Source organism: Tupaia chinensis, unplaced genomic scaffold (assembly GCF_000334495.1).
Source record: "Tupaia chinensis unplaced genomic scaffold, TupChi_1.0 Scaffold149537_1, whole genome shotgun sequence".
Lineage (NCBI taxonomy): Eukaryota > Metazoa > Chordata > Mammalia > Scandentia > Tupaiidae > Tupaia > Tupaia belangeri.
Genome location: NW_006209381.1, coordinates 490,570 through 549,587, shown reverse-complemented (window position 1 = coordinate 549,587; position 59,018 = coordinate 490,570). Strand labels below are relative to the sequence as shown.

The following is a 59,018-nucleotide window of genomic DNA, read 5'->3' as shown; positions in this document are numbered from 1 at the left end:
GAGAATGGTATTACAAGGGGGCATAAGGAAACTTTTGAGGTGATAAATGTGTCTATTATCTTGTCTATTATCTTGAGTGTGATGGTTTCAGCGGTATATACATATGTCAGAATTTACCATATAATACACTTTCCATACATGCATTTTAATCTGAACCAGTTGTACTTCAATAAAGCTATAACTTGATTAGAACTTTAAAAAAATATAAAAGAAGTTTTGCTGCCATGTATTTTATTCTTAGGAAATAGGTGAAAACACTGGAAAAGCACTGTGAAATTCCTTTTTAAAAAAAAACAACATATTTTTATTTATTTAATTCCATTTGTTATTATTATTTTTTTAATTTGACCAAAGAGATACAGAGAGAGAGAGAGAGAAAAGGAGAGCGAGAAAGCAAGCCTCCAAGTTCAAGACTTGAACCACAATCGGCCATGTGGGAATCCTTTAACCACCTTTAACCACCATGCCACCTGCTGGCCCCAGCATTGTGAGATTCTTATATTTAATGATAAGGAATTTATATTTCATCCAGTAACCTTTCTCAATGGATGCTTTAAAGTATCCATTGCATATAATGGATTAACTCCTCTTCTGTGCATCTAGAAAGATGCTAACAAGGTATCATCTCTGGGAAACTAGAGAAATAGCCACTTGAGTCATGGTCTATCTGATTACTAATAGAAAGTTTGGTACCTTAAAGCAGGAATTGTCAGTATGAGGGACTTCATTACATTTCATGGACTTCATCAGGATACCAGTGACATGAAAATTGGAATAAAGATTATTTGAAAGCCTGAACTGCAGCTTGGTCAGAAGTCATTTTAAAGGAAAGAATAATTCAAGAGACATTTCATAAGTGAACTGAGACTGATTCATGGGCTTGATGTCAATTAAGGAGAAAAGAAAATCTGAACATTATTCTGGCATCTTATTATGATGTCAGATGTTTGTGAAGCTGAGTGAATATGATGCCATTGGCCAAGTTAAGATCGTTCGGGAGGAGCAGATGATTCATAGGAAGACAACGATTTGTATTTATATCATGATGGATTTTAGCTATTAGAGGAAAATGTCAGAAAGTTTTCCCATCAACAGATGGTTGAAGCTCTAAGATGATCCCAGGGAGAGTAAGAGAGACAAGACTTTTTAGATGATAAGAGTGTCTCCTTCCAGGACTAATAATGATAGGAGAAAAAAATATGCCCACATGAAACTGATATCACAAGTTAGTCCTATCTATGTGTTTGAAGTCTAAATCTATGCCACTGTTGTATTCAGGAATCTCAAAACATAGAAATTAATCCTGAGTGGTGATATACATGGAAGAACCAATCTGGAAACTTGGTAGAAGGCTTCCTGCTATTCCTACATAACACGCCTATCTTCACATGAGAGGGTTTTAAAAAGTTGCATGATGCCTTAGGAACTAGTACACAAAATCAGAAACGGACAAAACAGATTGCATATAACAGCAATCTGTAACCAGAACATCTAAGTAGATGTTAAAGGTTCAAGAGAACAGAAAAAGAACATAAGGAGGAAGGAGACCTACAAATAAAGGATAGAAAGATTAGAAAACAAGTTAAATAAGAGCTCTAGAAACAAGAATCGTCACTGATTGACACTTCACTGGAAAACTTGAACTGCAAATTAAATAGAAGTGCAGGGAGAATGAGTAAACTGGAAGGAAAGGTAGATAAGGAAAAGAGACGGAAGTTTGAAAGGACAAATAAAACTGAAGGGCCATAGAAGGTAGAGTAGACTGTTCTTGTCTGTGTCAATGAGGAGTCATAAAAAAGACGACGACGACACAGAATACATTGGGGTAATATTCAGAGAGATCAATGGTTAAGAATTTTTGAAGACTTAATGCCAGACCATACATCCTCAATGTAGAGAGTGCAGGTACTTTTGGGTAAGAAAAAGCAGTGACACTCAGCTTCAACTTAGACTCACTGTGAACTTCACTAGTGAAGAAAAATCTAAGGTCAAGAGAGGAAGGTACCTTTACCTTAACGTTTAATCCCCTGATTGGGCGTTTGAACATTTTGCTCTAGGCTTACTGGCTACTCATATTTGCCCTTTGTATTATCTGTTTATATCCATTGCCATGTTGTCGCTGGGACTGTTCACTATTTCTCGTCAATTTATAAATGTGATTAATGTACTGAACATGCTGGCTTCATCTGTCCTTTGATAGGCAAACAGTCGAATAGTTCTCCATGTCTACCCTTTGCTTTCAGATTGGAGTGTGCGTGTGAGTGTGTGTGTGTGTGTGTATGTGAATATGCCATACAAAACTTTTAGATATTATATGGGCAAATATGGTCCACTCATCTTTTTCTTTTTTTTTTTTTTTTTTTGAGAAATTTTCACTGTAGGGCGCGTGCGCTCGCCAGACAGACAGAGAGAGACATAGAGACAGAAAGCGAGAAATCACCCCCCAGGGGGGATGGTCACGCCGCAATCCCTTCTCCTCCACTCTCCTCTCGGGATCTTGGGCACGCACGCACACGCGCCCGGCGTGAGTTTTAAGCCACCGGGTCCGGGACACGAACCGCGGTCGACTACATGGGAGTCCAGCGACATATCCATTACGCTAACTGCTGGTTCCCATCTTTTTCTTTTTTAAATTTGCTATAGGCACGTGTGCTTGCCAGAGAGAGATTTGGGGGTTGGGCAAGGGGAGTAAGAAAGCATTCCCCAGGGGATTGGCTGTGTCATAATCACTTCTCCTCCATTCTCCTTTCAGGCCTGATTCAGGACTTGAACCACACAATTAGGCACATGGAATCCAGCTACCTTAACCATTATGTCATCTGGCTAGCCCAGAACCTTGATCTTTTTGCTGACCTCTAACCTAAATGTTACTAATAATTGATACTTAACTTTCTAAAAGACAGAATATCATAGACAGGAGCACAGACTGAAAACAGAATGCCTGCCTGAGTTCGAAACCTATGCTTATGTCCTCTTATCTGTGTGAACCTGGACAAATTATTTAACCTTTCTTTGCTTCAGATTTTGTGTGTGTGTGTGTGTGTGTGTGTGTGTGTGTGTGTGTGTCTGTGTGTGTGTGAAATTGGATATAATAATAGTACATATCTTTCAAGGTTTTTTTTTGTTTGTTTAGAATTTTAAATTTAACTTTATTTATTTATTTATTTATTTTTATTTGACCAGAGAGGGATGGGGGAAGAGAGAGAAAGTGAGAAAGCAAGTCACCAGGTCTGTGGCTTAAACATGGTCGGCCATGTGGGAGTCCAGCGCCCTTAACTACTACACTACCTGCTGGCCCCTCTTTCAAGGTTGTTACGAGGCTTAATTTACTTAATAATTATAAAGCCTTCATATACCTTTCATGCACTAAATGTTACATAAATGCTCATTAATAAATGTCAGCAACCATTGATACAATCATATGTGATAGTTTATGATATTCTTCTTTGATGCATACTTAGCTTCTATATACTATTATTACACTTTTTAAAAAAATCATTATTATTGCCAGAAGGCATGTGCACTTGCCAGAGACAGAAATAGAGAGAGAGGGAGGGAAAGGGAGAATGCATTCCCCAATGGGGCATGGTCATGCCAAAATAATACCTTCCCAGTGTGTCTTTCTAGCCAGGATCCAAACCAGGGTTGGCTATGTGGGATCTGGCTCCCTGTATACAGAGCTTAAGCGCTATGCATGGGGCCAGCCTTATCAGCTCTTCAGTTTCTCCACGTTTATTCCATTGGTCTCAGCCCGATGCAAGGGCGGACACTCCTGTTCCTCAGTACCAACCCTGTGGGTACATAGCTCAATCAATTTTGACTGGATTCAGCCTCCACCTACCCAGTTGAGGAATTGCTTTGGTCTGCACATGACCTACTGTACTCTAATGACCTTGGATTTCTCTCAGGAAGAATTATAAAAGGATAAAATATTTACACTGTAATTATTCTTTCGTCATTCACCCCCTACTAGTTACCCAGTCTTATGCCAACCCTTGACCTAGACCATTCTGTCAAGTTACTTCCCTATGAATCGGTGTTCTCTAGGCAGTACCTGTGTTTTCCTACCAACAGTGGTGGTAATGAGCCTTCCTATTATGTTTAAACTGTCAGCTTATGTAAACTCTCCGTGCTTCTCTTAAAACAGATGTTATAATAGTTTTATTACCTCCCTGATAGCGTCTAGAAATTTAATCAAAGAAGCATTCTATATTTGTGTCCTTTACTGCTTTAATTTGGTTTTAGATCGATTCAAATAATATATTACTGTCCAACTTAATGTAGAAATAGAAATGTTAAATATTTTTGCAAAGCTTTTATGTCATTTTTCTGCAGATGAAATAGTTTTTCATTTACTTATAAATAGACACAGGAGGGGCCAGCAGGAGACGTGGTGGTTGAGGTGCTGGACTCCCACGTGGCTGACCATAGTTGAGTCCCGAACCTGGCAGCTTGCTCTTTTCACTCTCCGTTTCTCTCTGTCTCTCTCAGGTCAAAATTGTAGAATGATAATAAATAAGATTAAAAATAAATAAATCTTTAAAAAAATAGACACAGGAACTTTCATGCATCAAATGAGGGTTACATGTTCATTATTACATAGGGTACACAATTTTAACGTAACATTTGTTTCATTATTCCAACTTTTTTTTTTTTTTTGGAGAGGTTTCTGCTATAGGGCTTGTGCTCTTGCCAATAAGACAGAGAGAGACAGAAAGTGAGAAATCACCCCCCAGAGGGGATGACCACGCCGCAATCCCTTCTCCATTCTCCTTTCGGGATTTTGGGCATGCATGCACACGCGCCTGGCATGAGTTTAAGCTACCAGGTCTGGGACTCAAACTGTGGTCAACTATGTGGGAGTCCAGCGGTGTAGCCATTATGCCAACTGCTGGTCCCACCAACTTTGAAAGTACTTTTGCTATAACTTTTCTAAAAATATTTAAGTCTTTTGTTTTGTTTTGTTTTATGAAATTTAGATTAAATCACTTGATGAAGAAACAATGGTTGGCAGGATTTCCAAGCACTGGACTGGGATTGTGAGAGAGGCATTTACAGATGCCGATAACTTTGGGATCCAGTTCCCTTTAGACCTGGATGTTAAAATGAAAGCTGTGATGCTCGGAGCTTGCTTCCTCATCGTAAGTTGATTCTCACTCCTCTTGGTTATGGGTAGTTTCTCTAGTACCATCCTGGAATGATCCAGCAACTTGTATATTTCCAAATGGCCTGCTTTGATTTAGAGATCTTAAACAAGGGTGCCTACTTCATCCTAGCTCTGAAATCCTGTTCTGTCTTGACACTGTGGTCACAGGTCTGTGCATTTTCACATGGCAAGAGGACTTTATGTATTACATAGAGGTTTCAAGCAAAACTGGTGTTTGGGAAAGACAGTGAATCTGGGTATACGTGAAAAAAGAATCAGTAAAACAGGAAGATGTCATTCTAACTCACTATGAATAATTAAATAATCTTATAGTGGAGTGTAAACTGCAGTAAGAGTATATGTCTAATGAAACCTGTAGTTTAAGCTACTAATTTATGTTTGTTTACTCATTTAAATAATGTATAAAGACATTTATAGCACATTTGGGGAAATTTGAACACTGGCTATTTGATGATAGAAAGGAATTCTTACTATTTTTTAGATATGACGATATTATATAAAACCTAAACAGAACCTTTATTTTTCAGAAATATTCTGAAATAGTTCCATATAAAATAGTATGATATTAGAGATTTGCTTTTAAATAATGGGGATGAGGGCAAAGAATATTGGAGATGGAGTAACTATGTAGAAACTGGATTCAAGAAAGGCAAAATCGGGAACCAGCAGTTAGCGTAATGGCTGTGACTCCCACGTAGTCAACCGCGGTTTGCGTCTCAGACCCAGTGGCTTAAAACTCATGCCCTGTGCGTGCGTGCCCAAGATCCCGAGAGGAGAATGGAGGAGAAGGGACTGCGGCCTGACCATCCCCTCTGGGGGATGAGTTTTTGCTTTCTGTCTCTGTCTCTGTCTGGCGAGCACACACGCCCTGTAGCGAAAACCTCTCCAAAAAAAGAAAAGAAAGGCAAAATCGTAATAGTACAATGCAATGCAAGTGCTTTGCAGTAGAGTTTATTTTTGTTGCACAGAAGACAATAGATATGAGAGGAATAAAATCCATAGGATTTGACTGAAGTCTCAGGGAGAGGATCTAATTAGACACTGATACAGTGAAATAGGCCAGGGACATGCTGGACATATTAGGAAGAGAAATAAACCCAGGCCAAAAAGTTCTAATTTTAGTGCATTCTAACTAAGATACCTATCAGCGTAAGTTGGATATGGAACCCCAGTCACCAGAAAAGTTATTACTGGAGAAGGATTACAAAGTTGAGGAAAAAAGATTCCAAGGGGAATGAGAAAAAGTGACTTTTAGAAGGAATAAAATTATACAATTTAAGTATTAAAATGAAAAGCTAAAGGTAGGATTTATACAGCTATAGACTTTTCCACTGCTTAATTATTATTATGATTCATTTTCTTGTTGAACTGATACGTCATTCTGTTTCATCAGATCCTTAGCATTTCTGCTTCTGAAACTTTTTCGTTGCGGAAAACTCATTTCTGTATTTTTGGTTTTGTCTAGGACTTTATGTTCTTCGAAAGTGGTGGAGGCAAGGAACAGAGATCGGGAGTGTGGTAATGGTTCAATGAAAGTTTCCTCGGAAAATTTGAAGTCTACATATTGATCGGAACTACCTGAGAGAAAAAGTCTTTTCTTGTTTTCTTAATAAAAATTCCTCACATCTGTATGAACCAAGCTATAATAGCTGTAGCTCCGACTGTAATGATTTCACTTTACAAATGATAAGTTTATTTTCTTTACTGACCTATACATGTTTTTATACCTTGTTTGAACATTCATGGTGAATTTGTGAGAAAGGACACAGGAGTTTTTACATTTAGAAATAAAACTTCCAACAGATGCAAGAGAGCAAGTGGATAGATAGAATAATTTCTACTGTACCATAGAACAGTATAGTAACTATAGTTGGTGACAGTTGAATACATATTTCAAAATGACTAGAGGAGAGAATTTCGAAAGAGAATTTCACAACACGACGTACTGATAAATACTCGTGATACTAGATATGTCTACTGCCCTGGTTTGATAATTATACATTCAATTTATATGTTGAAAAAGGACACTGTATTCCATAAATATGTACAACTATTAAATGTCGATTTAATTATAAAATAAACTAAACTTATAAAAGATTACTTTTTTAAAATCTCTGAATTATTTTTTATTTTCTGGGAAAAATTATTTAAAGCCTTATTAAAGTAATTTTAATATAAATTATATTTTATTCTATTAAATCTTTAACATCATACCTGACAGCTAATGTTATTTTGCACATATCATATATTCAAAAAGTTTTAAACATTAAGTTTTCTTTACCACTATGTTCAAATAGTACTCAATATGTATATCACCCAGGAAAAGTGAAATATGCATTTTTGATCTTCAGAAAGTACCCAAGGGCAATGAGAAAAAGTGACTCATGTAACTTGTTTTATAAGCTAATGCACTACTATCAATGAGATGTTCATATTGATAAGATAGTAAGTTATTCATTCTTAAATGATTTTCAGCAAATAAGTAAAAACACATTTTTAAGACTCATTGACTCTAAAACTTTGGAATTGTTATATTTGAAATTCTTATTTACATATGAAATGTTTAGCTTCTTCTGTCATTACCAGAATAAGGTAATTATGAGATTGCTCAGATGTTAAGCAAATAGAACACATGTAATCCTTCACAAAATATAAGCTTCACGTGTGATCTAATAGATTATTTTTACCAGTAATTATCTGAACCAAAAACTTATTTTTTGCATATTTCAGTTTTGTTTTTCAATAAATGTGATCAATTCATTTAAGTGGAGCATTGAACGCTTTATTCAATTAAACAAAAACATATTTAACATCTTATTCAAGTCCCCTTTTATTTATTTTATTTATTTATTTATTTATTGTTTATAATAGACATTTATTTAAAGTAATACATCTGCCGACCAAATTATTTTTAAATTAAACTTTTTAGGTTCGACCCCCACTTCATGAAAATACTTTAAGAACAACCGCATCCACGATTGCAATCTAGTTACTTCTTTGCCCACTCTTCTCTCCTTTTTCTTTCCCGGATAACCTCTTTTAGATATGGTTCAAGGTAGAAATTATCCTCGTATTTTGTCCACTGCTCTTTAGGCAATATCTGCTGCCTCATGGTCAAGTCCAGGGCTCTCCATGCGAAACACCCTGTCATTATAAAGGTTCTCAGGAAGTCTTAGGGCTTCCTTCACATCTTCTTTCTCGTATATCGTATCATCTCGCATTAACCCCAGTTTATTGAATCCTGCAGCATTGAAATACCATACAGCCACCGACCTGATGCTGAAACGGCTGACCTGCTCACCATTTTGACCTGAGAGCCCCTTTTATTTATTTTTAAAAGAATTATCTAACTTTATTTATTTATTTATTTATTTGAATTTGACCAGAGAGGGAGGGAGAGAGAGAGAGAGAAAATGAGAAAACAAGCCGCCAATTCCTGGACTCAAACCACAGTCGGCCACGTGAGAGTCCAATGTCCTTAACCACCATGCCATCCACTGGCCCCTTAAGTCCCCTTTAAAAAGAGCAAATACATGCAATACCTTGCAAAAAAATTTTATACCAGAGCTAAGAGCTAAAAAAAGGAATTTAAAAGGAGAGTAAAGAAATGTTGTAATCTGTTTTGCAGAGAATGTTGTATTTGAGAAAGAAGATAAACAACCCACAATTTATTTTTGTAAAGATAAAGTGGTTTAAGAAATAAGGGCATGGGACCAGCAGTTAGTGTTAATGGCTATGTCACTGGACTCCCATGTAGTCGACCGTGGTTCAAGCCCCAGACCTGGTGGCTTAAACTCAAGCCAGGCACGTGTGCGTGCATGCCCAAGATCCTGAGAGGAAAATGGAGGAGAAGGGATTGCGGTGTGGCCATCCACCCGGGGGGTGATTTCTTGCTTTCTGTTTCTCTGTCTCTGTCTTTAGCAAAAACCTCTCCAAAGAAAAAAAAAATAGAAATAAGGACCTGGAGAAAAGACTCCTTTGCACCTTCAGAATTCCCTAGCAGCCATTCTCCTCACGATAAAGGGGTAAGGGACAGTAGGCCTCCACCAATAACAGTAGTAACTCTAAATGGTAAACGATAAGAACAGTAAGATGAGAAGGAACTGAAGAAGTGAGGTCTAGATGACTTTGGAACAGCCTCAGTAATTGCCCAGTGCCAGATTGCAGTGGTGAGATGTAGCCATGGCGCTCACCTCTAGCTCCCACGGGGGCCTGGCGGCACGCCACGTAAAGCAGAGCTACTTGCACAACTGGATCCCAGTGGCCTTACTTACGCCAGTTAGAAAGGAGAAGACATTCCAACCTAGCTGTCAGGCATCAAAATCAGCCCCACGGCAGGTTAGCCATGCTGACATGATCTCTAGCAACTGCATCTCATTTTCATTTGTTTTCTTCCTCTCTGTTGAAGATTACAGATCGCTGCTTAAGAAGAGCAAGGCTCAACTGATCTGAACAGCCACTTCCATCTTCAACTGTGTAAAGAAGATTAGAAGCAGAAATAGAAATATTGTCAGCATGATCCATTAAAGTTCAAATAGTATACTAACATCCATATTTTTTTCAGGAAACATTTTCAGAGAGAAAAGTCATCAAACGAAAAGATTAGTGATTTAAGAAAAATACAAGAATTGCAAAACGTGTGAATTTGTGATCTCAATGAGATTTGAGGATATGTTACATATTTATAACATGGTTGGCTGTGGTTAGAATCCTGGCCCTGGTAGCTTGAAAAGCATGCCTAATCCATGCACTTGCATGCCCCAGATCACGACAGGATGGAAAATAGAGTAGGGATTGTGACCACATGCCATGTGTGTGTGGGGTGCTTTCTCCCTCTGTCTGTGAAGATTTCTCAAAAAAACCTAATATAGGAACCAGCAGTTAGCGTAATGGCTATGTCGCTGGACTTCCACGTAGTCGACTGCAGTTCGCGTCCCGGACCCGGTGGCTTAAAACTCACGCCGGGCGCGTGTGCGTACATGCCCAAGATCCCGAAAGGAGGATGGAAGAGAAGGGATTGCGGCGTGACCATCCCCCCTGGGGGTGATTTCTCACTTTCTGTCTCTATGTCTGTGTCTGTCTGGCGAGCGCACATGCCCTATAGTGAAAAACCTCTCAAAAAAAAAAAAAAAAAAACCTAATATATAGCTGCTATACAATGCAGCAATCCTACTACTAGATGAAAGTGAATAATTATGTAGTAATGCCATCTGTGTCTCTATTATGGCACTATTCATAGTAGCCAAGTTATGAAATCAACCTAAGTCTATCAGCAGGTAAATGGGTAACGTGGTATATGTGTATGGCTGTGTGTGTATATATGTCACTTATATTAATATCATATTATATACATATATTTATGTATATATGCACACACACACAATGGACTATTTTTTAAATAATTATTTTTATTGAACTTTATTTATTTATGTCTTTATTTTTATTTGACCAGATAGGGACAGAGTGAGAGAGACGGAAAGTGAGGAAGCAAGTTGCCAGGTCCAGGACTTGAACTGTGATCAGCCATGTGGGAGTTCCAATCCCCTCAACCACTACGCCACCTGCTGGCCTCAATGGACTACTATTCAGTCAATAAAAACAATGAGATCCTGGGACCAGGAGATGGTGTAGTGTTTTCATTGCTGGACTCCCTCATGGCTGACCACAGTTCGAGTCCCAGACTCAGAGGCTTGAAACTCATACCAGGCGCATGTGCGGATATACGCAAAGGGAGTTCCAATCCCCTCAACCACTACGCCACCTGCTGGCCTCAATGGACTACTATTCAGTCAATAAAAACAATGAGATCCTGGGACCAGGAGATGGTGTAGTGTTTTCATTGCTGGACTCCCTCATGGCTGACCACAGTTCGAGTCCCAGACTCAGAGGCTTGAAACTCATACCAGGCGCATGTGCGGATATACGCAAAGTCCCAAGAGAAGAACAGAGAAGAAAGGATTGTGGCATGGCCATCCCCCCTGGGAAGGTGATGTCTCACTTTCTGTCTCTCTGTCCTTCTCTGTCTCCTTCGTGACCTCAAAAGAAAAAAAAAAAAAAAAAAAAAAAAAAAACCTCTTAAGAAAACACCAAAACAAGAACAATGAAGCCCTGTCATTTGAGGTTAAATAGGCAATTATGGAAAACATATTACAATCATTATAATGTTAATCAGAACATATTTAAAAATTTTTTAAACAATTATTTAATTTTATTCATTTTTTTTTTTTTTAATTTGACCAGAGTGAGACACATAGGAGGGGGTTGGGGTGAGAAAGCAAGCCACCAGGTCTGGGACTTGAACCTTGGTTGACCATGTGGGAGTGTTCAGTGCTTTAACCACCACATCACCTGCTGGTCCTCAATAAGAACATATTTGTAAAAGTCAGAACCAGTAGAGCTAATAAATCATGTATTCTCACCAGTTTCAATAGATCGAAAGTCCTAGGCCTCAGACTGGTGGGATTTTATTTTCTGATATAGGTAAACTGGCAACAAGAGCTGTCTCAGCAGCCTTTAATTAGATTGCCGTGCCTTCCTTTCTGCATGTTTACCGGGAGCTGCAGGTCACCTGTGAGTTGGATGGGTGAACAGAGAGTCTCAGTTGGGACCAGCAAGTGACATGGTGGTTAGGTGCACTGGACTCCCACATGGCCAACCGCGGGTAAAGTCCTGGACCCGGTGGCTTGCTTTCTTATTTTCTCTCCATCTCTGTCTCTGTTTCTCTCTGGTCAAATTAAAATAATAATGATGATGATGAATAAAATTAAAGAAAATCAGTCTTAATAAAAGAAAATATAACTTCTTTTTAAAAAGAGTCTCAGTTAATGTAAATTAGTAGATTTGGGGGAATGCAAAAAAAAAAAAAAAAACCCAAAAAACTTTGCAAAAGATTTGCATAGACTTTGTTCATTGGCCATTTTCCAATCTGTGACACAAAGTATATACCCTGGAAATTTGAATATTTGAATAACTCTTGATAATTCCTGTTTTCTTGTTCACTACTCTTCATGACAGATCCCACTCTGCTCTCTAAAAGAATGATGTGAAGTTCCCACAGAGAAACTCTTCATGTGGGTAAGGGCAGACTTGAACAAAGTAAGTTCTTCTGGACTTTCCAGCTACCAGAATTGTGGAATTGTGAGTCTGTCAAATAAACCTCTATTCTCTCTTTTTTTCTTTAATAATTAATTTTATTAACTTTATCTATTTAACTTTGACCAGAGCAGGACAGAGTGAGAAACAAAGAGAGGGGAAGTGAGAAATCAAGTCTCCAGGTCCAGGACTCGAACAGCAATTGGCCATGTGGGTGCCATAATGCCCCCTGCCAGCCCCATAAACCTCTAGTCTCTTAAATTCCCCAGCCTGTTATATGTTAGCAACACAAAATGGACTAAGATACCCAGCACGTTGATGATAAGGACCACAGTGGTGTGACGTGTTATGTACTATTATGTAACCGGCATTTTTCCCTTTAAAGTGAAAGTCTCCCAGAGCTGAGATGGTACACTGCTAAAACACTGCTCTGCAGGCCGGGACCACGTGGGCAGTCTGCCTTCAACTCCTGGTCCAATCTGAAGGCTGGTCACAGTGGCAAATGTCTGTAATCCCAGTCACTCGGGAGGCTGAGGCAGAAGGATCAGTCAAGGCTGGCCTGAGCAATGTAACGAAATCCTGTCTAAAAAGAGCCAGCATGGTGTCATGGGCATATAGTCCCAGCTGGGGACAGGCAGAAGGATCATGACCTGAGATTCTACCTTTAAAAAAGAGGGAGTGTTGGCCCTACAGTCCTGCAGGTAAGTGCTATACAAAAAGAACCGGATCTTATGTGGCCTTCTGGGGTTTGAGTCCTGGCCCTGCGGTAGGTAATACACTGGGCATGCATGTATGCCCAGGATCTTCCTGGGATTTGAAGGGAAAGGGACCACAGTATGAACAGGCCCTGATTTGAGAAGTGAGGGAAGAGCATGGTTTCTCTCTCTCTCTCTCTCTCATGTGCCCTATTGCATTTAATAACAAAAAAGTAAAAGCTTGCTTTTTACTTGATATGTGAGCCTATTACAGTTGCATAGTACTTTAAAAAATTAGTTAATTTTATTTCTTCTTCATCTTCTTCAATTTGACCAGAGAGAGAGAGGGAGACTGATAGTGAGAAAACAAGTCACCAGGTCTGGGACTCGAACCATGGTCAGTCATATGGGAGTCCAGTGCCCTTAACCACCACACCACCTGCTGGCCCCAATTGCAAAGTATTTTCACTTGAATATTTAAATAAATAAAGTTAAAACAAACTAGTTCTTTAAAAAAAAAAAAAAGAAAAAGAAAAAAGAAATCAAACCTGATGACACCTGACCATGGACTTCCCTGTCTGCCTCCAGAACCATGAGAAACAGGTTCCTATTATTTCTAAATTAGTCTGTGGTATTCAGCTATAGCAGCACACAAAGAAATAAGGCGTTGTTATTGTGAAATTATTTAATCACTTTGTCTTTTATAAAAAATATAATTTCTAGTTCAGTTTTAAAGCTGATATATCCACTAATACAACCCATCGGATAAGGATTTTTTTTGACACAGTGGTTATTGTCAAACCCTGGCATGTATATGAATTACCTAGAGAGTCCTAATAAAAGAGATGGCTGGACTCTTCCAGTAAGTTTAATAGGTAGATCCCAAGTAGTCAGGGATTGCTATAGGGTGCTTGCGCTCCAGAAAGACAGAGAGAGACAGAGACAGAAAGCACTAAAAATCACCTCCTAAGGGGGATGATCACACTGCAATCCCTTCTCCTCTATTCTCCTCTTGGGCTTTTGGGCACCCACGCAGATGCCTCTGGCATGAATTTTAAGCCACTGGGTCCAGACTGGAAGCGCAGTTGACTACATGGAAGTCCACCACAAAACCATTATGCATGCCAACTCCCAAATACAAACACTTGCTAATGTAATATTGATGCTGTTGTTCTCTGCACGTAATTTATATGCAAAGCAGGATTATCAGATCTATAAACTGTAGTTTCAGGTAAGTCCATTACATTCTGTGTAGTTCGCAGTGTTTATACATAATAGAACATAAATAATACGCAGTGTTAACATAAAGAAGAACTAATGACTCCAGGTCCAGGTAAAATGGAGTAAGCATACTCAATCCTGTCCATCCTGCTTACACTATCAAAACAAAAACAGAAACAACAAAAAAACAAGGCCAGCAAGTGGCGTGGTGGTTAAGGCACGGGACTCTTACATGGTCTACTGCAGTTCGAATCCCAGACTTGGCACCTTTCTCTCACAGGCTCGCTCTCTCTTTGGTGAGCGCACATACTCTATAGCAAATTAAAACAAAATAATAATGATAAAAATTGAAGTAATTCTAAGCAACAAAATGAGCAGGACATAAGGCAGCTGTTTAAAGACTCTAAAAGTAAACAGACTGAATAATAGAAGACCCTAAACCGTCCTTTACTTCTCCCACTTGGAAACATCACAGCAATGCGACGACGACGGGTGAGGGTCAAAACCGGAGTAAAGAAGTTCTCAGGTCCATCCCCAGCCGAGGACTTTCCAGGCCCGGGAGGTGTTGCAGTCCCCGTTCCTCGCTGTCTGTAACCACAGGACAAACGTCTCCGGGGCTTCTCCCAGGAACAAGAAAGCGGGCGGGACACCCGGCGCCAGCGTGGGGACTACGACTATTGTAAACGTAGGAACCAGGAAACGACACCAGGCGCGCCCAGTGTCTGCGCCCAGGTCACTCCTCGTCCACTGACGTTGGGGATCCTGGAGCAACAGCTGTGCCCGGCAGTCCGGAGGCCAAAGGGCGAAAAGCCTCAGCTGGGCGCCCAGGATCCCGGGCTTCGGCTCGCGCTCGCCTCTGGGAGGCGCAAGTCCCACGGTCTCCGGGCAGCCTTGGGCCGCAGGTCCGCCAGGTTGGGGAGTGTTGGGAGTTGGGGGGAGGGGAACAGGGGACCCTCATTGTGTCTGCGTCAGAGGGCGGGGCAGGGGCAGTGGCCAGAGGCAGCGGGCAGCTACCCCAGAAGTGCCCCGGGGCTCTGCAAGGGGCTGCAGGCGCCCCCTGGTTCCCCTCGGAGCCGTTCCAAGAGCACAGCGGGCCCTGCAGGAAAACCCTTCTCAGGACTCTGCTTCTGCGCAGCCTCAGGCTTTCCTTCCCTCGCCCACAGCAGCCCTGGATCAAGGCCAGAGCCGGGGCCCAGGAGGCGCCGCCAGGGTAGGGATGGGGGGTGTTAGAAAGGACGGTTAGCAGGGCCTCCTCGCTGCCCTGAACAGTAAGTATTAACTGGCGGGATGGTTGGGCCCCAAACTGCAGAATACACGCACTCTAGAATACCGGAGGAAGGGGAAAAGGTCAGTCGAGTTTGAATCCCGCCGCTGCAGGCCCTGAGCCAGTTTCTAAATAGCTCTGTTCCTTCTGTTGCCTCACTCCTGAAATCGGGTAACACTTGGAAGAATTACAGAGTATTACCGGTATTTATGTCATGTTATTATACAGTGCCTGGCGCTACAGAAAGCATTCAGTGAAAGTAAAGTTGGCTTTTCCTGTTTTCGTTTTTGACAAGGTCCCCTCTTCCCTTGGCTCATTATCTGCTTTCCCATGTGTTTTGTTCTTATTTGCCGTTATTCCTGGAAGTCTAGGCACGCCCACTTCCCAGTTCCAGGAACAAGCAGTCATTGGTTCTCCTGGGTTAGCAATCTCACACACATGATGTACAAGGAAGCCTTGTCCTATAGTACAAGCAGTTTCCAGCTTCCTTTTTCTTCCTTTTTTTTAAGTATTATTTTATTTCATTTATTATAGTCATTATTATTTAATTTGACCAGAGAGAGAGAAAGGGAAAGTAGGAAAGCAAGCCTCCAGGTCCAGGATTCAAACCATGGTGAGCAATATGAGAGACCAGTGCCTTAACCACTATGCCACCTGCCAGCCCCACAGGTTCCTTTTTCTTTCTTTCTCAGAGGTATTTGCTAGGGTGTGTTTACTCCTAAGGGAGACAGACAGAGACAGAAAGATAGAAAGCCAGAAATGGCCACACTGCAATCCCTTCTCCTTCATCCTCCTCTCGGGATTTTGGGCATGTGTGCACATACCTGGTGCCAGGTCCAGGACTCAAATCACAGCCACTTAGGAGTCCAACAACCTAACCATTACACCATCTGCTGGTCCCTCCTTTTTCTTTCTTAAACTACTGCACAATTTTCTCTGAATACCACCTGGTGGCTATTGTAGGGCTTTGAACAATGAACAAACACCAGAGAATGAAAAAACGAGATAAATAGATTTCTGCAGTTGGATAGAAGAGCGGCATGTAACGTACCTGGGTGGGGCCGTAGATTAAGCAGCCCTCGTATCTGTACGGTGGTGTTTTTACTGATTCAAAGGAAAGAAAGAACAGTGTACACTGGTCGTTGAATCCGGAAGGCTTGATGCAGTGCTTTGTCTTGAACAAGGCCCTGCTCTGGCCTGTGAGAACTCCACGTGCAGGTGGAGACATCAGACATGGTAAACTGGCTCCAGGCCCCTCTTCATCCTCACCTCTAAGGATGTCTCTCCTTTGCTTGGTAGCCTTATAAATCTTTCCTCGAATGGCCCAGGTTCCTCCTAGCTTCAGGACTGACTTTAGACATTTTTAAAAAAATAATTATTTTATTTAACTTTATTTATTTATTTATTGTAATTTGACCAGAGAGGGATGGGGAGAGAGAGAGGGAAAGTGACAAAGTGAGCCACCAAGTCGAGACTCGAACCACAGTCGGCCATATGGGAGTCCAGCACCCCTAACCACCACACCATCTGCCAGCCCCAGGACTGACTTTAGACTTTTAAAAATTTATACCTGAATTCCTTCCGCCATCAACATGCCCATCCAAACCAGTGCCCCCATAACCATTTATTTTATAGCACCGTTATTTTTATTCCTAATACTCGATGCATTTGTATATCTACACGTGCACTTATACTGTTATATCTGTATTATACATAATGTATGGCTCATATAACATGCTGGGAAATATCTGTGTTTATTGCACTCTCCGTATTTTTTCCTAGTTTCTGGTACAGTATCTTATGTGCTTGATACCTTCAAACAATAGTTATTTTTTTTTAAAAGAGTAATTATTTATTTAACTTTATTTATTTATTTATTTAAATTTGACCAGAGAGGGACAGAGCAAGAGAGAAGGAAGTGAAAAAACAAGTTGCCAGATCTGGGACTCAAACCACAGTCAGCCACGTGGGAGTCAGTGCCCTTAACCACCACGCCACCTGGCGGCCCCTTCAATCGGTAGTTCTCAAAAAAGCAAAGTACAAGCTGTATACCAAGTGAATGTTTATGCATTTATATGATTATACATGAGAATATACATATGCACACTTGTGTACAGGTATGCACACATACACACGATGGCACTATCTTGACTGGTGCTAAATTTAAAAGCCAAAGCACTCTAGTTAATCAGTCCTAACAATTATAGCTTTCATATTTCAAATGTCGCTAGACTCATCTGCAGTTCGAGTCCCAGACCCAGCAGCATAGCCATCCGCCCTGGGGGGTGATTTCTCACTTCCTGTCTCTCTGTCTCTCTGATGAATGCACATGCCCTATAGCAAAAATCTTTCCAAAAAATAAAATTAAATTAAAAGTGCTTAGAAAAATGTCTCCTATGCAGTAAAAACTAAATAGCCACAAGGGTAAATTGAAATGTAAGCCTTTTCTGTCTAGTATAAGAAAGATGCCTTAAAGATAATCTTCAACTTATTTCGATGAACGTTGATCTTTTGAGAGAATTCCATTTTTTTTAGAGTTTTTTTTGCTATAGGGCACATGTGCTCGCCAGACAGACAGAGAGAGACAGAGAGACAGAAAGCAGGAAATCACCCCCCAGGGGGGATAGCCACACCGCAATCCCTTCTCCTCCATTCTCCTCTTGGAATCTTGGGCACGCATGCACATGTGTCTGGCGTGAGTTTAAGCCACCGGGTCCGGGACTGGAACCACGTCGACTACGTGGGAGTCCAGCGACATAACCATTATGGTAACTGCTGGTCCCAAGAATTCCATTTTTTTAAAAATTTTTTGAAGAATTATTTTATTTAACTTTATTTATTTATTCATTTATTTTAATTTGACCAGAGAGAGACAGAGTAGAAGAAAGAGAGAGAGAGAAAGTGAGAAAGCAAGCTGCCAGGTTTGGGACTCGGAACTACGGTCGGCCACATAGGTCTAGGTCTCCAGCTTCCTTAACCACTATGCCACCTGCCAGGCCGAGAATCCCATTTTTTTTTTTCTTTTTCTGTGAAATAGGAACATGAGTGCAAAGGGTATGAATGATGATTTGCACTGAGCTTGTGAGCTGGGTGACATTAAGTAACCATTTCATATCTAAGGGCTTAGATTCCTCCGTTGTTAAGAGGAAAGGAAACATTAAATTGTGAGGGAGCTCTGGGTTGTCAGGAAAGACTTTTCCGGAGTAATAAAGCCATGGAGCGAGAAGAACTGATTTAAAGCGTTCCTGTTTATTTAGCTGTTTGGCTTGCTTGTCAGTTTTAAAGACTACTTCACCACCACCTTTACAGTTGGATTTACTTTGCAAGGTTTACTATGAAATACTATAAAAGGTGGTCACAAACTGATTCTAAAGATTTTAATTTTGTTTTCTTGAGGCTGTAAGAGTGGATTTTTATAGGAAGACTCCCCATTATAAGATACTTTGCTTTTATAATTGTTCTCAGTCACCCCCCTTTCATCTCAGATCTTACAAGTCTGGTTTACTAAATGCTCACCAACTTCTTGCCCCAATCATTTGTGTAAATGTGTTTATTCTTGCTGTGCTTAACTTTTACTAAAACCACAATTCAATAGATGAGATCTTATTTCTTTTAGATGCTAATTAAGCCTTTTAAAAAATATTTATTTTATCTATATTTATTTTAATTTGAAGAGGGAGAGACACAGAGAGAGAGAAAAAGCCGCCAGGTCCAGGACTCAAACCATGGTCAGCCATGTGGGAGTCCAGGGCCCTTAACCACTAAGCCACCTTCTAGCCCCCTAATTAAGCCTTTTTAAATGCACAAAATGTGCCTACAAATATATCCTGAATAACATGGAACTTATTTGATTCGTGACTTATCTTAGGAAATGTTATCTTCTCCTCCTCCCCTACTCTCAATTCTCATAAGTACTTTTCAAAAAACAATTTGCTGTAGAGCACATGTGCTTGCCAGATAGGCATAGGGACAGAGAGAGAAAGCCTCCCACCTCCCAATGGTCACACCGTAATTTCTTCTTCTTCATTTCTTCATCCTGTCAGGATTTTGGGCATGCACACACATGCGCCTGGTGTATTTTTCAAGCCGCCAGGTCCAGAACTCGAATTGTGGGGTTGGCCATGTGGGATCCATCTGCGTTTACCACTCGGCCAGAGACCCAGTGCAAAATCTTGTAATTGTTTTTAAACAAGAGTTTATATTCCACTTGGGGACTTTAGAAGAATGCAGACTTGTTTATCTCATGTTTTGGGGGAGTGAGAAGGGAGATTTTTGCCTTAGACAGTGAGCAAGTAAGTGCAGATAAATAAACCACATCTAGTTTGTGTTTCATTCATAGGCACAGTAGTTTTAGGATCTTCTGAAATTAAGAACCCTTTGGGTTTCAGATTTTATATTAATACTTTTTGAAAGCAGTAAGGGGGACCATCTGGTAGCATGGTGGTTGAGTCGCTGGACACTCCCACATGACTGACCGTAGTTTGAGTCCCGGGCCTGGTGGCTTCCTTTCTCACTTTCCCTCTCTCTCCATGACTCTCTCTGGTTAAATTAAAGTAAATGAATGAATAAATAAAATGAATGAATGAATACATAAAATTAAAGAAATAATTAAAAAAAAGAAAGCAATAAGATAGAAATGCCAGGTCTCTAAGAGAAGGGTTTAGCTGTGTCAAAACAAAAAATTCAACAAATATAAAAAAGATTTAATTAACTTTTTTTTTTAACCAATTCTCGAATACAGCAGCATTTCATCCAAAAATAGGTGTTACATTGGGCAAGGCACAAGAGTTGTATTGTATACGGTAGCTTGAGCAGGAACTAGGCAACAGCATGATATCAAAAGTGGATTGGTTAATGTGTTACTGTCCTTGTAAAAGTTAAAGCAGAGAAGACTTCCTTATTATGCTTGATAAAACTGATCTGTTTGCAGATTTGGCTATTTTCTTTCTGCATTCTTAGAGAAACGATTTCATTTAAGTTTGGTGATATGGAACTTTAGCATAAGGGACCCCATTTTATAATAGTTTGGGATCTGTTGGGGTTCTAGTATTGGAGCTCACATCAAATCCATGGCCTCTTAGAAAGATTATTTAATAGCTGTAATACAAATTGTGCTTAAAGTTTCTTAAACTTTTTAAAGAATTTTTCATTTTTTTAAAAAAAATGATTTGTTTAATTAATTTATTATTATTATTATTTTTTCACATGAGTTTTGCCAGAAAAGGAGAGAGAGACAAAGTGAGAAAGCAAGTCACCAGGTCCAGGAATTGTACTGTGGTTGGTCATGTGGAAATTCCAGCACCTTAATTACCATGCCACCTGCTGGCCCAGGACACTTAAGATTTCTGCTAGAATTATTTTAAGAGATGTACTTGCATGTGTATAGTATGAGATGCTTCAATTTACTTCAAAGTGGTCATATAACAGAGTTAAGAAGAAGTATACAGTAATTAGATTGTAATTTAAAAAATATATTTGCCCTAGAGTAATTACAGTCCTACTGAGAGTGATTTGACTTTACTACAGACTTCGTTTTCTTGAACAAGATTTTCTCTTGTCCTGAAATCTTTCCAGAATTTGTTTTTTAGGAAGAGTGTTGAAGCAATTATTTTATGTTACCGTGTTAAATTAATTAACTAATGCAACCAGGACATAGTTCAATCAATTACTGAATGAATGAAAGCTTAGTCCATTTTCTCCTGCTCTATCAGATATCATGTACTGGGTCATTTATAAAGAGCAGAGGTTTATTTGACTCATGGTTCAGGAGACTGGGACATCTAAGAGTATGATGTTGACATCTGACAAGGGTCATCTAATGACTAAAAGATAGACGCAAGGATATGACAGATAAATAGAGCCAAAGGTACCCTTTTATCAAGAACCCACTCCAGAGACACTCACCCCCTCTCTGGATGCTGGTATTAATCTATTAATGATGGTTCTGCCCTCATGGTTTAATCACCTCCGGAAGGCCTCATACCTTTTTTTTAAAAAAAAAAAAAATTATTTAACTTTATTTATTTAAATTTGAACAGAGAGGGACAGAACATTTCAGAGTGAGAGAGAGAGGGAAAGTGAGGAAGCAAGTTGCCAGGTCTGGAATTCAAATCGCAGTTGGCCATGTGGGAGCCCAGCACCCTTAACCACCATTCACCTGCCAGCCCCTTTCTTTTTATTTTTCTTTCCTTATTTTTTAAACAATTATTTTATTTAAATGTATTTAGTTAAATTTGATAGGGTCAGCAGATGGCATGATTATTGAGACTCCCACATGGCCAACTGCAGCTTGAGTCCCAGACCTGGTGACTTGCTTTCTCGCTTTCCCTCTCTCTCTCTCACTCTTTTCCTCTCTGGTCAAATTTAAATAAATAAATAAAGTTAAATTAAAAAATTATTTTAAAAAAACTAAGTAAATTTGAACAGAGAGGGACAGAGCTAGTGAGAGTGAAAGAGAGAGGGAAAGTGGCAAAACAAGGAAGGCCTTATATTTTAATACCATTACAGTAGCAATCAAACTTTTTTTTTTCTTTTTTGGAGAGGTTTTTGCTATAGGGTGTGTGCACTCGCCAGAAAGACAGAGAGAGACAGAGAGACAGACAGTGAGAAATCACCCCCCTAGGGGGGATGGCCACACCACAATCCCTTCTCCTCCATTCTCCTCTCGGAATTTTGGGCACGCATGCACACATACCTGGCATGAGTTTAAGCCACTGGGTCCAGGACATGAACCATGGTCAACTACATGGGAGTCCAGTGACATAGTCATTACGCCAACTGCTGGTCCCAATAGCAATCAAACTTTAACATAAAATTTGGCAAGGACATTCAAACCATATTGTCTTGAGAGAGATCCATCCCATTAGTCAGGGTTCTCTAGAACACTAGGATGTATATGAAAGAAATAGATTTATTGTAAGAAATTGACTTGTTACATTTATGCCAAATAAAAAAATCCCACAATCTGTGGTCTGTGAAAGAGACCCAGGAAAGTCAATAGTATCAGTTGAACTGTGTCTGAAATTCTAAGAACCAGAGGAGCAAATTTGTGTACCCAGTCTATATCTAAAGGCCTGAGGAGAAGGATTCTTGAGAACAAGAGATCTTCTAGCCCAGGCAACATGGCAGTATGGGGTGAATTCTCTTTCCATCACTTTCTGGTCTATTCATAACCTCAGAGGAATAGATGAAGCCCATCCACACTAGGTAGTGGTGCCTAATTACTCAGTCCATGGGTTCAAATGAAATTTCCATCCAGAAATACCCGTGGACACACCCAGCAATAAGGTTTCATCTTAGCCTGTGGCTAGTCAAGCTGACACATAAAATTAACCACAAGTCCAATTCTTATCAACTTGACACCTATATGTATCTCCTTAAACTATACTTACTCTCTAAATAAATGCAAAACAAGATTATAATTCCACCTAACATGCTATAACTATTCTGAGCACAACTGAAAATGCACTAACCTCTTTCCTCAAAGAAAAGTTAAGGTCCTTGAATGGCTTTTGTCCTCGATATTGAGTAACATATATTATGATTCAAATGAAAAATAATTAAACACTATGACATAAAGTTAATATATCTTATGTTACAGAATAAGAATTAAGAAAGGAAACAGGAATACACACAAACACGTTATGCCTAGAAAAATAAGGAGAAAATAATCATGGCATTGGCAATCTTTCCTTCTATCATTGGCCATGTGGTGGTAACTGGTATCTATAACCATCTCTACTCACTAGCATTTCTCTTTGCCTCTAGCAAATACCTCAGCTGATCTGGGTTCTTTACCTGGTAGAGGGACCCAGACAGTTATTCCTAAAAGGCTGAGCCATTCTTTGTTCTGCCTGTATTGAGTCGTTGTAGCTTTCCCTTCACTGTACTCACAGGACATGGTAATGCTAAGGAGTCCCTTAAGAGATGACCTATATTCCAGGCACAAGAAGCCCAAAGTGGCTGGATGGCAGTCTCTTAACTTGGATTATAGTTTAGTGGAATCATTGCTGTTTCCTGGTGAAAGTGCTCTTCCCTGTGGAACTAAGAACTCTAAGCCAGTAGAGCAAAATTCACATTAAACAGAAAGCAGGTAAGATGCTACTGTGTCGCTGTGGGTAAGAGTGAGTAGAATAACTCCCATTTCCATCTCTTGATTCTGTGAAGCCTGGCTATGGGAGAAACAGTATCGTATATCAAATCCTGATTCAGACTGTACACAGTTTAAGAGTTTTGCCTCACACCTGTAAGGTACTGTTACCTCCTTGACACTGTAACTGAATTTTCTTAAGGACATTCCACCATTCTGTCAGGCCAACTGCTTCAGAATGGTGGGGAAAAGGGTAGGATTCGTGAACTTCATGAGCCTTGGCCCATTCCCATGCTTTTTCCCCCACTGTGAAGTGAGTTTCTTGGTCAGAAGCAGTGCTATGTGGAATACCATGACAGTGTAATAGTAAATCCGTGAGTGGTAGTTTTGGCTAAAGCAGCGTGTGTTGAAAAGGCAAACCTGTATTCGGAATAAGTGTTTACTCCAGTGAGAATAAAGCAGTGACCGTCAAGACCAAAAGGTTTAAATGACTGGATAAGGCTGGGCTAGATGAATCAAGAAAAATACCTCATGGTACGACTATAGTTTTTAGAATGTATTTTTCAACAATTGTGTTTAATTGGTCTATAAATGCATAGGCAATATATTAATATTAGGTCTTCTTTTTCAGAATTACTTAAATCATGGCCAAACAAAGTAAGTAAATGAAATATTTACTTTCTCTTTATGACATTAAATCTGTTGTTAACTTATCTTGTATATATTTTAAGTTTCTGATTATCTGTGACAGTGTTTCTCATTGTAAATTCTGATGTTTGGAACTTCTAAAAACTTTACAAAATGTGAGATTATGGAATTTGTTCTTCTGTTTAAAGTTCTCCGATGCCTGCCCATCACAACTGAGATAAAATCCAGACTCCTTACTAAGGGCCTCACTACATCAACTGCTTCCTACTGTTTTACTAACAGCCATTCTCATTCGTCCTTTCTCTTATCATGTCTGCTCTCTTTGACAAGCAGGTCAAATTCATTGACAATTCAGAGTTTTTGCATTTGTTTTTCTTTTCTCCTGGAGCATTTCCTAGCAGATCTTCCTATAAATCTTATCTCTTGAAATGCTTTAGATCTCAACATAAATTGTATCTGTCTAAACACCTCATACTCTGCAGTCTCCCTTGTATATTTTATATATCTGGTCAATCAGTTTTTCTTTTTAATTTATTTTCCTGGGCCAACTGGTTGCAGAGTGGTTAAGGCAGCTAGATTCCACATGGCTTCCCATGCAGTTTGCATCTTGGACCTGGCTGCTTGAAAACCACTCGAGGTGTGCATGTATGTGTGCTGAAGATTCTGAGAGGTGAAAGGATTATGGTATGGCCATCCCCCTTGGGGGATGTTTGCTTGCTCACTCTCTGTCTCTGTGAGATAAGCACACACACCTCGTAGAAAATTTTTTAAAAGGAAAATATTGTCTTTCTCCCAGAAATAAATTGTAAGCTCCCTGAGAGCAGAATGTCTTCTTGATGGCTAATGTCACCTGGCTCTATGATTGAGCTTATTATAGATAACCTGTAAATATCTGGTCATTGTAAAAGGAATGCATTATAGAAGCTGTGTGTATAAAGCTTTAGTATGAGGTGTAAAGCTGTTGCTAAACCTTATTTTTTAAATGATGAATGAATTTTGTCACAATGATCAATTTAAATGTATTGCCTATTCTTTTTTGTTTGTTCCTTTGTTCATTTTTTAGTTTTTTGGGCAATATTGCTCAAAGGAGAGACACAAAGAAGAAGAGAGCTAAAAATTACCCCCTGGGCCATGCCACAATCCCTTTGCGTTCATTGTTCTCTTGAGATTTTATGCAGGCATGCCCACGTACCTGGGTGTTTTTCAAGCCACCAGGTCTGGGACTTGGTGGTTAAAGCCATGTGAGATCCAGTGTCTTAACCACCATGCCATCTGCTTGCCTTGTGTTACCTAGTCTAAGGCTTTTACATGGACTTGACTGCTATTGGGTAATTAGAAAAGCTGTGACCTATTTTTCTATGTTTTTCTATGCAAAAATGTGTCATGACTTTTTCAGTGACCCAATAAAATATTATAAACACAGTATTTTGAAATTACATTGTTACTATGGAATTGATAGCCTTTACTACACAAATAAACTTCTACGTCATTGCAATTACCCATTTACATAAGCTATTAAAATATGTTAAATGTCTTCTGCCTAATAAATACTCAAGAAAAATTTTCCAGTTATAACTTTTTGCCCTTCTTATCACTCAAACTGTATATAGAAGAGAACTGAAAATGTTAACTTGTTAAATTAAAATTTTGAACCCAAATACCATAATAGATTAAAAACTGAAATTTAGAAGAGGTACATGCAGTGAATTAAAATTCTAGGCAAACTGTTAACACAGACAGGTACCTGGAAAGTACTAGTAAGAATGGCATGCCTCTCCCTCTATACCAGAGCTTGTCTACAGTGGCGCTATAGTATTTTGGGATGAATATTTGTTTCCAGGTGGTAGTTACGGGCATTTTAAGATATCTAACAGCATCTCTGACTTCTACACAGCAAATGAAAATATTGCCAAGAGTGATTTCCCCTTCAACTGTGGTAAATATTAACATGCCTAGTCCTTCCAAATACTCTTGGAGAGGAAAAAACCTCCCCTAGTCCTGTACATACAGGGAATGCCATTTGTTAGAATTCCAGAATTTTTTTTTAAGAATTATTTTATTGACATTTATTTATTTATTTATTTATTCATTCATTTTAATTTGGCCAGAGAGGGACAGAATAAAAGAGAGAGATAGGGAAAGTGAGAAAGCAAGCTGCCAGGTCTGGGACTTGAACTGCATCAGCCACGTGGGAGTCCAGCACTCCTAACCCACCACGCCACCTGCCAGCCCCCAGAATTATTTTTATACAATACTTTGATCCTAGAGATTACTCAAAGCCTGTATTTTGGGCTTCCTACCCAAGGCCATCTTCTTTATTCATGAAGGCATCTTTATAGGTGAATCTAGATCATGGATGGTTTTCCTATACTTTTTCAGGTATAAAGACATATTTTCCAGGGACCAGCAGGTGGCATGGTGATTAAGACTCTGGACACTCCCACATGGCCTACCATGGTTTGAGTCCCAGACCCGGTGGCTTGCTTTCTCACTTTCTCTCTCTCTTTGTCTCTCTCTGGTCAAATGAAAATAAATGAATGAATAAATAAAATTAAATAAGTATATATTTAAAAAAAAAAACCAACATGTTTTCTATCTGAGTTTTGAATGGTAAAGGCAAGGCCATGAGTTACCTCTGCACACAGGCCACTGCCCTCAAAATGGAAGTGGTTTTGAAACCACACATATCTTGCCAAAAAAATCTCTGAGAGACTACACTGTGCGCTTCATGGATACGGCATTTCTGAACTGTGAGGTCAGTGTGCAGATAGCTAATGTGATGCTAAAAGCATTGATGTTTCCATTTATCTTTGCAGTTACAGATTATCACTCACATTTCTATTTTAGTACCTTCAGGACTTCCTAAGACCGAGGCTGCTTCCCCACATATGGTACCAGCAGCTTATGTCCAAAGTCAGCCCGGGTACCAGAGGCCTGGTGACGCTGCACAGATGCCCTGGATGCCCGTACCACCAGCTCACTTGAACTGCCCACCTGGACTGGAATATTTAACCCTGGTAATTCAAATAGAAAATACTCATAAAAAATAAAACTTTGTTTCCAACTTACTTTCCAGGTTATGATTACTAACATATCTACTTACTATTTATTCATTAAAGTTGAAAATTCCAAATAAGATAGTTTATTAAATAATCTCTCCATTTCTTGGTTCATTTTTCTTATTTTTGGAGAGGTTTCTGCTATAGGGCGTGTGCGCTCGCCAGAAAGACAGAGACAGAGAGACAGAAAGTGAGAAATCAACCCCCGGAGGGGGGTGGCCATGCAGCATTCCCTTCTCCTCCATTCTCCTCTCGGGATCTTGGGCACACACACACGCACACCCTGCATGAGTTTAAGCCACCCTGCTCGGAACTTGAGCCACTGTTGGCTACATGGGAGTTCAGCGACATAGCCATTACACCGACTGCTGGTCCCGGTTAGGTTCATTTTTAAGTGTATCTTTATAATATAATTTTCTTAGCTAAATGTGTTTTCTATGAACTTGAGTATAATGTGTGATATCAAAAGTCAGCTTTTATAAGTAATATTTTCTAGGCTTTATCCTAATATATAATACATGCATTAATTCCCTTAATCTTTACAGAAACTGTGTGATATGTAGATACTGTAATCATCATCACTTTATGAAGACAGAAACTGAGACCCAGAGACGGTATATGACTGGCTCAGAGCAAGAACACAAGGAAGTGGGGCTGGCTTTTTAAAAAATAATTATTTTATTTAACTTTATTTATTTATTTTTATTTTTAAATTTGACCAGAGAGGGACGGAATGAGAGAGAGAGAGAGAAAGAGAGAGAGCTGCCAGGTCCAGAACTTGAACTGTGGTTCATGTGGGACTTGACCATACCATTTGCTGGTCCCAGGGACTGGCTTTTTATTACAAGTGACTTCATTCTAGATCCCGTGTTCTTTAATCCCAATACTGAACCATTTCCTTGACATTGGAAGGCAACTTTTAGTAAAGCTTAGAGTTCAGCTTTAGTAACTTGTATGAAAAACGAAGTTAATATTTTATGTAGAGTATGGCAATTCTCTTTTTAAAAAATAATTAGTAAAATTATACTTTCAGAATGTTATTTTTGTTTTTTGGAAGATCTAATTTTTTAAAAATAGTTATTTATTTAATTTTGTTTGTTTATTCTTTTTTTTTTTTTTTTTAATTTGACCAGAGAGAGAGGTAATGGCTATGTTGCTGGATTCCCATGTAGTTGACTGCGGTTCGCATCCCAGACCCAGTGGCTTAAAACTCACACCGGGCCCGTGTGCGTGCATGCTCAAGATCCCGAGAGGAGAATGGAGGAAAAGGGATTGCGGCGTGGCCATCCCCCGCCCCCCGGGGGTGATTTCTTGCTTTCTGTCTCTCTGCCTCTCTCTGTCTGGCGAGTGCACGCGCCCTATAGCAAAAACCTCTCTCAAAATAAAATGCCAGCCACAGGGGGAAAATATCCTTCATGATTATGCTTGTTTAACCATTGTGAAGTTTAGTATTTATTTAGTGTCAGAAATTGGGAAGGTATGATAGTATGAAACTATTCTGTGTTTCCAATCTAGAAACTAAAATTTCTATGATATCTAATCAATTTTCTTTTTAAAAAATAATTATTTTATTTAAATGTATTTATTTATCTATTTTGATTTGACCAGAGAGGGACAGAGTGTTGGGGAATTGCAAGAAAGTTGCCAGGTCTGGGATTCAAATACGGTCAGTCATGTGGGAATCCAGTTCCCTTAACCACCGCGCCACCTGCTGGCCTCATCCAACCAATTTTCTGTAAATGAATTCTCTCTTGTACTCTCTATACTAACTTAATTTCCGAAAATGTATTTGGTATATTACAAAAACATTTAATAGTTCATATTTCTCCAGTAAATGCCCTGAAAACAGATTTTCTTTTAAGAATTATGTGTGTAATTGTATTTATCATTACTGTCATTTTTCAGTTTGCTACAGGGCACATGAGCTCACCGGAGATAGACAAAGAAAGAATAGGAAAGTGAGAAAACAAGCCACCAGGTCAGGGACTTGAACCACAGTCGGCCATGTGAGAGTCCAGTGCCCTAACCACCATGCCGCCAGTTGGCCCTGAAACAGATTAAAAAAAAAAAAACAAAAAACTAGGATCTCATAAAATATATAGAAGAAATGATCACTTCCTAAAATGATGATATCAAGCACACCTAAAAGGAATAATTTTGAGATTTGTACAAAAAAGCTCTTTAAATGGATAAAAACTATCTTTATATATCTTAAGCCTTGCTAGCGGGAACATGGTTTTCTAATTATTGTAGAGATTCTAGTGTAACTGAATTATATCTGGTCTGTAGTTGCCCACATTAATAGTAAATGTTTTCAGTAGATAAATTTTCAATTAAAAATATGTTAACTTTAGGTCCAGCTATAGATGTATAAGTAGTAGAGTACCCCTTTGCAATACTGGAGCCCCACAGGAGACGTAGGTTCAGATCCTGAGTCAGGGACCAGCAGTTGGCATAATGGCTATATCGCTGGACTCCCATGTAGTCGACCACGGTTTGAGTCCTGGACCCAGTGGCTTAAACTCACACTAGACACATGTGCGTGTGTACCCAAGATCCCAAGAGGAGAAAGGAAGAGAAGGGATTGTGGCGTGGCCATCCCCCCTGGGGGGTAATTTCTTGCTTTCTGTCTCTCTGTCTCTGTCTTTCTGGTTAGCGCACGTGCCCTATAGCAAAAACCTCTCCAAAAAACAAACAAACCAACCAAAAAACAGATTCTGGGTCAACAGGAGCAGGCCAGAAATACTCTATATGTCTGCGACCTTGGCGGACTTGGAGGTTTAGGGGAGGACTGCAGTGTAGCCAGATCCTGTCAAGGGTACTTCTCCCCCCACCTCCATCTATCTCTCTCTTACATTAAATAAGCAAATAAAGTAGATTCAAAAACAATAATGGCAGGTGGTCTGGTGGTTAAGGGTGCTGGATTCCCACATAGCCAACCACAGTTCAGGTCCCAGACCTGGCAGCTTGCTTTCTTAGTTTCCTTTTCTCTTTCTTTCTCTGTCTCACTCTGTCCCTCTCTGTTCAAATTAAAATAAATAAATAAGTAAACTTCAATCATTGTTTTTAAAAAATAAAAACAATAACTTTAGTTTTCCATAAAAAGGTAATGTAAGCTATTATTAAAACTTGACAACATTGATGAATATTAGTAATTGATTATATGTAGTACTGAACAATAAAAGCATAAATATTAATTTGGCTGGCTAAAAATCATCTGACGTACATCCAACTTCATTTTCTTTGTGCCCTAATAGATAGATACGATACTGATTCACCAACAAGTGGAACCTCTGGAACGTAGGTATTCATTTTGTCGATCATATTTCTAGAAATAATATGTTTATCCAGGTAAAGCGACATCAGCCACCAGAGATGTAACACTCTGGATGACAAACCTGACTATTTACAAATGCCTCTGTTGTAATCATAGACAGTGTACGATTGTCGTCAGTTCATTTCTGAAAATGGAGTCAGACGGTAAAATATTGCTGTGATGGGCATCGCCCTTATGATTTAATAGGACTGATCTAGTAGATACTCATTTCGAACAGAAGCAACCAAGACTTAACTTTTGTTCTCCCTTCTTTACAAATCATTTTAAATAAATTTTTCACTTACATGACTACCACTCCAGCTCTTTTCTTCACAATTTCTGATCACCTTGAGAAAGGCACAGATCCTGGGACCAGCAGTTAGCGTAATGGCTATGTGGCTGGATTCCCATGTAGTCGACCGCGATTCAAGTCCTGGACCCAGCGGCTTAAACTCACGCCAGGCGCGTGTGCGTGTGTGCCCAAGAGCCCGAGAGAATGGAGGAGAAGGGATAGCGGCATGGCCATCCCCCCTGGGGGGTGATTTCTCGCTTTCTGTCTCTCTTTCTGGCAAGCGCAGGTGCCCTATAGCAAAAACCTTTCCAAAAAAAAAATGGCACAGATCCTTATCTAAACATTTTCAAATGAGTAACCAGTTTTAATTACGTGGAGATGTTTTGGAAAGTAATTTTTTGTGTCCATGGTTTCTCCTGAGAGTTCAAATGAACCTTTGTTCCATGGGCTGTGGATCGTCAGCTCCGGGGCAGGGGCACTGCGGGGCTGCAGGGTGCTGACCCGCAGGCCTGGAGGTGGGGCTTCCTAGAAGCGTGCCCCTCCTCCTGCTTAGTGCTCCTTACACCACCACGAACTTCCTTGAGTCTGGTGCTCCCTAAGTGCGTGGATAAACTTAGGAAGCCACTAGAGTTTTATGATAGCTTCCAGAGAAATGAGACCCCGTATAGATTTATGAATCACAGGGTCTTCCTTCTAGCTATATGAGTATAATGAAAATTCTGCTGCTTTTTTTTCCCCTATAGGCCCTTGTGCTTGCCAGAGACAGAGACAGAGAAAGAAAGTGAAAAAGCACTTTTGTCATCATGCTGCAATCCCGTCTCCTCCATTCTCCTCAGGATTTGGGGCACGCATGCACACACACCTGGCATGCTTTTTCAGCTTCTGGGTTCAGAACTCAAGCTGGGCAATCAGCCATGTGGGATCCAGTTACCTTAACCACCATGACACCTGGCTGGCCCACTGCCGGGTTTTCGACTATATTTATTAAAATCCATCTTCCTCTGACTGCAAAGTTTCTTTCCACATGTAGACACTAGAACGTTAATTACACAAGCACAGTAGCGGACTATGTTAAAATACATTGTTTTAATCTATTATATTTAAATTACTTGTAATGTACATTTTCGATATTTATAATTCTCCTGATTTTGTTTAGTTCTGTGAACTAAGTTTTCTCTGGAAAGGAACACTTCGTTCTTTGATAGTTTGTAGTCTGAATATTTAAAAATGTTTTATTTTATAGTACCTATTATTGAGAATATGAAACTAAAAAGCTAGACACTATATTATACAGCACTCCATTTATGCTTTTTTGATTCATAAGCTTGATGTCTATTTGTGCAACACATACATGTATTTCACTGTGGAACAGAAAGTAAATTACATACTTACTAGTTTTTTTTTTTTTTTTTTTTTGAGAGGCTTTTTTTTGGCTGTAAGGCGTGTGTGCTCTCCAGAAAGACAGAGAGAGACAGAGAGACAGAAAGCGAGAAATCACCCCCCAGGGGGATGGCCACAACGCAATCCTTTCTCCTCCATTCTCCTCTTGGGATCTTGGACATGAAGACATATGTAGCCGGCGTTAGTTTAAGCCACCGGGTCCAGGACTTGAACCACATTCAACTACATGGGAGTCTAGTGACATAGCCATTATGCCGTCTGCTGGTCCCACATACTTACTAGTTTTCAATTTTCAACTTTTTGGGAAATTTATTTTTCATAAGCTGAAGTCTATATTATTTTTTTAACATTACATATGTAGTATAAAAAGATGAATATTAGCTGATTTTTTTGCATCTGACACTATGACAGACACTTACAACTTTCTCCTTACTGAAAATGTAATAAATGCTAAAGATATAATCATATAGGGACCAGAAGTTGGAATAATGGCTATGTCGCTAGACTCCCATGTAATCGACGGCGGTTTGAGTCCTGGACTCCTGTGGCTTAAACTCACGCCGGGCACGTGTGCGTTTGTGCCCAAGATCCCAAAAGGAGAATGAAGGAGTCAAAATCACCTCTGGGGAGTGATTTCTCGCTTTCTCTCTGTCTCTCTGTCTTTCTGGTGAGCGTATGTGCCCTATAGCAAAAACCTCTCCAAAAAAAGATATAATCATATCCTTCTTTTGTTTCGTTTGTTTCATTTTCAAGTACCTGGAAAGATAAGTGTGTTCTAATAAAGGCAGAGTACAGGGCCTGCTGAGTCCCACCAGACACTTAAGAAACTGATGTTGATAGAACTTGAAAAGGACATCTTTTTATGATGTCTTTCTGTGGACATGACAAATACACATGGCTCTAGACAAGTGTTTCCACTACGTGCATCAATACGGACAGCCCTGAGTAAGGTAGCATAGGGTGTCAGCATTCAGCATCTCCGCTTCCCCCATGAAGGGATCAGCCCCTCTAAGGTGCAGAATTTGTCAGGATGCCCAGGGTCTAAATACTCTGTGAGCTGAAGCCCTGGTTGCAAAGTCTTTTCTCCCTTGCGTAGTACCCTCCTGTCACTTCTAAGCAACTACTGCTGACCTAAGCAGTGATGCGTTTCGGCTCAAGGTGACATTCCAGGTCACCTTCCACTCAGGTCACTTCTACTTTCACTCCCTCTCTTTTGACATGTGCACATTGAGAGTGAGCCCTTTTTTGCTTTCCTTTGGGCACAATGCAAAAAAAATAAGCCATGAATAGGGTTTATGAACCAAAATCTCAAACCAGTTGATTTAATAGAATATATCACAGAGCATCTGCGGCAATCCTACAGCCCTTCCGTGATACATGAAGACTACCGTAGGTGGACGTTTAATCCATGCACCTAGCACTCCTGTGCCCCCTGGAGCATTGCCCCAACCCTCAGCAGCAACGTCTCCCTTTCTGACGAGAGTCCATGTGTTAGGAAGATAGAATTTGTGTTTTGTGTGTTTCACAAAAGGACTCTGCAATTTTCCACACCTTAGTAGCCCCTCTATCTCCTTTCCCTTTTTTTTCTCTGCCCGGATAGTCTCTAAACATCTTTTTTGTTTTCCCTTTTCCTTAGGCTACATGCAGCATTATCTAAAACCAGAAGAGCTAGATATTATAGTGTCCTGGCATAACTTCAATATTTTCCCTTTCTTTCTTTCTTTTTTTTTTGTTTTGTTTATGTTTTTTGGTTTTGGTGTTGGTGGTTGTCAGAAGACAGTGTACTCACCAGAGAAAAAAGAGAGAGAGATCAACGCCCATTGTGTGATCTTGCCTTAATCTCTTTCTCTTCATTTCTCCACACATAAATGTCTGAAATGTTATTTAAGCCACCACACCAGAACTCGAATGATGGCCAACCATGCAGGATCAACTCCCTTAGCTACTGCACAACAGGCCCCAATTCAATACTCTTTTAACATAATGGTGACTGTATTCTCCTCTTCTATGCTTTTAGTCTTGACAGGTTTTGAAACTGCTAACAAATATGAAATTAGGAACCGCCTGGGAGAGAGAATTTACTTTGCAGTAGAATATAATGATTGCTGTACTAGAAATTGCTGTGGATATAGTAGGCCTTTCACCATGAAGATTATGGATAATATGCGACGAGAAGTCATAATTCTGGAGAGACCATTAAGATGTAACAGCTGCTTTTGCCCCTGCTGCCTTCAGAAGGTCTGTGAGCTATTATTATGCTAGCTTGTAAACCATTCAGTTAGAATTTTCATCCTTTCTTTTTTTTTTAAATTATTTTTTATTTTTAAATTTAATTTTATTTATTTATTTTAATTTGCCCAGAGAGGGACAGAGCAAGAGTAAAGACAGAGAGAGAAGGCAAGTGAGAAAGCAAGCTGCCAGGTTCGGGATTTGGATCATGGTCAGCCATGTGGGAGTCCAGTGCCCTTGAACACCACACCACCTGCTGGCCCCAGAGTTTACACCCTTTCATTAAGTCTATATAATCAAATGTAATGAAAAGAAAATTGATCCATAATTCAGTTGTTTTAGAGTCAATTTCATAAGAAGGAAGTCAGGTGGCCCTTACTGAATAGTCAGCCCCATGTTCCCACCTGGTGTACCTCATGGCGGTGTGCAACAGCTTAACAAAAAGAGCTCTTGATTTTTGAGGAAAGCTCAGATAGAGCTCCTTGGTCAAATAAATCATGAGAAATAACAATCAGAGGCATGGCCAGAGCTGGTGAAATTGCACTATTCGGAATATTCTAGAATACCATTTAGGAACATATAGAAGGAGAAATAAGGGGAAGAACAAATGTGTTTATCTTGCAATTTTGGCCAATCTACTAAGGGACTAACTCAGGAGAAGGTACTCCTAAAAAATGTTATCTCCTATGTTTTTCATTTCTCTTTTTCTTATTTATTTATTTATTTTTTAATATACATCTGTGTCCTCTGTATGAGAAATACCCTGGGGAGGGGGGCATCTTTCCTTCTGTAAGACCAGCTGTCTGATCCATATTACTTAAAAACCTACTCAAAGAATGTGGTTTTCAGAGAAGACACTAGGGAACAGACCTTATAGAAAACTGGATTTTGGCTGAGTCCCATTAGCCCAAGACCAGCTCTGCCTGAGTAGCTCAGTCATTCCACACAGGTTTCTGTGCCAACATGCCACAGAGACAGATACGTTATTTCAGTCTGACACTGAGTTTCTTTGAAAGGAAAACTATACTGTGTGTGTGTGTAAATATTCTTTTTTTAAAAAAACTTTATGTAATTTGACCAGAGAATGAGAGAGAGAGAGAGTAAGAGGGAAAGTAAGAAAGCAAGCCTCTAGGTCTGGAATTTGAACCATGGTCGGCCATGTGGGAGTCCAGTACCCTTAAACACCATGCCACCTGCTGGCCCCTCTACAAATATTCTTTTTTTTTCTTTATAATTTTTTAAATTATTTTATTTATTCATTCATTTATTTTCATTTGACCAGAAAGAGACAGACAGACAGACAGAGGAAGAGAGAAAGGAAGCCACCAGGTATATATTCTTATATATACCTAAGAATATTTGAGGAAAAGATAAGAGTTTGAAGAGAAATGCTCTACAATTTGAATACTACGTTGACATGCATTTCACTGTCTGATCTTTTACAGAGGTTCCAGGAGGGCCTCATTTAAAGATGAGTATACTGAGGCCCTCCCCAGGCTGCCCAGCTAATAAAGAGCAAAGCCACTCTTCCAGTCCACATGTTCTTTTCCTTACGACACCATTGGCATTTGTATTTGAAAATCACACGGGTGATCAGCGTTATGTGGGCCAAATTGCAACATGAACAGATTTGTTCTTTCCGTCATGACTTCTTCCATGTGATCCTGGAATGATATTCTAGGATATTTTGAATAGTGCAACTCTGCTGGCTCTGGCCATGCCTCTGATAGTCACTGCCTTTAAGTGATTTGACCTAAGAGCTCGATCTAACCTTTCCTGGAATATCAATCAGTAACTCTCTTCTGCCAGCTGTTGCTCAGCCCCAGGAAACACACCACACAGGAACGTGGGCTAAGGTTAACCATGCGCTAGGGTTCCTATGATTTTCTTCCTATACAGAGAAGCTGCTGTTTTAAGAGTTTCAAGAAAGGGACCAGCAGTTAGCGTAATGGCTATGTCGCTGGACTCCCACGTAGTCAACTGTGGTTCATGTCCCAGACCCGGTGGCTTAAAACTCACGCCGGGCATGTGTGCGTGAGGGCCTAAGATCCCAAGAGGAGAATGGAGGAGAAGGGATTGCGGTGTGGCCATCCCCCCTGAGGGGTGATTTCTCGCTTTCTGTCTCTCCATCTCTCTCTGTCTGGCGAGCACATGCGCCCTATAGAGAAAAACCTCTCCAAAAACAGTTTCAAGAAAATACTTCCTTGGGGGACCAGCAGGTGGCGTGGTGGTTAAGGTGCTAGACACTCCCCACCATGGCCTACCAAGGTTTGGGTCCAGGATCTGGTGGCTTGCTTTCTCACTTTCCTTCTCTCTGTGTGTCTGTGTGTCTCTGGTCAAATGAAAATAAATGAATGAATAAATAAAATTAAATAAGTAATTCTTTAAAGAAAAAAGAAAATACTTTCTTAATAATTTAGAGTTTTCTTAACTATAGAAATTTAGGAATAGACAAGGCCAGGAGATCAGTGCTATTCCTGTAGCCTGCCCACATTTTTGCTCATTTCTTCCACCTCAAAGCTGAGGGATACGGTGTGAGTTAACGGACCTCTCTTTCCGTAATCGCATACTCTACGAAACAGGCGAAGTAATCTGTCGCATCAACTTAGTAAGGGTGTTTTGTGAATTAAGTGGCATTTAAGAAACTGTTCAGTAAATGAGAGCTCTTACGCCTGATGATGGTGGTGACTTTTACATATATTCTTTTGCTTTTGTAGATAGAAATCCAAGCTCCTCCTGGTGTACCAATCGGTTACATTAGTCAGAAGTGGCACCCGTATCTGCCAAAGTTTACAATTCAAAATGAGCAGAAAGAGGATGTCATGAAAATTATCGGCCCGTGTCTTATGTGCAGCTGCTGTGGAAATGTGGATTTTGAGGTAAGAGCAGTTAGAATGTTTTTTGTTTGTTTGTTTGTTTGCTTTTTGGAGAGGTTTTCGCTATAGGGCACGTGCACTCGCCAGACAGACAGAGAGAGACATAGAGACAGAAAGTGAGAAATCACCCCCTGGGGGGATGGTCATGCCGCAATCCCTTCTCCTCCATTCTCCTCTTGGGATCTTGGGCACGCACGCACATGCGCCTGGCGTGAGTTTTAAGCCACCAGGTCCGGGACGCGAACCGCGGTCGACTATGTGGGAGTCCAGCGACATAGCCATTATGCTAACTGCTGGTTCCCAAGCAGTAAGAATGTTTTTACGATTGGCCTCTCTATTTTAAGTAGAATATAGTTTTTGGGTTTTTTTGAAGAATTATTTTCTCTTGGGGCCGGCAGGTGGCGTAGTAGATAAATATCCTGGATTCCCACATGGCCGACCATAGTTCGAGTCCCAGCGGCTCGCTTTCTCACTTTTTCTTTCTCTCTGTCTCTGGTTAAATGGAAGAAATGATAAGAACAAATCTAATTAAATAAATAAATAATTCTTTAAAAAATTTTTAAAAAGAGAATCATTATATTGTAATTAATTTATTTTAATTTGACCAGACACACACACACACGGGGGGGAGGGAGGGGAGAGAGAAAGAAAGAGAGAGAGAGAGAGCGGACTAGAGAGAAAGAAAGAGAAAGAAAGTGAGAAAGCAAGCCACCAGGTCCAGGACTTGAACTTGAACCGTGGTCAACCATGTGGGAGTGTCTAGCGCCTTAACCACCACACCACCTGCTAGTCTCCTTTAAGTAGAATATAATGTTGCAAGCTATTACAAATACACAAAGTGTTTATATACTGACAGCTCAAGAGAGGAATAACATGCTCATATATTTAACGTTGGCCAGCCCAGTAGTCACGTGCATTACTCTGATTAAAGGTCAGTGTTGATTAATACTAAATGAGAGAGAAGAGAAGCAGAGCTTTGAAGTCAAGTAAAACCAAGCAACACATCTACCACTTAAACTTGACATTCTCCATGTGGTGATCCTGAATGTTATCCATTTTAAATAAAATGCTAACCTTCACCTAGTCAGGGCCATCTAAGTCTGGTTGCCAGAACATACGTATGCTTCCTTATTTGGAAATACAGACTGCCAGTGCTCTGAGTCATCTTTAGGTCTGACATCTTTGAATTCTTAGGAAAAACTCAACATGCAAAGAAATTTTTAAGAACGTTAATAAACATACTACCACTCTCTGGGGTTCCTCTGTTATCTTTGTACTTTATTATATTAGGTTATTGAAAACCATAGTATGTTTGTGCTGGGACTTGTTCTGCCTGAACATGTTTTTCTGAGTGGAGAAGGCTGTGGATTAGAAATAGACACAATAATAAACACACAAAGACACACAGGTATAGAAAAACGAGGATCGGGTGGGCCCAGCTTCTCTGATGGAGGAAACTGGTCTCAGGTTTATTCTTTCAAAGGGCAGAAAATGGCAGAAGTGGAAATGGGATGCAAAGAGAATGGGGGAGAAGGAAATGGCATGCAAAGCCAGTCTGGGGGTGTAAATCATCTGAAGATGTGAAAATGACTGGCGCCATTTAATTTCTCTGATCTCTTTGGGGGACAATCTGATAAACACATGTGACTTTCTTTGGCCTGATGCTGGCAATATCGGGGTATTGGGTATCAACAACAGGAAGATAACGACTGATAGTAGGCAGATACTGCTTTCCTATGCAGATGCTTCTCAAGAGCCCTGCTAGAGTAGCCTACAGAAGCGTTTCTGCATGTGTCTAAAGGTCACATGTTTTCTCAGACTGGTTGCTCTCCACATGTTTATATATTTCTTATCATATGGACAAATTTTATTCTGCAGTTCTTCAAAAGATGGCCTAGCCTTGGACCAGTCTTGTAGTCTAGTAGTTAAGAGAGTCAAATCCCAAATGGTCAATGGATGTTCAAAATCTGGCCTCAGTGCATTGAAAAACATGCCAAGCACATGTGTATAGATGCCCAAGATGCCAATAGGACAGAAAAATGGAGAAGAAGGGATTGTGATGTGACCACACTCCATTGAAGATTGCTTTCTCTCTCACTCTTTCTCTGTTTCTCTCTCTCTCATGAGTACACCTGCCATCTCACAATTAAAAATAAAATAGAGACCAATAGATGGCATAATGACTCCCATGTAGTCAACCATGGCTTAAATTCACTCTGGGTGCACATGCATGTGTGCCCAAGATCCCAAGAGGAGAATGGAGGAGAAGGGATTGCGGTGTGGCCACCTCTCCCCTCCCCTCGGAAGGTGATTTCTCACTTTCTGTCTCTCTGTCTCTCTGCCTTTTTGCTGAGTGCACGTGCCCTACAGCAAAAAAACCTCTCCAAAAAATTGAATAAAATAAATAAAACAACACAAGACGGAATGATGGCCTAACCTTCTAGTCCAATTTAGTTGCAGATGTTTAAAAATTAAGGAATTTTATAACAATCTTGTTATACTGGTTCTCTTGGAAAAATAGAAAATCTATTAACTGGGGCCACACGTCCACAGAATGTGGAAGGACTACCCTAAAGCTGAGTAGGGCTGCCCCTCATGATGACGTATGATAGCACTGGCAGTGTCTCCGTGTCTTCTTGAGGTTCAGACTATCCAGCTTCATCGTGGTCATCGTCTGTATTCCTTCTCTCATAAGAAGGTTTTAAAAACCTCTATTAGACCCTGGCAGTATGAAGATAAATCCTTCTCATTGACGTCATAGTCTAGTGACAGAGATGGGCAATTCTAAGAATACCCATGTGATATAGAGACTTTTAAAAGAGAGAGATAGAAAGTGAGAAATCACCCCCCAGGGGGGATGGCCACACTGCAATCCCTTCTCCTCCATTTGACTCTCGGGATCTTGGACATGCACGCACATGCACCTGGCATGAGTTTAAGTCACTGGGTCTGGGATTCAAACCACGGTCGACTACATGGGAGTTCAGCGACATAGCCATTATACTAACTGCTGGTCCCAATATATTTATTATCTCACAAATACCAACTTATGATTTCTAGAGGTCAGTTTATTAGAGAGAAGGACTATAGCTAAAAATTATCTAGACCTTGTAACTTATGAGTTGTAAGTAATCATTCATATTTACGATTTTAAAATTATATTTTCTACTTCTTAAATATCAATACATTTGGACAAATTTTGAAATTTTTGTACTATACAAATTAAAACGGAGAAATACTACATCTATTCATTCTATTGGTGATCACAGCGGCTGATAAGTTATCTTCTGCATTTTTGAAACTTAAAAATATATCAAAATTGGGGCCAGCAGATGGCGTACTGGTTGCCTCACTGGACTCCCGCATGGCTAACTGTAGTTTGAGCCCCAGACCTAGTAACTTATGAAGGGAACGTGTGTGTATGCCCAAGATCCTGGGAGGAGAAGGGACTGTAGTGTGGCCCTCCATCAGAAGGTAATTTCTCACATTCCCTCTCACTGTCTCTGTCTCTCTTTCCAGCCAGCACACATGCCTTCAGGCAAAATCCTCTAAAAAATATCAAAATTGGGGGCCGGCAGGTGGCATGGTAGTTAAGGGTGCTGGACTCCAACATGGCTGACTGTGGTTCAAGTCCCAGACCTTGCTTTCTCACTTTCTCTCTCTCATTCTTTCTCTCTCTTGGCAAATTAAAATAAGTAAATAAAGTTATATAAAATAATTCTTTAAAAAATCAAAATTAAAATTCTTTAAGACTTTATTTTTGTTTGTTTGAAATTTAGATTAGATCACTTGATGAAACAACTGTGCTTGGCAGGATTTCCAAGCACTGGTCTGGGATTTTGAAAGAAGTGTTTACAGATACTGATGACTTTGGGGTCTATTTTGCCTTAGACCTTGATGTTAAAATGAAAGCTGTGATGATTGGTGCTTGTCTTCTCATCGTAAGTATTTCCTTGCTAATCTTGATTAGAGAATGGTTTGGCTAAAATAAGCCTGAAATAATTCAGTAAATTGTACATTTACAAATTACCTTTTTAAATCTGGAGGACTTAAACAAGGATTCCCATTTAATTAGAGTTAGAAATTCTCTTCTGTCCTGACTCTCTGGGTTGATAGATGGTTATTTTCTGTGTGAAGAGTCTATGTACTTCCATATGGCACGAGAAGGAACTTCTATGTTAAGATAAGGCCCTGGTTTGGGGAAGAAGGGATTATTATTATTTTGTTTATTTGTTTGTTTTTGTTTTTGGAGAGATTTTCGCTATAGGGCATGTGCGCTCGCCAGACAGACAGAGACATAGAGACAGAAAGTGAGAAATCACCCCCCAGGGGGGATGGTCACGCCGCAATCTCTTCTCCATTCTCCTCTCAGGATCTTGGGCACGCACGCACACGCGCCCGGCGTGAGTTCTAAGCCACTGGGTCCGGGATGCAAACCGCGGTCGACTACGTGGGGGTCCAGTGACATAGCCATTACGCTAACTGCTGGTTCCCACGAAGGGATTATTTTTTAAAAAAGCTAAGATGATTCTTTAGAGAAGAATTTGAAAATCTAGGTTTACATGGAATAAAATTTGGGAAACACAGAAGTATTATTCTGGCTAATTATTAAACGAAATGATCTAATTAAGTGTATAAACCTCAATAATAATAATAGATGGGGAAGTCTTCAAAATGTTCTCACAAAATACATATTATTAAAAAAAACACTATACATGAATTTCAAATATTTTTGCGCCAGTATGAACTCATTCATCAATTCCATTCTTCTGTACTCAAATATCCAGCCAAGCCTATAGCTTCAACTTCCCATTTATAGAAAATATATGGGATACAGCATTGATTCAGAAATTGTCTTCGTATCAGAATCACTGAGGGAACTTTAAAAAACAATCCCAATTCTCAGGCTATATCATAGCTCAACTAAATTATGTATTCAGAATAAAAAATTTGTATGATGCTGCAGGTGATTTCAAAATGTACTCAAAATTCAGGAACTGTGGGAACAGAGCAAGGATTCTCATACTTAGCTGCCTAGGAAATACATGGGTGACTTTCAAACTCCCCATGGCCAGATTGCACCCAGATCTATGGAATCAAAATCTTTGGAGGTGGGACCAAACTGTCAACCTGTTTAAAACTCCCAGGTGAGTCCACTGTGTATGCAAGGGCTGGCCTTGTAGCCTAGTGGTTAAGAGAGTCAAATCCCATATGGCAGATTGTCATTTGAATACTGGCTTCAGCGGCTTGGAAAACATACTGAGTATGTTTTCATGCCCCACATCTCAACAGGAATGAGAAAGAAAGAGAAGGGATTTTAGCACACCACATCCCATTGGGGCTACTTTCTCTGTCTCTTTCTGTCTCTATGTCTCCCTCAGGTGAATGCTCACACCTCCTGAGGGAAAGAAAAGGTCAAACACTTCATCTTAAACATTAATTTGGAGAAGAAATCAGAAAAAAAAAGACTAAAAGACTAAAAGGTGATAGACTATACAACTAAATGCAATTTCCTTAACAAACAAATGTCAAGGAAATAAAAAAAATAAAATTTAACAAGAGGTAGACTTTAGTGACATTCACCTTGTATAGCAAACCACTCATTATAATTAAAACTTGTAATGGAACTTAGTGTAGTCTGCTAATTTTCTCTGTGCCTCCAAATGGGTAAGCAGTAGCTTCAAGTTTTTTCTTTCTTATCCTTTTTCTCTAGATCTTAGTTGCTAACAATTTACCCTGCTCAAATAAGCAGATGGAGACTCAGTACATAGGCATTCTCATATAAGTGACCATATCTTGAACAAAAATGTTTCTCTGCAGAAAAGTCAACTGACCCTAAGTTGATCATCTATGAGCTTGACTTGCAAAAATCAGCAGGAACAAAGACCATAATTGCTTAATGATGCCTCGAGGTCTACAGCTGCAAGTCACATCAATGATAGAGATGGCAAAATTTCTCCCCTCACTTTTCATGTTTCAGCTGTAAAAACCTCTGGAGGCAGCTTACGAGATGGGATTTGAGATGTTCCTTCGAATCCCGTCTTTATATATTTATTTATTTATTATTAGTAGTTTTTTCATCACCCTTTGTTTAAATGAAGATCTTTCTCTGCCCTAAACTCCAGTGGCTTAGCTACTGGGTACACCGGTAAGTTGGACACATACACTCCGGTTCAGTAATAATAGGGTTCCTTATCACTAATACAATTTGTAGGCCATGTTTGGGCACTTATTTGAACAAACTAATACAAAGACATTTATGAAGCATTCAGAGAAGTTTGAACATTGCGTGAGTAGTTAGTATGAATAAATTGTATTAGTATTAATATATAATAATTTATTATATCAATAAATATTAATGTAAATTAATAATTAATCTTAGAGATGTGATCATGATATTATGGTTACATAAAGGCAAAACAGAGGGGCTGGCAAGTGGCTTGATGGTTAAGGTCATTGGACTCCCATGTGGCCGATCACAGTTCAAGTCCCGGACCTGACGACTTGCTTTCTCACTCTCTTTGTCCCTCTCTGGTCAAATGTAAATAAACACATAAGTAGAGTTGAATAAAAATTTTTTTACAAAAGCAAAACAGAGTCCATATCTTTTAGCAGTACATACTGAAGTTCTGGGGATTTGCTTTTAAATAATTTCAAAAATTTGTATTTTATTTATTTATTGGAGAGCATATGCTCATGCATGAGAAAAAGGAGAAAGAGAGGTCACTCTCAACAAGGTCTTGTTATATTTTGACCCCTTTCACCAGTCTCCTCAGGGTTCAGGGTGCCCATGCATGTGCTCCCAGCGTGTTTTCCGGTTGACTGGGGGATCTGATCCTGTGGTCAGCCATGTGGTTTCTAGCACTGTAGCTCAGAATGTTATGGACTATGCTACCTGACGAGGCCTGGAATTTGCTCTTTTTACATTTTTATTTAAGTACCAGAGGGCACATGCACTCACCAGAGAGACAGAGAGCATTCTCCAATGGGCATGTCCCACCAGAATCCTTTTTCCTCTATTTCTGTATCCCGTCAGGATTTGGGGCATGCTCATACACGTGCCCGGCATATTTTTCAAGCTGCCAGAGCCATGCAGGATCCAGCTTTCTATACATAGCTCTTTACCGTGCTCATGGGGCAACACTAGGGGTAAGGCTAGGGAGACATAAGGTACGGAAAGCAGATTAAATAATATGGCCATGCTATTAATTACTGCCTGAGGTAAAGGATCTCTGGGACTTCATTATGCTATCCTAATTTGGGTGATGAAATTTTAAGTGTAGCGGAATACATGGTGGCACAGTGGTAAAACTTGATGCTCTTGGAGGCTGGGCCACATGGGAAGGTTCCAGGTTTGTGTTCAGAGACCTCCTTGAATACACTAGGCAGAGGGACTAGCAGACGGCTTCACGGGTATGTTGCTGGACTCCCATGTAGTCGACTATGGTTCAAAACCCAGACCCAGTGGCTTAAAACACCCCCCTGGTGTGTGTGTGTATGTGTACCCAAGATCCTAAGAGGAGAATGGAGGAGAAGGGATTGCAGCATGGCCATCCCTCTGAGGGGGTGATTTCTCTCTGTCTCCCCAGTAGTGCATGTTCCCTGCAGCAAAAATCTCTCTGGAAAAAAAGTAGAAGATAATATAGCAGGCACTTGTGCTGTGACTGAGGGCTTGCTGAAGGAGGGGGGGATTGCAGCGTCAAGACCCTGCCGCGGTACTCTTTGTCTCTGCTTGTTCTCATGACATAAACAAACAAACTAAAATTTTAAATAAACCCTGGTTCTATTCATTTTATTTTAAGGACAAATGATAATTGGAAATAATTTGGATACAAAGTGATGCCTCAATATCTGTTTACCTTGTGGATGATTAAATCAAATATATCCATCACCTCACCTACTTCCTATTTAAATGATGAGAAGATTTAAAGTCTATTTTTAAGCAATTTTGAAATGTATAGTATGTTAAATATAATCACCATGCTATGAAATAGATCACTAGAATTTATTCTTCTTCCTTAAGTGAAACTGAGAAGCTTTGACCATCACCCTTTTCCCCCCAAATCAACCTTTTAATCCCAGGCTCTGGTAACCACATTTCTGCTCTCTATTTGACCTTTTTAGATGCCATATGTAAGTGTGATCAGATAGTATTTGCACTTCGTGCCTGACTTATTTCAGTTAGCAAAATGTTTTCCAAGTTCATTAATGCTGTTTCGAATGACAGAATTCCCTTTTCAAGGCTATATACTATTCCAGTGAGTATATATACACACCATATTTTCTCTATCCATTCATTGTTGGACTTTTAGACTGGTTCAATGTCTTTGTTACTGTGAAAAATGCTGCACTCAACATGGTTATGCAGATACTTCTTTGGCATACTAATCTCAACTCCTTTGGAACCCCAGAAGTGAGATCACTGGATAATAATGTAATTCTATTTTAGTGTTTGGATTTTTGTTTTGTTTTTCTTTCTCTTTCTTTTTTTCTTTCTTCCTTCCCTTCTTTCTTTCTTTTTTTCTTTCTTCCTTCCTTCCTTCCTTTCTTTCTTTCTTTCTTTCTTTCTTTCTTTCTTTCTTTCTTTCTTTCTTTTCTTTTCTTTTTTAATATTTTTGCCACAGGATGTGTATGCTAACTGGAGTGAGACAGTGAGAGGGAAAAGGAGAAATCACATCCCCCCAAGGGGGATGGCCATGCCACAATCCCTTCTCCCCTTTCTTCTCCTGGGATTTTGGGCAGGCATGCAAACGTGCCCAGCATGATATTCAAGCTGCCATGTCCAGCGGTTGAATCACTTGAACCACAGCCATGTGGGCGTCCAGTGCCTTCACCACCATGCCACCTGCTGGTCCCTCTATTTTAGTGTTTTTCTTTTTTTTTTCAATTTCTATGCTGTTTTCTTGACTATACTAATTTATATTTCCACAAGCAGTGTACCAGGATTGCCTTTTCTCCCCAGCCTTGCCAATGTATATATTTCATCTTTTTCTGTAATAGCCATTCTAAATGTTAGGTGATACCTCTTTATGGTTTTAATTTACATTTTCCTAATGATTAGTGATGTTGAGAAATATTTTTCAAACACCTGTGGCCGTTTGTATGTCTTTTTCTGAGAAATGTCTGTTCAGGTCCTTTTCCCATTTTAAAATCATGTTTATCTGTCTTCTTGCTATAGGGTTGGGTTCCTTAGATATTTCAGATTAGCCACTTATCGGATGTACAGTTTGCAAATATTTTCTCCCAGTTCATGGGTTGTCTCTTAACTCTATTAGTTATTTCCTTTGCTGTGCAAAAGTTGTTTTTTTTTTTTTTTTTTTTTTGGTAGTGTTTTTTCATATGTTGCCTCGTTGCTATAGGGCACGTGTGCTCACCAGACAGACAGACAGAGACAGACAGAAAGCGAGAAGTCATCCCCCGGGGGGGGGGGGGGGCCACGCCACAATCCCTCCTCCTCCATTCTCCTCTCAGGATCTTGGGCACGCATGCACACGCGCCCGGCGTGAGTTTAAGCCACCAGGTCCAGGACTCGAACCACGGTTGATTACATGGGAGCCCAGTTACATAGCCATTATGCTAACTGCGCTGGTCCCAAAAGTTTTTCAGTTTGGTGCAATGCCATCTGTCCCCTTTTGTTGCTGCTTTTTGATATCATATTCCAGAGATCAATTCCCAGATCAACGTGGCAGAACTTTTTCCCTTTTTTTTCCTTTTCTTATATTTATATCATTAATTGGTTTTGAGTTGACTTTTGTATATGATGTGAAATAACAGTCTAATTTCAGTCTTCTCCTAGTGGATTTATAGTGTTCAGCATTTATGGAGGGGACTATCCTTTCCCTATTGTGCATTCTTGGTACCTGTGTTGAAAATCAATTGACCATAAGTGTGTGAGTTTATTTCTGGGCTTTCTATCCAATTCTATTGGTTGGTATGTCAGCTTTTATGCCAGTATCATGTTGTTATATTACTGATTTGTAACACATTTTAAATTGGGTAGAGTGATACCTTTAGCTTTGTTCTTGTTCAAGATTGCCTTGGTTACTAGATGTCTTTTGTATTTCTATTACATTTTAGAATTCTTTTTTCTATTTCTGTGACAGATATTATAAGGATTTTCATAGGGATTGTATTGAATCTGTAGATCACCTAGAGTAGTATGAACAGCTTATCAATATTAACTCTTCAAATCCATGAACATAGGATAGCTTTCCATTTATTTTTGTATTTTTCAGTTTCTTTCACCAATGTCCTATAATTTTTAGTGTACAGACCTTTTATCTCTTAGATTAAATTTATTATGAAATATTTTATTTTCTCTGATGCTATTATAAATGAGATGATTTTTAAAAGTTGCTATAGGGTGAATGTGCTCGCTGGAGAGAGACAGAAAGAGAGAGAGAGGGAAAGTGAGAAATCACACTCCCAGGAAAATGGGCCAATCTGCAATCCCTTCTCTTCTATTCTCTTCTCAGAATGTTGTGCCAGCATGATTTTCAAGCTGCTGGGTCCAGAACTTGAACTGCACAGCCAGCCATGTGGGATCCAGCTATCTTAACTGCCACACCATCTACTGGCCCAAGAGTGTTTTCTTAATATGTTGTTTATGGAACTCCAGTCAGAAAAAAGTTGTATTATTAGAGTAAGACTATAAAAGGTTGAAGAAAAAAATATTAAAGTGGAAGATTCCAAGGGGGACAAGAAAAAGTGATATTTAAAGAAATTATGAGAGGATTAATTAAATTCTTACAGGTGTCAAGAAATGAACAGGATTATAAGTCAATTGCTATTAAAATAGAAAGCTGAAGGTAAAGTTTATATATTTTTTCTGTATTGTTTCTTACACTTAATTTCTCTTATTTAACAGGTATGTCACTGTGTTTCATCAGCTCCCTTAGCATATCTGCATCTAAGAATTGATCTCTTTGGTTGCTGAAAACTTATTTCTGTATTTCTGTTTTTATCTAGGACTTCATGTTTTTTGAAGACAATGTATTCCAGGGACAAAAACTATTCGTGTGTTAGAGGATTAATTAAAGTTGTCTCAGAAAATTTGAAGTCTGTACATTGATTGGAATGATCTATGACCTGGTGTATAAAATAAATTGAAATGTTAAAAGAAATAATTTTATTTTCTCTCTCTATTTTTTTTTTTTTGGAGAGGTTTTTGCTACAGGGCGTGTGAGCTCGCCAGACAGACAGAGAGAGACAGAGAGACAGAGAGACAGAAAGCAAGAAATTGCCCTGCGGGGGTGGGGGGGTGGACACACTGCAATCCCTTCTTCTCCATTCTCCTCTCGGTATCTTGGGCACACACGCACATGTGCCTGGCGTGAGTTTAAGCCACTGGGTCCGGGACTCAAACCACGGTCGACTACATGGGAGTTCAGCGACATAGCCATTGTGCTAACTGCTGGTCCCTTATTTTCTATATTAAAATTACTTATACATGTGTGAATAAAGTTGTGATGTACATAGTTCCAGGTATGTGATTCCACTTTTTTTTTTGTTTTTTTGTTTTTTTGTTTTGGAGAGGTTTTCGCTATAGGGCGTGTGCGCTCACCAGACAGACAGAGAGAGACAGAGAGACAGAAAGCGAGAAATCACCCCCCAGGGGGGATGGTCACTCCGCAATCCCTTCTCCTCCATTCTCCTCTCGGGATCTTGGGCACGCACACACATGTGCCCGGCGTGAGTTCTAAGCCACCGGGTCCGGGACGCGAACCTCGGTCGACCACGTGGGAATCCAGTGACATAGCCATTATGCTAACTGCTGGTTCCCTGTGATTCCACTTTTTAAATTATACAATTTATTTCTGTATCCCTACTTTACACATGTTTTATACATTTTCCTTAATCATTATATATTTAGAGAAATATCAAAATTTTTATATTTAGGCATAAAATTTCCTTGGAAAAACTTCTTTGGGTTATGTCTGATTTTCCATTTTATAAGCAAAAAATTAATAAAAGTTTTATTAAAGTCATTTTAATATAAAATTATATTTTATTCTATGAAATCTAGTTATAATTTGCTTCCTAGGTAAAACTGATATGATGCAAATTGAGTATATTTAAAAATTTTAACATTTACATATTTTAACTTTCTTTACTACTATGTTTAGTACTCAACATACATATTATTAAGATAAAATAAGTGTGTATTTTTTTTTTTTTGGAGAGGTTTTCGCTATAGGACGTGTGTGCTCACCAGACAGAGAGAGACATAGAGACAGAAAGTGAGAAATCACCCCCCCAGGGGGGATGGTCACGCCACAATCCCTTCTCCTCCATTCTCCTCTAGGGATCTTTGGTACGCACGCACACACGCCCGGCATGAGTTCTAAGCCACCGGGTCCGGGACGTGAACCACGGTCGACTACGTGGGAGTCCAGTGACATAGCCATTACGCTAACTGCTGGTTCCCAATAAGTGTGTATTTTTTATCTTCAGAAATACACACTGTAGTTAACTTCTCCTATAAGCTAATCTACTAATATAAATAAGATTTTGGTAATGCTATACAATAAATTACCATTTTTGATGGTTTTTAGTGAACAAAGAAAGAATATTCTCTCCAAAGTTAGGACACATTTGAAAGATTTTCATTATTCAATCTTTGGTATTGATATGATTTTCTAAGTTACTATTTTCACATGGAGTAAACAGTTCCTATATTTTATCATCCCCAGAATATTGTAGTTACAAGAATACTCAGGTGTTAATTAAATATAGCACAAGTATAACTTCACTGAGTATACTTCATTATTGGTCTAGTTTATTCATGCCAATAATTAAGCACCTAAATTAAAATGTATTGATGTATTTTTTGAATATTTGATTTTTACATTGAAACTACAGATCATCAATTTAGGTGGTATGTTGAATCCTGAACACGTTTCTTTTTTAAAGAATTATTTAATTTTATTTATTCATTCATTTATTTTACTTTGCCCAGAGAGAGACACAGAAAGCGAGAGAGAGGGAAAGTGAGAAAGCAAGCCACCAGGTCCAGAACTCAAACCACGGTTGGCCATGTGGGAGTGTCCAGCGCCTTAACCACCACACCACCTGCTGGTCCTCGAATCCTGAACATTTTACTACCTATTTTAAAATCTGCTCTAAAAAGAGCAGAGACATATGCTACCATGTAGTAAAATCTGTATTAGTGCCAAGAACTGGAATTTCTATTTGTTAAAAAAACCTAAAGGAATTTCGTGATCCTGTTTTGTAGAGAATATTGAATTGAGAAAGGAAATGAACAACTTCAAATTTACCTCATGCAAAGGAAAAACGTGCTTAGGAAATAAGAGTATGGAGAAGAAGCTCTCTTTCACCTTCTGCAGAACCCATGAACAGACAGTCCTCATAATCCTCATGATAAGGATTAATGACAACCAAACCCCACCAACACCAGCAGTAATTCCAAATGACGATGATGGTACACAAGGGACTCTAGAGGAGAAGGAGGCCTTGATGACCACAAAATAGCCTAAACATACCCCTTCCCCAGTGCCAGATTCAGTGATGAGGTGTAGCCTTGGCACCCACCTCTAACTTATACTGGGAACTGGCAGCATGCCACGTAACACTCAGGATGTGTGCTATTTAAAAGAGGGTTTTGCAGAATGTCTGTTCCTCAGACAGAATCTGTCTGCCGCGGCATCCCTAGCTATAATTCTGCTCTTCATATTTAGTTCTTACCTGGAGTGGAAAATGGGGACAGAGAGTTCTTTGATGTTCTAATTGAAGCACCACTCTTAAATAGACACAATAAACCTCCTGACCACACCCTCCAACAATGTAATCCTGAAGTCAAACTATGGAGCTTGGTCAATCTGTCTCTTCAGTCATGTCATCATGAAGCAAATGTTCACCGAGAGACCAGCGCTGGCTGTAACTCTGAGAGTTGTGTCTGGGTGAGTTTACGTGAGGGGAATTGATCAAAGTTGAGGTGAGGAAGGTTGGTAACACTTTTAGTCAAAAGCTATTCAAGAAGCAAAAATCTCACACGTTCTCAGAAACACACAAGAGTGGAAGTTTCCCAAAGCAAAGTAAGAATATTTTTTTTCATGGCTCCATGCCTTAAGTCTCTGGGCTTGGGTAAAGCACCTAGGGTATTGCCTCTATCCTGCATACAGCTCCTCCTCCCACCAGTTCCAGGGAAGCCAAGCACCCTTGGCCTGAAAGGGAAGGAAAAAGATGAGAAGTTTCTCTCTCCTCCCTAGAAGAGCTTAAGGCTCAGGAAGGAGATGTTTGAGAGCATGTCTAAGACCTAACACCCAGGGTCATTGGACCATGGATTGTGACAATGAATGAAGAGTATCCCCGACTAAAGGATAAGCTTTGGATGGAAGAGTCATGGTGGCTGGGAGACTGAGCTCTGTTTTCTCTCTTGGGAAGGAAGTTCTGGGCAGAAAGTCAAGGAGAAAGGGAGAGAAAAAGGCCAGAGGGTGCCTGTCCTAATGGGAGCACCTCTGGGGGGGAGGATGGAGAAGGTAGTGGGAGAGGATAAGTAAAAGAGAGAAGGATGAGAGTGAGAAGAAGAGGCATCAGGCAGGCAGTTAAAATGGCCAGAAAATTCCTGGGCTGTGGGCATCCCGTTGGCTGCTCGTTGTAGCCCAGGTATGAAGGTGTTAAGTGGGCCTGGGCTCCCAAAAGAGCTACTGTTGTCCTAGGGAAGTTAGAAGGAACTTGATAGGGAATTCCTGCATCTTTGAAGGGTAGAATGTTGTAAAATGCTTCAGGGCACAATGATGTACTCCGGGTGTTGCGAAGTCCCAGAAGGATGTGCAGTTTCACTCCATGTACCGTCCCACTTCTGCCCCTGTCCTGCCCATCGTATACTGGCTGTCAGACTTTCCTAGAGCCACCTTCCCGCACCTGGCCTGTTTCCAGCTCTCTGTCCCTCCCTGAACCTTAATTTGCCCAGTTGTCAACAGTATCATCATCAATTGATAATAGTTATCAAACTCATAACGTCAGTGAGAAGACTAAGCAACCTACTGCAGGCCCAGGGACATGAGCAGATCCCTCCCAGAACCGGAGTAGAACATTTAATGGGCTGCATGTTAGCTTGTCAGTAGTTTTCAAAGCACTGAGAAATGTCTTAGGCCAGTGTAGAGAAGTCTGGCTAAATCTAATTTGTGTGCTGTGAATCTAATCACATATAAATTTGGAATCCAAAACAGATACTGATTCTCCACTTAGAAGAGAGTCTGTATGCATAATGACAAAGTAGGAGATGATTCTCATCTCAGAGGAGGGTAGAATACAATAGCCACAAAGGCATTGCCTTCTTTTTTCTTAGCCTCTTAGCCTCAAAATGCTGCAAGTCATTGAAGGATAGGAACAAAAATCTGAAGCACGAGACCATATGAAATTAAACTAAACTAGGCAGGGTTTTAACTCAAAGCTCTGTGCTTAGATGCTGGAAGGTCATAGCGTAATGATAACCAGCCAAGTCAACTGACTATGTAATTCTGAATTTATCTCCTGTTTCAAGCATTTAAGTTAAACTTTAGTCTACTTTTAATGGTTCTGTGGCAGAAAATATCTGATCTGTGCCAAACAATAGCTTATAAATTGGCCTAAATTTGAAACGTTATATCTGGAAAACTGCAAGTTGAAGTCTGTTTGCCTGCTTAGGGTAAATTGTTTCTGTCTGAGTATTATGGTTTCTATCATTAACATCTTGAGGTTATTCTGTCTGGCAGTGATAGAGGACAAACATTGGCCTAACTCTTCTTGCAACAGTAGTTCCTTTGAGAAGCAGTTGCTAAGAAACCTTTCAATTTTAATAAAGCATTGCCAATAGACAGCAGTTATCTAGAGATAATTCACAGAGATTTCCTGTTGGATAAGCTTTAGAGTAAATTGGCTCATACTCTACCATGTACCTACTAAGCACATTTCTATTTAATTATACTGTCAGAATGACCTCCCTACTATTGTTAATTACAAGCAGAAGGAGATTCGCTTGCAAAATTCATCCCTTATTTGTGAACTAGAAGAATCAATATAGGTAAAATGTTGATAATAACCAAAGTGATCTATGCATTCAGTGTAATTCCTATTAAAATACGAGTGATAGTCTCCACCAAAATAGAAAAAAAAAAACCAATAATAAAATTTGTTTAGAATCACAAAATCAATACAATACAAAAAAAGTAAGATTGGAGTCATGCTACCTGACTTCAAAATATACTATAAAGCCATAATGACTGAAAGAGCATGGTATTGTCACAAATACAGACATGTAGACCAATGGCACAGAAAAGATACAGAAATAAATCCTACAACACACAGCCAATTGGGAGGTCAGCAGATGGCATAGCAGTTACACCACTGGACTCCCACATGGCTGACTGTGGTTTGAGTCCCAGACTTGGTGACTTGAAGTCATGCTGGGCATGTATATACGTGTGCCCAAGATTCCAAGAGGAAAATGGAGAAGTCATTGCAGCATGGCTATCTCTCCTGTAGGGTGATTTCTCACTTTCTCTCTCAATATCTTTGTCCCTTCTCCTCTGGCAAACACACGTGCCCTAAGGCAAAAACAAAACAAAACAAAACAAAACCTCTAAAAACAAAAAAATACAGTCAATTGATTTTTAATTTTTTTTAATTTAAAAAAAAATTTTTTTTGAGAGGTTTTTGCTATAGGGCACGTGCGCTCACCAGACAGACAGAGAGAGACATAGAGACAGAAAGCGAGAAATCACCCCCCAGGGGGGATGGTCACGCTGCAATCCCTTCTCCTCCATTCCCCTCTTGGGATCTTGGGCATGCATGCACACACGCCTGGTGTGAGTTTTAAGCCACCGGGTCTGGGACGCGAACCGCAGTCGACTATGTGGGAGTCCAGCGACATAGCCATTACGCTAACTGCTGGTTCCCCAGTCAATTGATTTTTGACAAAGCTTCCAAGACAATACAGTGGAGAAAAAGCAGCCTTTCAATAAGTGGTGCTGGGAAAATTGGATATCCACCTGCAGAAGAATGAAACTAGACCTCTGTCCCTCACCATTTACAAGAAGTAACTCAAGAGGATCAACAACTTAAAAATAAAGCCAAAAACTATAAAACTAAACAGAATATAGGATAAACACTTTAAGTAGGCAAGATTTCCTAAATAAGACCTCTAAGAATAGGCAACAATACCAAAATAGACAAGATTACATCAAGCAAAAAAAAAGGAGAAAGCTTCTGCACAGCAAAGCAAACATATACATTTTTTAAAGAATTATTTTTATTTAACTTTATTATTATTATTTAATTTGAGAGACAGAGATAGAGAAAGTGAGAACCACAGTCAACCATGTGGGCCACAGCGTCCTCAACCACCACACCACCTGCCTGCCCCTAGAAAAGCAAATAGAAGATTCACTTGCAAAATGAGTAAATAGAGAGGTAACCCACAGAATGAGTGAAAATATTTGCAAACATTCGATCTTCCTTTAGAGGAAAAAAAAAAGGTATTTGGAATATATGCACAACCAAAGAATTTTACAACTAGAGGAAACTTTTGAGTATAATTTATACATGAGAAAACTGACACTCTAACATTACTGAGTTAGTAATAAAACTCGTATTATAAGGTATTTGAGATTTCCATAGAACCTTATATTCTGGGAGAAGTAGAAAACACCGTGTGGACCTGGAATGAAAGCTTTCTGGAGAAATTTCTCAGTGGATTTCATCAGAAGCTGGATGATCTGGAGATCTGAATGAGGAAAGAAGGTGGAACAGTTGCCCCTGGGAAGTGAGAACCGCAGAGTGACTGTGCAGAGTTACTTCCAAGGAATCGGTCTGCATCTGAAAGAGAAAGAGTGCAGCCACTGTGTCCGGAGGTTTCAGGGTGGAAACTGGAAGGTGCCTCCACAGTCTTAACAAGCACTCAGGAAATCAGGATGATGGTTCTCCATACAGTTCATCTAGTCGCCTGAGTTGCTATGTTCTACAATTTAAAGAGCAACCTTCATCTCTACTTCTTATGGCAGATGAAAAATAAGTAATGGCTAATGCATGGGATTATTATAAAACCATATTAAATGTTACGTTGCAATAGGTTTTTAGAACAGAGAGATGCATCATCTATTTTAATAGAAGAAAATATTTTGTAACTTTTATGTACTTACACTATTTGAAACATTTATTCTGTTGCTAGTTCTTTTAAAAAAGAATACTCAACATCTTTGATTTACCTCTTGTCTCTTGGCAAATGCCTATTTGAGTGAAACTGTGTCATGAGCTCTGACTGACCAACGAAGAAGTACTCCAAAACTTCCTAAAGTAGAAGCTTTCAGACTTCCACTCCTATAGGAATTGTAAATTGACATTCACAAAGAAATTTTAACAACTGCTTTTTAAAATTTTTATAAATAATTATTTAATTTTATTTATTATTATTGGATCATCAGAAAAGTCATGACATATCTTTGCATAGAAAAACATAAAAATGCATCATGTTTTCTTTTAATGACTCAATACTGTGTTTTAATTTGACCAGAGAGAGACAGAGAGACAAAGAGAGGGAGCGTGAGAAAGCAAGCTGCCAGGTCTGGAACATGAACCATGGTGACCATGTGGGAGTCCAGCACCCTTAACCATCATGCCACCTGCCAGTCCCCTGTTTCTGGTTTTTAAATATTAATTAAATTAATGACAAATAAAAAGAAAATTAAGACAGCAATTCAAGGTGAAGATATTTGTAAGATTTGTATGTCACTTTTTCTTGTTTTTTTTTTTTTTAAGTTTTTGTTATAGCATGTGTGCACTGCACTTTCCAGAGAGACACAGAGAAAGTGAGAAATCACCCCCCAGGAGGAACGGCCCCATCACAATCCCTTTGTTCTCTCCCTGGGATTTTGGATGCATACACATACACTTAGCATGACTTCTAAGCTGCCAGATCTGGTACTCAAACCAAGAAAGCGGACAGGAGAGGTCCAGCTGCCTTAACCTCCATGTCACCTGGTGGCCCATATGTCACTTTTCCAAGAACCTGAATATACATTAGATTTTGGAGTGGAACATATTTCTTTTAACCACTTCTGTGCCTGTTTTTGGCAACCAGTGACCCAGAGTACGGGGCTAAGAAAGAATGCTTCTGGAAGGCTTGTTTCCTCCACTCTGACTCAGAGAAAGGGAGGTCTGGAGTCTGCTAATCTGGCTCAGGGACTTATGAGATTGCTGTTTTCCTGTAATTTATTTAGACTCCCCTGTCTTCTCTAGGGAAATGTGAGCAGCCCGAGGGACATAGTTCCTTCTGGACTGAGCTCCGCCTTTCTCTAAACGACAGCTGTCATGCTGTGTGCTCTCCTGCTATTAATGCCAGTGGACTGTGGTCTCTCCTGAACAGCTGAGAACCTGAGGTTCTAAACCTCTGACCTTATTCATAAGACATACTCCGACCAGTGCTCACTGACATAATGAGAATGGAGAAGAGAGGAGCCGTCATGCCCCGTCTCTTCAGAGGAGTCCAGATGCTCTCCCTTGGTTCAAAGGGTATCACAGATGTCCAAGACTGCAGGGTTGTCCGCAGCTGAGGCTGTGAACGGGCTCATGCCGCAGCGTAGCTCACCATAGCTTCCCTTGCTTTCTACTTCCAGGCCTGTAGTCCAGATGTACTGAAATTGCTCTAGCTCACTTGCATTTTGAATATTTTTTGCTCCTATTTTATTCTTCTTATTTTGCTATAGATTTTTGCTACATGTTTGCCGGACAGAGAGAGATAGAAAGCGAGAAATCACCCCCCGGGGGATAGCTGCAGCACAATCCCTTCTCCATTCACTTTTTGGGATTTTGGGTGCACATGCACATGCATCCAACATGATTTTAAGTCACCGGGTCTGGGACTCAAACCACCGTCAACTATGTGGGAGTCCAGTGACATAACCATTATGCCATCTATTGGTCCCTGCTCCTATTTTGAAATACCAAAGTTGTTACCTTTTTCCTCGCCCTGTTGGTCACCAAATGCGTGCTTCTAGGTCACATTGCACTTGGTTCTTTATTTCATATATGTCTTAAAGAGGGACTTTTCCAACCTGGGTCAGTTCACCTCTTCTCAGGCAACCTGGTGGTCTCCCGCTCCTGGAAGGTCGCCATATTGATGCTGAACTTAGTGCGAACACCCGATCAGCATAGCGCACTACAGCCCAGAACTCCTGGACTCGAGCGATCCTCCTGCCTCAGCCTCCTAGGTAGCTGGGATCACAGGCATGAGCCACCGTGCTAGCGAGAAACTTTTCAGTAACATTCCCTCATACAAAGATAAAGGAAACCAGAACAATAGACGATGCTCATGAGCCAATTTGTGGGCCATAATGCTTCTGTAAAGCTTTTCACCATCAGGATGTCCATGAGAAGGTGGCCTCAGCTTGACCTATGATTCAGATTCAGGGTGTGTGGTGCTCGGCTTTCTTCTTTGGACAGAGAGAGATAGAAAGCGAGAAATCACCCCCCGGGGGATAGCTGCAGCACAATCCCTTCTCCATTCACTTTTTGGGATTTTGGGTGCACATGCACATGCATCCAACATGATTTTAAGTCACCGGGTCTGGGACTCAAACCACCGTCAACTATGTGGGAGTCCAGTGACATAACCATTATGCCATCTATTGGTCCCTGCTCCTATTTTGAAATACCAAAGTTGTTACCTTTTTCCTCGCCCTGTTGGTCACCAAATGCGTGGTTCTAGGTCACATTGCACTTGGTTCTTTATTTCATATATGTCTTAAAGAGGGACTTTTCCAACCTGGGTCAGTTCACCTCTTCTCAGGCAACCTGGTGGTCTCCCGCTCCTGGAAGGTCGCCATATTGATGCTGAACTTAGTGCGAACACCCGATCAGCATAGCGCACTACAGCCCAGAACTCCTGGACTCGAGCGATCCTCCTGCCTCAGCCTCCTAGGTAGCTGGGATCACAGGCATGAGCCACCGTGCTAGCGAGAAACTTTTCAGTAACATTCCCTCATACAAAGATAAAGGAAACCAGAACAATAGACGATGCTCATGAGCCAATTTGTGGGCCATAATGCTTCTGTAAAGCTTTTCACCATCAGGATGTCCATGAGAAGGTGGCCTCAGCTTGACCTATGATTCAGATTCAGGGTGTGTGGTGCTCGGCTTTCTTCTTTGTGCTACGGTTGCCGTCCTGGGAAAGAAAGATGATCTGACTTACAAATGAGAACATGTGTAAGTGCTGGCAGAACAAACCACTTCCAAAGTTCTGAATGGAATGCTTATTGTGGTTGCTTGGATCTGCCGGTCTTAAGCTCTCTCTCATGACAACTTTGAGAGACCGTGCATTGTGGACCAGAGGACAAGCCTTTTCAAAGTCGCCTCTCAGGTAGCTATTTCACATGTAGTTTCCAGAAACCGTGTTCCAAATGTTGGTGTCCACAAGGGACTGTGCTCCTTTGCTTACACCTATAGTCCTCTTCATGGACAATTTAATCGAGACTTCATCATTCACACTAGGAAACCATACTCTTTAAGGCAAAAGGGTCCATAACTTTACAGATGTTTCATGGCTATTGGCCTGACAAAAATCCTGATGCTTTTATGTAGAAGATGCCTAGGCATCTGGGATTAGAACAGCTTGCTCAAGTTCCCACACGGGTGTTCAGTATCCAAAGTGGGAAATAGGCACTTATATATCTA

General features: G+C 40.0%; 3 protein-coding genes and 1 pseudogene across 7 annotated transcripts in view; 3 read left to right on the top strand and 1 right to left on the bottom strand.

Annotated features, from left to right (window-relative positions):
* The window catches only part of PLSCR1 (phospholipid scramblase 1), a 20,579-nt gene extending 13,564 nt beyond the window's left edge, over positions 1-7,015 (top strand). For both annotated transcript variants that reach the window (XM_027769440.1, XM_014585343.2), the window contains 2 exons: positions 4,980-5,141; positions 6,633-7,015. In XM_027769440.1, the coding sequence (XP_027625241.1) occupies positions 4,980-5,141; positions 6,633-6,689 (219 nt within the window). In that variant the 3' untranslated portion in view covers positions 6,690-7,015. The remainder of the gene's footprint in view (positions 1-4,979; positions 5,142-6,632) is intronic.
* A 1,049-nt stretch (positions 7,016-8,064) lies between these two features.
* Positions 8,065-8,482, bottom strand: LOC102499216 (cytochrome b-c1 complex subunit 7 pseudogene; annotated as a pseudogene).
* A 6,666-nt stretch (positions 8,483-15,148) lies between these two features.
* On the top strand, positions 15,149-48,463 carry LOC102497714 (phospholipid scramblase 1). Of its 4 annotated transcripts, none has more exons than XM_014585345.2 (8): positions 15,149-15,443; positions 24,160-24,185; positions 27,024-27,193; positions 30,493-30,535; positions 34,262-34,482; positions 37,191-37,352; positions 41,129-41,290; positions 48,217-48,300. In XM_014585345.2, exons 2-8 carry the CDS (start codon positions 24,173-24,175, stop codon positions 48,283-48,285), a joined length of 840 nt encoding a protein of 279 aa, XP_014440831.1. In that variant the 5' UTR covers positions 15,149-15,443; positions 24,160-24,172; the 3' UTR covers positions 48,286-48,300. The 4 variants fall into 4 exon arrangements, with proteins under 4 accessions (XP_014440831.1, XP_014440830.1, XP_014440832.1 ...); XM_014585344.2 differs by lacking the exon at positions 48,217-48,300 and adding an exon at positions 42,316-42,447; XM_014585346.2 differs by lacking the exon at positions 48,217-48,300 and adding an exon at positions 48,318-48,463 and having other exon boundaries at positions 15,151-15,443.
* A 10,140-nt stretch (positions 48,464-58,603) lies between these two features.
* The window catches only part of LOC106734187 (phospholipid scramblase 2-like), a 27,283-nt gene continuing 26,868 nt past the window's right edge, over positions 58,604-59,018 (top strand). Inside the window, exon 1 of the mRNA XM_014585348.2 lies at positions 58,604-58,704. The gene's annotated coding sequence lies outside the window, so the exon portion shown is untranslated. The remainder of the gene's footprint in view (positions 58,705-59,018) is intronic.

Bases quoted from the DNA above. Each gene is read 5' to 3' on its own strand.
- LOC102497714 (XM_014585344.2), top strand. The intron at 37,353-41,128 runs GTAAGAGCAGTT...TTTGAAATTTAG, and splicing joins GTGGAAATGTGGATTTTGAG to ATTAGATCACTTGATGAAAC. The intron at 41,291-42,315 runs GTAAGTATTTCC...ATGATGCTGCAG, and splicing joins TTGGTGCTTGTCTTCTCATC to GTGATTTCAAAATGTACTCA.